Source organism: Pleurodeles waltl, chromosome 1_1, assembly GCF_031143425.1.
Source record: "Pleurodeles waltl isolate 20211129_DDA chromosome 1_1, aPleWal1.hap1.20221129, whole genome shotgun sequence".
In the NCBI taxonomy this organism is placed as follows: Eukaryota; Metazoa; Chordata; class Amphibia; order Caudata; family Salamandridae; genus Pleurodeles; species Pleurodeles waltl.
In genome coordinates this window covers 120,819,386-120,891,474 of record NC_090436.1, presented here as the reverse complement: position 1 = coordinate 120,891,474, position 72,089 = coordinate 120,819,386, and positions in this window count along the sequence as shown.

The following is a 72,089-nucleotide window of genomic DNA, read 5'->3' as shown; positions in this document are numbered from 1 at the left end:
ATCAATCATGGTAAAAATAAATTCATATAGTTAAAACACTTATGTCAACATACAGTGTGTGTGCTACAGGATAATATGTTTGTCTCTTAAAAGTGATACATATGTTGTTAGTTTTAATCTACAGTTTTGATTTTTAATATTTGTCTGCTATATCCATAATATACTGGAAATTCTCAGTGAGAGGCAGTTGCAGTGCGAAGACATGCTGTGATATTGGCCATAAGTGCCATGAAATTAACTTTTAGTGTTACTAGTTTTTGCATGAAGGTACTGTGGTATGGTGGTAAGGTGGTTAGCCATCTTTGTCTAGTACATTTGCATTGTACCCTCTTGGTGCTATGGTGTAGTGGTTAGGTATGTACCAACCTGTCTCTAGTACATTTATTTCATTCCTTGATATCGTAGAGTATCACTTATATTAACTTGAGCGTACTGTGGTATAGTAGTAAGGTGTTTAGCCATTTGTGTCTAGTACATTCACATCATGCTCTTCAGGTGCACTAGTGTGGTGGTTGTATGTGTAACAATCTATGCCAAGTACATTTACATCATTCCTTCCTAGTAGGGAGTATATGCCAGAATTGATATGATAATAGTAATACAAAGTTGTGTTAACCATATTCCATATAACAATACACTTTCACCAAAAAGCACCTTGTGATAATATCGGAGTCTATTACTCTAAGCACCATATCAAAGGCATGTCAGTCTCAATATAGTTTATAAATGTAGAAAAAGTTCCTCATTATTATTGAGTCCAAAAGATGATTGTCGCAAGGGTAGTGTGTGATTGCCACCCCACTCGTGAGAGGATACTAAACCAATTCCATAGTAATGTAATGTTTGTCTACTGTTATTGAAGCACTGACCCACATGTTCAGCAACGGGATATGTCATTTCCTTGTTCTTTACTACAGGAAGGTGTAAAAGTATTCTTTTCCTGAGCATGCATTTTCTATGTATTTTAGCCCACATGAGTATTCAATTGCATATACAACATATTGTGAGTTGCAAGTGATCCTGTGTCTTATTTGGATGGGTTGATTGAGTTGATCTAGCAGACTTTGCTTGTTTATTCCAAGTCTGCATGTTTTAACCCAAATTGTAGATAGTCCTGGCATGTTCTAATTGTATGGTGGCTTCTCACCAATTTGTCCTTTAGTGATGGTGCTCTTCTTTTTTTTTTAGAATTTATTTATTGAGTTTTATGAACATGACAAACAATGCTTAAATGACTACAGAAAGTCACAGCATGTCCCAGTGAGTAAGAGCAAGCTTCTTGAGGCGAAAGGTTACAACAATACATTACAGTTAAGTGCATGGCATAACAAAAATAAGGAGCAGTAAATGTTGAGGAGGTTAATCATGAGAATCGTTGGTTGAGTCAGGTTCCAAGGATAAGAGATAGGTGTGGAGAGTCTGGCAAATGTCTCTCGGTCTGGAAGACGAAAGTTGAAGGGAAGCATAGATTTCACTAGTTGTGTCACAAAACATCATATCCTTCAGCCAGACATCGGTTGTAGGAACCCTAATACTACCTTAGTGGAGGGCTATTTGTGATTTAGGCAGCAGCAATGATTCATCACAGCACAGGCAGCAATAGGGCCATCATTGGATCTGGGTCGATAGCATGTTCGGTCATGGTAGAAGTTAAGGTGAAGATAGCTCCCCAATAAGCATGAATATAATGCAAAAGTATGCAGGACATATGCATGTGTGGCAATATATAATAATTTAACATCAGTGCAGTCAACAAACAAAATCCAAAGAGACCCTTTAAGCCCCCACACCCTACCCACACCAGTGCATCTAGTGGGTAGTGAATTTCAAACAGACACTCAAAAAACAAAAGAGTGAATATTACTGTGTACATCTTGGGGGGAATAACACTTTGGGGGCAAGCACCCTTCGGTGCATTAGCCATGTAGTCATAGTGTTTCAATTCAGAGAGAGCATAATGCATAAAATGTGTTGTGAGAAGCTGTGATATACTGACGGGCAAAGAGGAAGGGCAGGAGCTGCAACAGTCAAATGAAGGGCTTGACACATACATGGGAGGCAGCTTAAATAGGGAAGTCAGTCTGGGTAGAAGAGTTGGATGGTCCAGGTGAGCGATTCATTGGTGTATGGTGAGGGGAGCTGTGTCCAGCACGTGTCACTTGCAAACTTGGGTCACATCTGCAGGGGAATTGAAGATTTGATGCTTTCCATTTTCCTCCACACAGAGGTGTGCCAGATGGAGCATGCTATATTTGACGCCCAGTTTCCTAAGAACGTCTGATAATTTGTGATGGGCCTCCTGAACTGATAGTGTGAAGCCCAGGAACAGGAACCACCAAAAGCCCTGAAATTGAAGGGGAGCACGTCCCCTGGTGAGATGCAACGCTGCGTCCCTGTTCTGACAGTTGAGGAGACGAGCCACAACAAACATGAGTGTGGTGGTGCACCAGGGGGAGGGGGGGGCCCAATTAGCTGTGATCTCTCCTTACCACGAAGGTGTTGGAACAGTTTTATCTGCTGAATAGTTCTGTGAACTGTCTCTCAACTAACTTGTCTGGATGACCAGTATTTGTGGACTCATCTACCCCTATAATCTGTATGTTGCTTTAGCACAATCTTGCCTCAAGATTTTCATTTTTAACCATTGTGGATTTAAGCATACGCTCCACTTTATCTAGGTGCTTTCTGACATCTGCAGCATCATAATTGACCTCAGAAATTCTGCACTCCTCCCCATCTTATCGCATTGCATGGCAATCAAGACACTCAGTCATATTATCCAAGCAGCTGATGAGAGAGTTAAAGTGAGCATCTATAGATTTGAACCTGGCGTGAAGCTCAGCCATAATAGTGGATACCCTGTCAAGTGGTGTCCAAGTAGCATCAGTAAGGAGGGGCTCCTCTATGTCCGATAATGAGTGGTGGCACCTTTGACCCCTAGATGGGTTAAAAGAAACCTTTTTTGGGGGGGGTCACTATGCCCTATTATTCGTGTCAGGCTACCAGCTCAGCCCCAAAGAGGACCTCAAGAGTAAGGAAAAACATCTCAAACTTTATCTGGAGTGCGGTGAGGATGATTTACGTCCTCAACACCAGGCTCCAGCGATGGATCTAGGGCTGCTTGACTTGAGGCCTAGGGTGGGAGCATATGCCCAAGGTGGAAGGACCGTGTCCTGGAGAGGCGCCACTACAGGCAAGCAAGGTCAGGCTGGGAGTAGAGAGTCGCAGACCTCTGAGGGGTGTGCAGGCAACATGCGGCAGTAGTAGATACAGTGTGACCACTGCAAAAGCCAGTGCATGCTGTTGCCCTGACTCAGGCTCACCCAAAGACTCTGTCGCCATGGGTCCTCTGAGGGCTGCGTCAGGCCACAGCAGCTGGCAATGTCAGGGGGCAAGCAGAGCGTTCAAAACCTCTTAGGAGCAGTGGGAATCAATAGTGGGGCGTTTACGCCATAAGTATAGGCCCTTCGGCCCATAGATCACAGCAGATGGACACTGAATCACAGCCTAATCAGGTGCCAGTCTCTGGAGCTTCAGAGCTGCATAGTCATCTTGGCCACCAGCTTGGCAATGCCCACCGATGGTGCTCTTTTAAAGGTTGAGGTTTGTGTCTCAATAGTGTGCTGATATTTGTGTCTTTGGCAACAAATGCCAATGATTATTAAGTATATCACAGATCTTGTTACACTTTTTGCTGTATGTTAAGATTAATCTTAGTTGTGCGGGATTATTGTTGCCTTCAATTTGTTTCTTCTTGTGCATTAGAGTTTCCAAGCGCAATTTCATGTTGATTATCTTGAGACTTGTTTTAAGATCTCTTTGTTTGTAGCCCCTTTGGTGCAGTCCATTGGCAACTTCTTTATATTGGGCTTGTGTGTCTAGATCATTATGACAATTTCTTCTCATCCATATGAGTTCTCCTTACTTTATGCTTCTCATTAATGGCTTGCGTTGGAAGTTCATTCCAGGTATGATGCTATTTATTGCAGTCTCTTTATATTGTTTAAATCTTGTCATCTTGTACATAAACTAATACATTTAGGAAACTGACACAAGTATTACTTACTGAGCATGTAAATTGTAAGCCAAGTTTGTTGCTGTTCAGATTGTCAAAGTATATCATGACATTTTTAGTGTCATTCCATATTAAAAACAAGTAATTGATATATCTTGGCCAAAAATTATTTTATCCATTGCTGCCTGATTATCTGGCCACGTGCATACTCCTTCTCCCACCATCCCACAGTAAGGTTTGCATAATTTGGAGGAAAGGAAATGCCCATGGCTTTGCCACATAATTGATAGCATATCTCATGAATGAATAGAAACACACTGAGAGACACATTTCAATCATAGTGAGGAGCACTATTGTGTCTTGCCATTTTTGGATGCTCCGTTGTTTCAGGAAATAGTTAAAGCTATTTATTCCCACCTCATGTCTAATCAAGGTGTATAAAGACACAACATCAGTTGTTATCGATAAGTAGTGGCAGACCCATGTGATGTCACTTAAGATTCTTAGGAAATCTCCTGTGTTCTTGATATATGAGCTCAGTGTTTAAACAATCGGTGCCAAGAAGTGCTCAACATATATAGATACATTTTCACATAAAGAGTCACATGCCGATTTTATCGACCTACCGGAGGCTTGGCCAAGGTCTTAGGGATCTTTTATAAAAAGTAAATGGTTGGTATTTTTGGATATTTAATCATTGTGAATTTGTATTCATCATCATTGATTAAGGTGTCATCCAGCCATAACTTAATTTTTTTTTTATTTGGCACCGTTTTATTGATTGTTTTTGGATAGTTTCGGATAGTTTGCTGTAGTTGGTCCTGTTTTGTAGTTGTCTCATGGCCTCTGACATATAATCCTTTTCATCTCTGAAGACAATACTACCCCTTTTGTCTACTGGTTTCATGATGATTGAGTCATTATACATATGGTCTTTCAGTGCCGAACGTTTCTTTTGAATCATATTTTCTTGCTTTCCCAGATGCTTTATGATGGTACATTTTTCAATATCTGCAGTCACAGCCTCTGAAAAAATGTCAATTTTATTGTCTAGTGATCATGTAGGGCAATATCTGGATTGGCTTTATAGGCTTTGTTTATGTTTCTATGAGTCAATGTCTAGCTTCTGCAGAATATCAGCTTCTGACATTTGATTGTCTTTCAGATTATGCATCAGATCAAATACGTTTTTATATCAGTATTTGATCTATAAGTAGACCAGATATATTCTGTAGAGAACTGATGTTATCACTGCTTTATTTTGGCTTGGTATTCTTTCCAGTTCTCCTAATGAATTTATACATATCAATTCTAGTTTATGTGTAATAAAAAGGTAATTCCTGATGAAAGGAGAGGTCTTTATTGAGTACTTTTTGTTTATCATTGTGAGGTTATGACTGGATACATTCACTACCAGGTTAGAGTCTGCACCTATTGCTTCTTCTTGAGATTGCGCAGAGGTTATTGTTATTGTCTTTCACTTTGATCTCCTTGTTTTTCTGGTTCACTTAGATTGCCTCTGCCATGGATTCATCCTCACCAGGGCCTCGTCTTTGCGCAGCCTTGTCCTTTGTCTCTTGACATTCTCCGGTCTAGGTATAGCAATTTCATCTCCTCTGAAAAAGTCAATTTAATCATCGGATTGTGTTACAATCAAAGGTGTATACTCATAGGTTATAAAAGAAGTAGGTTTATTATCTTAGTTGTAGGTTACACATAAAGCCCCACCAGGAGCAGCATCCTGCTGCTCAGCCCTTCTTACTTCACCTGTCCACTCATCCAAGCACAAACACTCTCAACATTCCAACCATACAATGAACTCACTCACTGGTTGAGCAGCAGGGAACATTAAGAGTGTGGGAAGAATGCATACGAGAGCAAGAGGCCGCAACAGATTGCTTGTACATGGGCGTTCACTCAGATCAATATCATATTCACTGATAATATCAGTTAAAATACCTGGGTATCTCAGCTGTTAGTGAAGCTCTGAAGTCAAATTGTTTGGCAAATGTAAATATTTGTCCATGATTGTAGTCCATTTCATCTTTCAAAAATTTCTTTCTGTTGCGTTCTTGTACTTCTTTATATTTGTCAAGGCCTGTTTCTATCTCTTTTCTCATTTTTTTTGTATCCTCTTTATTAGGATTAGATGTAATTCTCTCCTCCATCTCTTTGATAATTTTATGTAGGTCTTCCAAATCAATTTTTGGATGTTTTATCAGAATTATTAACATGTTAAATGAACATTGCATGTTATTTTCACTCATTTCCTGGAGCATTTCTTATTTAGTGTCTGGATGAGCAGGCATTGTGAAGATTCTTAGGCCTCTGGGCACTCTGATCACTTCACTGTATTTTTCTAAGATAATTATTTCCAAACTCTTATAAATATCGTTTTTATACATACATTCTACTTGAATTAACAATTTGTTTTAAGGTGACTCTGTTCTTGTTTCATTGATTCTTTTTGCACCATTGGCTGTAGATCTCTTGGATTGAAACAGTGTTGCTGCTTTTTTGGTCCTTTTAATTTTTCTGACCCCCGTTATGTGGATGGTCATATGTGTGACTCTAAGATTTAGCCATAGTTTTTTGAAGGGTATCAATATAATAATTAGGCACAGCATGGATTGTGCCTCCTAGTTGGAAAGAGACCATGGACGTAGCTCGCAATGTCGAAAATATGTCAAGTTGTTGAAAACAGATAATATTAGCCAAATTTACAACAATGTTTTTGGCGCTCTATAATGATTGTGGCTCAAAATTGTGTTTACATTCTCCTCATTGTGTCAGAAGGTTCCCATAGACACAGTTTTTTATTTGAATGATTTCCTCAATTTCACTCTGTAATATACGCGAGCAGTGTCATTAAATTGTTGAGTTGTAGTCTGGGTTGCTGCTAGTTGTATCCGCACTGGTTGTTACCGATAACGGTGTCAGTACCGGTTAATTCTTCTAAACAAAACAACTGTCAGCACAATGAAATGTTAAAACTACTAATTATATCCGTCTCGATGTAATGTGCCAGATTGTCACCGGGAGCAGGTCATTTAGCAACATTCTGCCAGTACCGTCTTGTCCCAATGATAGCAAACACAAACTAACTTGTTGAATGTTTGGTTGGTTGGTAAACTCGGAACCACTTCTGCGCTGCTCGTGTCTTTGCCACTCTTGCCATTAATTTAAAATCATATCATGGTTAGTACATTTGAGTTCCTCTCCCTCCACTCAATGTTTGTCTGAAATTATTCTGTCACTTGACACGTGCTGATCTTACATGGAATGTATATCCCATTGTGCTGCTACTTTCTGATTATGAATTTATTAATTTAGATTCACAGCATAATATTTGTGTATAGTATTTGTAAATTTTGTTTGTACATTACTGTAAAACTTGGGCCAGCCTGTGGTTATACTTGCTTGCTTAAGTTACTATTTAACATTGCTAGATATTATAATTTGTGACATGCTAGATGGCACCTGTGCTACGATGCCTTTATCATACTCTTTCACAGTCATCTTTCCATGACAATTTTTTCAATGTTTATAATATGGTGTTTCACAACGAACATGTTTGCGTGAGCCAGGCTGTGGGGACTAAACGCATTATACAAGGTCATATATGTTGGTTAAATAAACTACTAGTTTATATGCAGTCCTGAGTTGGTGTATTTTCATTCAAACCTTATATGTTTGACCTGAAACAGAGTATTGGTGCAGTGTATCAGGTTTTTGTATGTTATTTCAAGATAGTGTGATTGTAACAATATGGGTTGCATCACTCATTATCATGCAGATTAAGTAAAGCTAGCCATCATGAGACTCTAGTTAATTTTAGCTGAAAGTTTGATCAGGTAGAGGTGCGTTTTGGTCATAGGAATTGTATCTCTCCCTCTAGGGTTCAGAGTTTTCCACCATCTTGGTCGAACAAAAGGGATTTATCTACATCATGTAGTTGAGTTTGTGTGATTAAAAACAATTTAAAGTCAGTCTTGTGATTTATGACATTTTGTAATAGAACATTATATTGGAAGCCAAAACACTTGCAATTTGAGGAAAATATTTTTCTCAAAACAAAGTAATTGTCACCTTTCTGAAGATGTGGAGTGTATTGGGTATTGAAAACTCAACTTCCTTTTAAAAGTTGACACACATAGAACTGAGGTTGCAACACTAATAGAAGGTATCTGCCTTCAACAATAGGTTGTGAGAAATCTGGGCTGATTGCAGAAGCCCCCTAACTTTTTGTCCCAATTTTTCACTTTTTGCTGGTGTTTTCCTGACTCTGATAGTGCCTTGGACCTTGCTAAATAGTCCCAGGGCCTGTGTTCTGTTTAAAATGATTATTCAAATTAGATTAATTATAATTGACAGTATTAACCTACCTATAAGTCCCTAGTATATGGTAGGGCATGTAGGTTTAGGGACCCCAGCATAGGTAGGGCACCCATAAGTGCACTGCTGAGGTCCCCAGTGCCATTTTACAGGCAGGCCTGCCTTGCTGGCTGCTTTTAAAATTAAAGTTACCTTCAAATTCTACTTTTGAATCAAAAGTACTTCCGAAGTCTTAACTTTATTTTTACATATGTCACCCTTAAGGTGTGCTCTAGGTGCCCCCAGGGTTGGGTGCAGTATAACTATAAGCAGGGACCTTATAAAAGATGTTTCATAAGCCCGGGTGAGGAAAAATAGCCAAATTTGCTTTCCCTTCATTGTAGTGAATGGGCTCCATAGGCAAACTAGGGAGACTTTATTTTAGTTAATTAAGTCATAAAAAGAGCTAGATATGTCACGTTTGGTTTCAAACTTAGTTATAATAAATCCAACAACTTACCATTGTTGAATTTATTATAAAAACTAGCTCAGGGAAAGAGTTTTAGAACTCTTCCTAAAAGTTGCCAACTTCAGCTCTGTAGTGCCCTTCTCTGATTGGCCACCCTGTGGCCACCCTCTGAAGTGGCCTGGGCTGAAGACACATGAAGTGCCTGGTGTAGGAGATCTGTTACAAATAAACAGGAGGAATCATTTGCATATAAATATTTCAGTGATATTAAATACTAGTAATGCTATAATTAACTATAGATTAAATTCCATAAATGAATAAATATTCAAACAGCGTGTTATTTGTTTCTGGGAAAATGAAGAATTCTTATACATTCACTAATATTATATACATCAACATCGCAAAGCAACAAAGGGAGTTTTTGTGCTTTTATACAAATGCACTGGTGACCCCTCTTGTCTACAATCCCTTTACTTCCAACGGACAGAAGGAGAGTACAAACCATCCTGACTCTCCAACCACAAAAGGTTTGAGTCCTATATGCAGACTTTCAAACAATCAGAAAATCACTCCTAAGGGACTCCAGCAGTTCATGCGAAGAATTGCATCATGGAGAGTATAAGGTTGAAGTTTCGGTCTCCCAAGGCTCAAACTGTCCATGAGACCATCCTCAGGACAATTTGTCAAAGTGGATTAAATCGCAATAATTGTTGCTCTACAATACAATAAATAACCCACATTAACAAAACTCTAAACAACTCTAAAAGGCAGCAGAACACCAAATCACGCTGTACATGCAAGTGAATCGCCCACTTACAAGGCACCCCAAAAAATAGCCTACATAAACCTCAGTGTAAAACTTGCATTTTTCACATTGTCATAACATGCAACACCAAATTTATATACATATATATATAGATATATATATATATATATTATCACTGTGCTTCGGCGTGTTCACTCTGCACCAGATCGCCGGCGGTGGTGCTGCTCGTTAAACACGCGCCACTGCGTTCTATAATTCCACACTTGCCTTCAATGCTGTAATCAGGAAACAGCACTCCGGAGCGTGTATTCGAAATTTTATTACTTGGACGTGACAGGAACGCGTTTCGGCATAACTGCCTTCATCGGCCTGCCGGCTGCCATCTTAATTCATTATTTATGCACTTTCGACATGATCGTCTTTTTTCTCAATCTTTCCCCCATAATCAAAACTCCCACATTTTATATGCACCACAAGAATAGTTACTCACAATTATATACAAAAAATCATAAATTACAATAAAAAAAACACGATTGCAGCAACTTCACTCTGTTGCCGTGAATTTACCCAAACATATAACATAACAATGATAATCGCTGAACAATACTCCGCCCGATCATTACGGCAAAACATTCTTACTTATTAAAACAAAACCAAATATTATATGTACAATACTGCAAAAAAAAAAAATTGTGGCTATCAATTGCTGCACTAAACTCTACCATATCCTTGTGTCATCACACTCCTATTTGCTAAAAATTGTCCCCAATCCTGTTCACTGTTAAACTTCCAAAACATATTTTGGGACCTGTTGAAAATTATAGATACTTTAGATAATTAGGAACTTAGAGAAGAATAATTAAATATATATCATTTCAATATCATTAGATTTTTACAATACAACTATAACTGTTATAATTTTTGCTTTTGAGAAAAATCCACCCAAATAACTTGACCTGCATTGAAAGGTTTATATGTCATAGTTAATAAATCATGCATGAACTGATCAAATCAAAAATGTAAACCTTAAGGTACATATGTAACTCTTTGCTTTTATTGAGCCCATTGGGTTCTTTGGTGTCGAAAGCCAATATGTACCTTGACTCAAGTATTCTTAACTTTTTCTCTCTATCTCCACCTCTACGATCCGTTGATATCCCATCTATCACACTAAACTTCAAATTGGTGATGTCACCTCCATGCACCTCCCGAATATGTCTTGCTATAGGGTAGGAATCATCTTGATTATGCACTGCTCTCAAATGTTGTAAAAATGCGTTTATGTGCCTGCAACTTCATGCTGCCTAGATACATCTTGAGGCAACTACATTTAAGTATGTAAACAACATATTCATTTTTACAGGTGTATACTCCCTTGATTTTATGGAGGGTTTTACCGTTTATCACAACTGACTTGAGACTTTCGCCATTTTTGCACGCCTTGCATGTGGCACACTTGAAAAAATCGTTGTTGGGTGATAACTACATCTGTTTACTGTCACATCGTCTACCATCACTTTTTATGAGTATGTCATGCATGGATTTCCCTCTCCTGTAAGTTATCTGTGGGTGTTTCCTAATATCTTTTCCTATGATAGGGTCACTCTTCAATATGTGCCAGTGATTCTGCAGTATTCTGCGTATTTTTGAATGAGCCACGTTATATGTTGTTATGTACCTTACCACTTGTTGTTTATCAGACTGACAACTATTCTTTTTAACTAAATCAAACAAAATACTATCTCTGGTGCGCTGTTTCACTTTCTCCTTAGCCTTTATAATGATCTCATTGTGATATCCCCTTTCTCTTAATCGTGTTACCATATCTTTTTCGACCTCTGCAAATTTGTTCTCTCTGCTGCAAATTTGTTTGGCTCATAAAAGCTCACCATAGGGAATGCTTTCCTTAAGAGGTAAAGGGTGAAAACTCCATGCATGCAAAAGACTATTCCCTGCTGTAGGTTTCCTGTATAGGGTAGTCTGTAGCTTTGCTTTTTCAATGGTAACCTTCACATCCCAAAATTCTATTTCTCTAGTATTTATAATACAATATGATCATTCCATCTATCCAAAGGTGGGCTATTAAGGACCTTCTCTTCCCACCAGCCCATATGTAAATTAGCGTAACTTGGGACAAAGCACGTACCTATTGCCGTCCCTCGTATCTGTTCAAAAATGTCATTATTGAAAAAGGAAATATTGTGTTTTAGACACCATCTCATCATGCTGACCAACATCACACTGTGTTTGTAAAATCATATAGGTCTGGCTCGTAAAAAATGTTCTATCGATCTAATGCCACCCTCATGTGGAATACAGGTGTACAAAGCAGTAACAGCCAATGTCATGAGGAGCATGTCAGAGTCCCAGCCTACATCAAACACTCTCTTTAGAAAATCAGTGGTGTCTTTAAGATATGATGGTAAATTACTCACTAAAGGTTTCAAAAAATAGTCTATTGATTGAGATACAAATTCAAACAGACTGCCTTGTGCTGCTATTATCGGTCTCCCTGGTGGTTTGATGGCATCTTTGTGTATCTTAGGAATGAGATAAAACACTGGTAACTTGGGATGAGTGTCTTGCATAAATCTGTATTCTTGATCACTTATCAAATTATGTTCTTTCCATAACAGAAGTTATTTCCCAAATTTGCTTTCAATATTATGTACATATTCCAAGTTAACTCTTTTGTAGCAGCTTTCATCGTTGAGTTGTTTATATGCTTCCTCCATGTACTCTCCAATAGGCCAAATTACTATAGTGCCTCCTTCATCTGAGCTTTGGTGTATCACCCTAAGTGGAAAGGTGGTTACAGTGCTCATTGTACCACTGGAACCGTACTACACCCAACTGATGATCCCCGGTCAGGGTAAAGCTGGTCTTCAGTTGCATGTATTGCCCAGGAAGGACCTGGTTAGGCACTTCAGGCTGTTTGTATTGGAACAGGGTCAAGGCTAATTTTCATATGGCTGGGAACAAACTGAGGTGGCATGGCAGGCAAAAAGAATTATGATTTAGAATGCTACCATGAGTGATTTCCAGTGGTTAGACGTATTGCAAGCACTCATGCCATCACCTTTTAAGTGTTTGATGTACCACCTAACTGTAAAGGGTATGCCCAGACGTAAGTCCCGTGCTCACTGTGCCACTGGCTCCAACCTACACCCAACTGCGTTGCCCCACTCAGGCAAAAACAGTTTAGAGTTGCTTGTACTCCGTTTTAGGTAGAACAGGCCTGGCAGTTTTGGGCTGGAATGTTCTTGTTGGAGCAAGGTGAAGACTAATTTGCATATGGCTATGTTCAAACTGAGGTAGAATGGAGGGCACAAAAATGATGGGTTGAAATGCTACCCGAGCAGTAACCAGTGGTTAAACTTACTGCAAGCATTCCTTCTATCACTTTTTGTATGTTTGATTGTTTAGTAGGGATCAGATGAGCATTTCCAAACTCTATCCATTCTCATAAGTACCATATAAAAGCTAAAGAAGAAAAAACCTTTTTCTTAAACCTTTAATATATCCATGTTATAGTATTTACTGACAGTTGTTCAGCAAATCTTTGAACAAATTTAAAACTGCATCCAATAGTATTTGAGAGACATAAGGCAGCCATGGATCTCAACAAGAACCTGATTGTACCATAAAAGGTAGGGCCCAGATTTACGACAAAGTGGTCCAGTGTGGTGCTGCGCCAAAAATAGCAGTGCCGCACTGCGCGACTTTTGAAATGCAAGGATTCTCCATATTTACAGGAATTCAATGCACCCCTGTGTTTCCCCCTGCGGCGGTGCTGAATTAAGCTGTCTGCGCCAAAGGAGGCATCCGTGCACCATAGGGCAAGGGTGACTGCGTTGAGAGGATAGATTGTTTAGTCCCTTCCTGCACAGAAACAATCTACAATGGGGATTTGGCACTACTATGTATGCTCCAAAATACAGCACACACAGAAGTATTAAAGCGTCATTTTGGACCTTCCTGGACATAAACAATCATTCATAGTCTTTTGCTCCTTCTATGTGTGCTTCATACTGCAGCACACACAGAAAAAGCAAAAAACGAGGAATAAAAGTATTCCTCCTCATTGCACCATGCTAACGCCACCCCTGGTTTGGCATTAGTATTTGGCGCTGCCTCAGATTTACACCTTCTTGTAAATCTGGGGCAGTATCAAAAGCAATGGGTGTTGTGGTGGAACGCTCACAGCAACACCCATTGCACATCTCTCTAGCGCAGAAAACTGAGTCAGAGGGACACCATATTTACAAGGAGGTGTTAATCCAGAAAAAGTGGCTTAATGCCTCCTTGTAAATATGGTGCAGTGAAAGGCGCTACCACAGCATCACTGAAAGTGAAGGTCCGGTGGCGTTAGGGCCTTGTAAATCTGGCCCTAAATCGTTAATCTTGCTTGCACGAGAAGAACTCATACTTTTCATCCTTCCTAATCTCTTCCACGTTATTTAAAAATGTTATTTAGCTGGTTACATTACTTCTGTGAAGGAGTCACCCTAGATAATATTGATGTCAATAAACGTTTTCCCCACTTAGAAAACACTTCTCTATGGACACTCAACTTTACAAATCGTATTTGAGTAAAAAAGGTTATTTAACAGAGAGGATTGGGCAGCTATAGTGTTTTAGCTTTGCTCTGTACACCTCTCGGTCCAATTGACCAGCTGGACTCCTCCAACTACATCATTCACAACTCAGTTCTGTCATGGCCTGTCTCAGCTCTGGTGTTGCTTCTTCCTTAGTAAAGTAGGAGATTACTCCATGGAACATGCACATCTATTGCTATGTGTAACCGAGAGTGACAATTATCTCTGTGAAGCTCAACTACATCTAGGAATATAATATACTCTGTTTTCATTGTTTCAATTAAGTCTCATAGCTGGGAGGCTTTCCAAATACGTCTTGGTGGTCTAACGCTAGAGGCTTAAGATTCAGCAAGGACCAGAATAATACATCGCCTAATCTTAAAATGATTTGACCAGACACAAGGGGCAAAGGTGAGCTTCATAATGTTAAGGTTGGAAGGATTTATATATGCTCAGAATCTGAACATTTATCACATGAGCTAATCCGAAGTGGGGTCTTCCATCCTAGCCCTTGATAGCACAATATCTGACAAAGGGTCGGTCCTTCATGAGTGCCATCTCCTGTTCACTATTTTCTTGACTTTATTTATGTTATCACATACATATCCTTCTCTCTTACATTCACCCTGCTGAGAGCACACAATTGATAGACAGCCTCTCTCTATAAGAGTGCATACAAATATTAGGTTTATGAAGAAAGTCTTTTGACTTCTTTAGGCAAAAGGCAAATTTTGAATCATGTTGACTACTTTTTAGGGTAGAATATTCTCCTCTGTTTTGTTAGGTTATCTACTGCTGACCTTAACAAAGCACTAAAGTGGTCTCCTGTAGGATAATTTAGAACTTCATTTTTTAAACCTAACAGCCACATTGCATCAACAAGGTTAGAGATAGTATAGATATTTTCACATTTTATTCTAAGTAAAACTGACATTCTCCATCATTTCCCCAGTTTCCCGTGCAGGACTCCCTTGTTAATAAGGTAAGCCCTCCTTCTGTATCCCTTATGAAACATGGGTGAGGAGTTAGCCGAATGAAGAAGCATGCTGCCCCACGTTGGAGAGGGTGCAGTGTCTTCCATAATTGTTTATCTCTTATGATACTTTGGGAACATCACACTGATATGACCAGGGGTGACTAAAATTTAAAGGCATGATGGGCTTCTGGGGGAAAACAAACAGATGAGAAGAAACATGGAGCAGTTTGAAATAAACTATTGCTGCTCATGGTTTTCACATGACTGTCCAATCCAGGTCGGAAGCTCTAGTTTTGATGGGGGAGTGGGTGCTGTGGTAATTTGTAGGACTTATTTTATTCTTCTGTAGGATCTTCGAGAGCAGCAGCCAACACACCTCAAATGTGGTGTATCTGTGTCGTGGGCCAGTCCTTCTGTCCTGTCTGTGCTCGTAGTTTTGTTGTTAGGCAGTGAGATTCTGACTTTGCTGTTGTGCTGGGCAGATTCATGGATCCTGGGTCCACCTGGTGGCAGGAACCAGTTACTCCCCTCCCTCACCTGCTAGCTCATCAAGACTGCTACCAGGAGGTTTAAATTAGTGAGTAATGCAGTTACTTCTCGGAGAGACCAGTCACCTCTCCATGCTCAGGCTTAGTGTGTAGGCTGCAGTTGACACTGCCCTGAATGGACATGGTGTCTGGGGTGTCAGTGTTCATATTTAAAATGTTGTATAACCTTTCACTGTAAATAAAGCCACCACATACTCATTTCACCTTCAGCAAGTACTCCAAATGTGCCAGCACTTGAACAGCGGCCTATCATATGAGAGCCCTACAAGAAGATGAGAAAGGGTGTTAGAAAGAGAATGCTGGAGTAAAAAGAAAGACGATTCAGAAAAGGGATGGGATAATACATTGATTGAGTGAAGCAAGAGGGGTGAAATAATGTCTGAAAGGGGAAGAGAGAGTAAAAGAAGAAATAAGAGTGTGAGGCAAAGAGTGCAGAAGCATAGCTGCCAATAGTACAGTTGGTGCTGTGGCATCAGGCCTCCTCTCCCCGGTTGATAGAGGCCTACTGCTCCAAACATCTGGCTGACTTTACTTGTACCCTAAGGTAACTTTAATTCACGCCCTGCCATGCACAGTTTTTTCATCAAAACTGTTACTGCAAATATTACATTGCAGGGGTGTGGAATTTAGCAAAATAACTACTTGTCCATGGGACAGGTTGCTCGTTAAATTAAATCTACTTGTCCTGTAAAAAATCTACCTGTCTCTGGTGCCATGTAGTGTGGTGACAAATGATGGCAGCAATCTTATTATGTAAGAGATCTGATAATAGTCTCTCTGATTATGCCAGGGCTACACCTATAGTAGGGGTTGAATACTTCCAATTTCAATCCCTATTATAGCAATTTTCTTATTTTGTCACCTTTCCACAGGTCTATATACTAGGGCTGGAGGAAGCAGTAAGCAATAGCTCCAGGGCTGGAATGCCTTTGAGTCCGCAAACCTACTAACTTGCATGTTTTATGGATTTTCACCAGCTCTTTTCTAATCTATTTTTCTCTCTATCGGCTGGCTTTTCTGTGAGTGATCACATTCTGCTCTTGCACGAGAAGCTTATTGGCACACAAAGTAGTTTTGTTCAGTGCTAGGAACTACTTTGACAATTAGTGGCATAATGATCTGGAGGGGACCCCCCTGCAAAGAACACGGAGGGCCCCCCTCCAGACTCACTCAGGGCAGGTGCTGTGCTGAGGGGTCCCCTGGAGGGGTACTGCAGGTACCTTGTTACACTACTGGTGGCAATGTGTGCTTTTTGAGACCCAAAACATTTTTTTTCTTTTGACCAGTTTTTGTTACAATTGTGAGTGTCTGGCAGCTCTCACAACAATGGAGTGTTAAAAAAGCCATGTCAAAACAAGACACGCATTGAGGAAACCAAAAGAGTTAAAAAAATGTCAGATCACTTGGATTTGTAAGTGCTTGTTTATTTTCATGCTTCCCATAGTCTTATTGAAAATGGTTACACTGATTTTCCATTAGGAATATGTTTTTGAAATACTAGCATGCATCAGCACATTTTGCTAAATCACGCTTCAAAGAAATAGGACCAAAAATGTCATTGTAGCAAAACGTTTATTTTCCTACTTTTTTTTTTACATTTTATTTTGAAAGCAAAGAATCATCATTTTGCTTACAAGCTTCTGCAAACATTTGCATCTAATCAGAGAGCCTTCTGGGAGCATTATACTTAGCCTCATATTGTTAAACTTTTCAAACATGTGTGTACACTTTTTTCTTTTACTGGAACCACTGTCAGAAGTGCAGTATGACCTTAAAACGTTTATTTACAGTGTTCACCCTAATAATGAAGGCCCTTCATTAATGAATCTTAAATACAAGTTCGAACATTGTTAATGTATGGTCATACATGTTACCTCTACTGTAAACAGTTCCTTTCTTTGTAATCAAGCAGCCAAAGAATTTGTGCTGCAGAGGGCTGGACCTATTTGTCCTAAAGACAAAATAAACATGAAAACTTGGTGCCCTTGACCCCCGACAATATATCATTGGAATTCCACATCCCTCTGCATTGATTTTGTCAACAATGTAATCAAAGATGTCATGAGTGCCGCAATTTTGTGGCGTAATTAGCAGTGCATGAGTTATAGTTATGTGAGGTAACCATAACTGGTGAATTTATATGGTTTTGTACGTTTAAAATGTGAGCCCAACTATACCCTCCCTGTAATCTTTGTTTTTTTAAGTGAATTTATATTTTTTTTAAATTCTATTTCCTAACTATAATGTCCGTGTAACCTTTGTTTTTTTCAGTGAATTTCTATGTTTTTTTTTAACGCACAATAACGCACATTCAGCTGTGTGCAGCTGCAGTTGCCCACAGGGCCTGGCCTGTGGCCAGGCTCTGAGACCAACCCTCTATTAGCACCCCCTAACCTTGCACCATGCACGGCCTTCACCTGCTCGCAGTGGAAGTTGCCCACAAGACCTGGCCTGTAGCCAGACCCTGCAGCCAACCCCCCTAACCACCCAACCCCATGCTGTGCACAGCCCTTTGGCCATTGATGGTGGGAGTAGGCTGCAGCCTCTCTGGGTGTGAGAATGGGTGTCTGAGGGTGTATCTGGGGGTGAGAGTGGCTGGGAGAGTGTGTGTTTGAATGTGAGAGTACGTACATGAGGGTCTGCGTGGGTCTATGAGTGGGTGCGTAAGTGTCTGCGTGGGAGTGTGAATGGGAGAAAGAGATTAAAAGAGAGAGAGAAAGAGAGTGAGAGGGAGAGATAGAGAGTTTTTTAGACTTTGATGGATGATATACTTAGAATGAGATATTTCTGCACAAATTGAAAAGACAAATGTATTTGTCAATTAAAAAGAGTGAGATCACCTTTCAGTATAAGCCTAAAACATTTGAATAAAAATAAAAAAAAAGAGAGAAACGACCAAAGACACACTGGGATTCAAACCCTCAATGTGAAGGTCTATGACCTTCACGCTTGAGCTACGCAATTGTTTTCTTTTTTTAGCCCTTTAAGGGCTATCAGAAATCACGGGGGAAGCCTCAAGGCCTCCCCAGCAGTCCCTCACTATGTTTATATTTATTTTGCAATACATCCTTTACGGGCTATCAGTGACTGCAGGGAAAGACTCAAGGCCTCTCCGACGGTCCCTCATTATTTTTTTATTTTCTTTTATACTAAGCCCTTTACGGGCTACCTAGGACCACAGGGGAGCCTCGAGGCCTCCCCCGCAGTCCCATTGCCCCAGCAAGCAGGCAGCTGCTTTTAGCAGCAGCTGCCTCATTGCTTGAGCAATGCTTTTGTCTCTGTTGGGAATGGAGATGAAAAGTCTGGTTTTTGACAGCGGAACCTGTTTGACAGGTCCCTCTGTCTGAAAGCAGACTTTGTTTGCTGTGACTTGTCTGCAGCTGTCAAAGTTGCAGCCAAGCCACATCATACAGCTATGTCCTGGAGGTGGGCACCACAGGACATACAAAGAGCTGGGCCCTGTGGGGTGGCAGTCCCCAGGGCCATCAATGGCTCCATGAGGGGGGCTGTGTGGCACCCCTCCAATGAGAATAGACCCAGGGACGTGGTGGTCGTCGGAGCCTGGTGGTCCACAACGGACCACCCATCAGTTTTTTATTAACTACTGAACAGCTTGACATAAAAAAAAATTTTTAAGGGCTCTTTCTGGACCAAGACCTACCTATCTGCCAAAGTTGTTTTAATTTCATCCAGTGGTTTTGGCGCTCTCTCTGTAGAATTTTTCCTACGGGAATTAACATTGGTAAGGCTCTAAATTCCACCCCCCCTTTATCTCGCACCTGCTTCACAGATCACCCCCAGACAGCAGCTCATGTTACTGTTGACTTTTTTGGGAACTTTTCGTGAAGATTCATCAAGTGGCACCAAAGATATAGGCGAGCAAAAAACAGGTTTTTGTTCATAGAAAGTGGGTCCTAACTATAACTACCTAATGGTGAATGCCACTAGGTAATATACATGTATATATTTTCATATCAGATATCTCTCAGGCTCCTTCAAGTCATGTTTAAGCCACAGCTCGAGCTTGCCAGGTTCTGGTGTTTTGTCGCACAGTTCTACTCTTGTAATTGCAGTCCTCCAATTAAAGGTCACATATACAAATATATGTCCCAGCATGCAACATATAGACCTCAATGACGTCTACCTGTAGGAGATGAAGATCAGAGACTTCTTCCAAGTGCAGTGGCATCAGGGCCCAGACACCCGAAGGTCCGCTATAGCATAGTTATTGCTGAATTTCCTAGTTCAAACAGAGGTCAAGGGGCTCATTACCAGGGCCGGCTCCTCCGCAATGGCTAAGAGGGAGCAGATGAAAAATAAAACAATAGCTCATCTGCTGGCTCAGCTGGAAGTTCAGGGAGGAGTGGGGCTTGACCACTAGAGGTGGGAGGAGAGAGTTCACTGAAGTACGCATGTGTGTTTGGCCGGCCATATTAAGCAGGCCAAACACACATGCGCACTTACATTTTTTTCCAACCCGGCTAGGTACACAGCTGGGCTGGAGAAACTGCACAAATCACAGGGTTGTGTCTGAGTGGCAGTCCAAGCGGCTCAGGCCAATCCTGATGCTGCTTTCATTAGCATGAAAGCAGCACCAGGATTACTGGGGAGTCTGTGCTGGTGTCCCAGCGAATGCTAGGACACCAGAAGAGTAGTGAGCTGGCAGGAGGTGGTGGTGGCAGCGACGACAAGAACGTAAGTGTTTTTTTTTGTTTGTTTTTTTCCTCCGTCCCTGTTGTCGCCCCGCCCCCCCCTTGATCTTTGCGTCTGCCGCCGCTCCTCATTTCCTTCTTTACTCTAGGGCCCATAAACCACTGGCTACACAACTGTCTCCTAGGGAACTCGAAAATACTCAACTTCTACAGTGAATGCAAATATGTCAATAGCAGTAAAGCAATACTCGGATCCAGATTTGGGCTTCCTTGAGTTGTACATAGGACATTTGCCAAAGTAATTTAATTCAACAGTGTTTCTGAGTTAGTAGTGGAGGAATTGGTTGAAAAACACAGCTGCTGAAGCAGTAAATAAAATGTATTTGAGTAACAAATGCTTGATATTGGTGGTTTTCCGGCTGTATCAGCCAACCTTGTTTGATGGTTCATATTTTAGGAAATGTCCATGTTTCACGAAATCCTTTGAGATGTGTTGCCTCGCGAGACGTGTTTGGCCGCATCTGCATGACAAAGTTAGAATTCACACCAGGGGAAAAGTGAATATTTGATATGTTTTAATGCTGAGAATTAAAGTGTACCATTGTTGTCTATCCCGGTTCTGTCACATGAGTGACACAAACATGTGAAAGCATATATCCCTTGAAAAAACGAAGGCAGATTTGGAAAGCTGTTGACATGAAAGATGCAGTTAGAAATCATATCCGTTTGCAGAAATGCGTTGTAGATACCTATCTCTATTATTTGACATACCTCTTTTATTAGACATGTGTCGGGCGAATATGGAAACTTGTAAACACTAAACATGCATGAACGATAAATATTTATTGGCAGAAGTGTGAAACTGTTGCCTTTCATCTATGGGATGAAAATGCCTGGTACAGAAACCTCTACAAATGAAACATGCTCAAACTATGCAAACCTGCAAAAAAGAATAGAGGCTTTTGTTTTCCAGTAAGCGTATTCTTAGCTTAAGGAGCTTTGAAGTCAAAGAAAGGGTCAGAAATATAATTATATTTGGCAAGTTTGTGCCGCTTTTGCGTCAAAAAATGACATAAAGGCGACGCTAACATTTCATAAATCAGGTTTTAAGTTCCCTGTTGTGTGCAGTTAACCAGCCTGATTTGCTGGCATGCATTGAGATGCAAGGCCGGAAGTCACAATCAGGATTTTGAATGTACTGAATGGCATGAATGTTGTATGAAAAAAGCCATTGTGCAAACCTGAAGGCGTGCGATTGATATGTCTAACACCGTTCTCATGTGTGTTTTTGACACCGAAAATACAGTATCACTATGGTATAACTATTCTATAGCTACAAATGACAAAGTAGTAGCAGGGATGCTTGAAAACAGTTTGCAAAGTTTATCATATCATTTAAAGAGCAGAGATATGGGAATGCTGCCCTTATGAAGTCTACTGCATAATATGTAGGCATATTATTCTCATTCCGATTGTTCGAACCATATGTGACATCATAGTCTTGCTGCCATTCAGAAAAGTTTAATCTAAACACATATTGGCCTTCTATTCAACATCAAAAATACAAAAAATCACATGAGTAAAAATACCTATCTGAGAAATAGTGTGTGTAAGGGGGGTGGTCTCTTCTCCTCGACTTCTCCCCATGTACTTGTTGTGTATCCTTAACCAGTAAAAAGTTATAGTTACCTTTGGGCGCTAGTTATAGTTCCTTGAGATAGTTCAAACAGCTGAATTTCTATGGTTTTGTACGTTTAAAATGTGAGCCTAACTATAATGTCCCTGAAATCTTTGTTTTTTTAAGTGAATGAATATATATATATATATAGATATATCTATATATATATATATATATATATATATATATATATATATATATATATATATATATCGGATATCTCTCAGGCTATTACAAGTCATGTGTGAGCAGCAGCTCGAGCCCGCCAGGTTCTGTGTTTTGTTGCACAGTCCTACTCTTGTAATTGCAGTCCTCAAATTAAAGGACCACATGCACAAGTATATGTATATGCAAGCAATTGAGGGAATCAGTGGCATAGACACTGTAGAAGAGCACTGATGGTGGGTTAATGCACATGCTGCCATTTTCTATGTCTAGCATGTTGGTCACAAATTCGAATCCAGCAGATTGAATTGTGTAGCTGTGAAATTGTGCCATCAGGGTAATGTTTAGCAAATTCTGCATTTTCACCCATCTGTACTTGGCAGAGTGGACTTGTACTGCCTTACTTATGAAACCACAAGACCTGGTGTGGCAGGTCCATACTCACCACAATAACATGGGGGCAGTTGTGAGTCAAATAATTTATGTGTCGGTTGTTTTTTACTAATATTTCCATCTATGGCACTGCCAGTCATGTTGTGAACACATGGCATGGTAGTTGTAGCCAGATTTCTCTGCAATAGGTGCAAGAACACAGCTTATTACATGTCAGACATCATGAGCGTCCCTGGTATAGATATATCATGCCCTGCTTTGGTGAAACATTATTTGTGTGTGTTGGGCTAATACCAGAAGTGTAAATGTGAAATGTTCTGTGTGGATCTGTATTTCAGCATCATATTTTTTTCAGTATTTAGTATGTATGTTGTCATCTCCTGTTTTGGCTGTTAGCTGTTTTGGCAGTGATGCTTTACAGGTAGGAAACATTTGGGGTGCCTATTTTTGTGGGTGGGCTTATGTGCTTGCTAACAGACCAATTTTATGCTTGAGGGAATTTCTTGGCATGCTTTTAATGTTTCTTGACACTTGTGCTGCAAAAATGCCCCATTGTGATCACTTTTCATTTAAAGTATTGAAGTAAACGTACTTATATCATTTTTTTAATGGTATTAGTAGGACCCCCGTCCCACACACACATTCCCCTTTTTTCATTTCAGGCTTGCTCACAAATTACATTCTGGTCAAAGATTACCACCCCAACAACTTATTATATCCACCAGACGCCACTGGATATGACACATTCTGCTTGGCAAACTAGGTGCTTGAAAGGGTCTAAATGTTTTCCAAGGTTTTTTTCTTATATGAGGTTTCTTGCAGTGTTTACATTTAGGAAATGCTTGAAACATGTGCTTTGGAAATCGCAAATAAGGATTCCTTATTTGCGATTTCCTAATTAGAGAATCACAATTTGTGATTCTCTAAATGGGGTCGCAATTTTACGGAATCACTATTTTTGCGATTCCTTAAAATTGAACTGGGAAGGCCTTTCATACATTGTGAAAGGCATTTTTGCATTCGCAAACGGCCGAATTTTGCGATTCGCACCGTTTGCGAATGGAAAAACGTTTGATACATCTACCAATGTGTTTTCAAGTTAAACTTGCCATTTCCTGGCCTCATTGGCAAGTTCACAACTGTGCAATGTTCATTTGCACACTCATGTTCACTGCCTAGATAATTTCTAATACAATTCCACTCTAAGATCTAGATGTGGTGTTTCAGTTGTCAATGTTTGTCTCATTATTGCATATTTAATGGCTCCAGTCGATAAACTTAGTACAAATTAAGGTGAATTGCTGTGGTTCAGTTTCACAATTATGATTTTCAATGCTAATGCTCATTTCTTGTGTAAAAACGTTCTTACGCAATTACCCTCGGTTCTCTCTTTCCTACCACATTTTTTCCAAAAAATCAGCAATGGATTAGGGAAATAAACTGAACGCCTGGGGCACGATTTGAAAGCTAAGAGCGTTATGATCAGACAAGGCTATCATTCGATATGAAAAGACTGATATTTCAGAGTTTTTTCCACGCAAAAAAGATGCCTGTTAGAGCCCATTATTTTATTAGCTCTAATGCAGTCTGCTCCAATTTGTGAATTTCTATTAAAATGTTAAACACAATTTACAAATCGGCTTCTGAAGGTGTCTATCAAAGGTTACGGCCTCTCTCCACGATGCAATTTACTTTCATACCTCACTGTGCGATGACTCTACCCACGGGATGGAAAACACATTAGGGGAAAAGAGGTTTATGGTCTAGGGGCGATAACGTGCCCATTATTCATATATGTGAACACAGGAAAAGAACCCACATATTTCAAATCAAAGATTGCGCCTGTTTGTCTGACATCAGTTATCTTATTACACGCAGGCAGATGGATGGGATGAAAGATGTTTTCTATCTGTATTTGTCATTCGAAAGTGATCCAATCTGGCGTGCAGCATTTCCTTTCAAAGAAAATATGTTTTTTTTAACTGCAACGTTTGACTTCAGGCCAATCAGGCTGACATCCTTTGTTACATCTTGCGAAGCGTTTTCGCCGCCGGCCGCACTATTCTGCGCTGACGACAGCTGAACATTTCAAAAAGTTGCCTCTGAAGATTCATCCTCTGCTTCAGGACTTTGCAAAGGCAGAACATCCCTGTTTACTGTGACATTAACTAGATACAAACAAGCGGTAATCAATCCTGCGAAGAATATTTTACAAAAACGTGCAGTAGGGGGCGATCTTCCACTGCTTGTAATTTCTTCTTATTAACTTTGCTGACTTTTATTGTCAAATATTAAACATGGAGGCCAACCCGGCAGCCCGGTACATAATATCAACAGTGTCGATTCTGGACTCATTCACAAACCAAATCTATCCAAGTGAACATGTGGACCAGTTCTACACAATACATTTTTTGAGTAAACAGTTCATAGTACAGTAAATAATTAATAGTTAAGGCGAGATAGATCTATACCACGACATGGGACCGATGGAGGGAGCACCCTGCGTAAACTCTGGAGTTCACATTGTAATAGTACTTTATACCCGCATGCTATTTCCAACTAAAGTAGATTTAATGATGCCACTCCTTGACAACTGTATAACATATATGCCTACTCTTTTGTTTCAATGCACTCAAAAGTCTACAAAACCTCAATGGAAATCTTTTATTCATAAACTCATAGTATTACTGCAGAGATTACTGGTATTCATGTTCTTTGCCTTTCTAGGCACTTGCAGCTTGTTTTGTAGGGTCAATAATAGGGTTATGAATGCGTGGATCTTCATGAGCATAGGAACGCCTTTCCTATAGGCCTGAGGTGTATTGGTTTCGCTGAAGTTGCCTCTTTGTCTCTGTGCCATGAGTTTGCGCCATGACGTCATGACAGAATTGCCCTGTGGATGTTCTTCAGGAGAAGTGCATTCTCATGTGGTTGTTATTGGCAGCGTCTGCTGAATAGATTGGGTGTCAGCTTAACCTCCACCGATGTAATGACCGTCCCATTCGACAATCCATACTAGAGGCAAGCAGTATGCAGTTAGCCTTTAAATCTGAGATTTTTCTCACTACATGACAACTTCTATTTCCAGTATTGTGGCAGACCACATTTCTAGCAGGGACTGTAAGAGAAAGTCAGATGGACTAGGCACATCAGTCCAAAAAAGCATGCAAAACGATGCTGTGTAAAATTCACTTTGATCATTTGAGGTGCATTACTACTCCTCACTTTTAGATTCGAGCGCAAAGCGCTCCGTCCCTGCTGTAATCTCTCTATGGGCTTGTGCCCACACCCACCGCACACCCATGAGTTTGGTTGGTTTGTGGGCTTGCCTTTTAAAAGTCGCTTGCTCTGATTAGTTGAAGGCATGCACCTTTTCCGGTGTTTAGCCCTCCTCCAGCACCGGCCAAGTACTGAAAACATATGAGGCTCCATGTTTTCTGTATGGTTTCTGGACTACTTTTTTCCATTTATTTCCCACACAGCACGATCTCGCTGGGCAGTAGTCGAGCGCTTTACATCACATTCACCCTGTTACATGGATAATACGTTTGACTGGGAGCAAACTTCTGTTTTACTTATTATTTTTAATTTATGTGGCAAGAAATATCCAGTTCAGAATTTACAATGCAGACGAGAGACCCGTTGCATTGCAAATGCTTGTTACTGTCTGGAACCCAGTGCTCTTTTGAGATGCCCCACTAGAGTTCACTTGGTGCACTCTCCCCAGGGCTCACATGGTCCACATCACCCCATGGGTCTGTTCTCCTTTGTTGCAGCTTACATTTTGTCCACATGAAGAACCTCACAGAGCACCATGTTCCAAACTGCTGTATGATCTGTTAATGAATAAATGCATACCACCATGTACTCTCCGCAATATATCATCATATTTAACTGTTGGTCTTTGTGCATTGATGCTGAATTACTTTTTAGGGGCGAGCACAAAGAGCTCCATCCCCTGCTGTAATCTCTCTTTGGGCTTCTAACCACGCCCATGTCACGTCAATCACTTTCATTGGTTCGTGGGCTTGCCTTTCAAAATCTGCTTGCTTTAATTTGTGAAAGGCATGCACACGTCATGCCTTTTCCGGTGTTTAGCCCACCTACACAGCACCAGTGCACTACGGAAAACATACGAGGCTCGGTGTTTTCAGCATGGTTTCCAGACTACTTTATGTTTTTATTTTCCACGCAGTGTGATTGCGCTGGGGTTTACATAGCGCAATCGTGCTCTGTTTTTCTGTTTTCAATTTCAGCACGATCGCACTGCATTTTAAGTTGTTTTCTTTTAATTTGTGTGGCAAGAAAAGTCCATTTAGGAGTTTACAATGCTAAGAGCTCTAACTCGAGCAAATGCAAGACCTGTTGCATGGCAAATGCTTGTTTAAAATGGTATCTTGCACATGTATCTATTCTTTATGGCTCCCTGAACACATAAACCTACAACCTTTAACAAATTCTCTTATGACATTGTATAGGGTATTACCAAATGCAGGGTTTGTATTCTAGCACAACACTTTATTAACATATCATTTTAATTTTGTGGTCAACTGTTAGTGTTTTGTTAATTTAAATTACATCACTCTTCCTAAATGGTTACAATAAGAAATTGAGTTATTAAGTACGAAGGTAGCTACCCACCTTAAGTGATATTACAGTCCTTGTTAAGGTGAACCACAAAAGTCACTAAATTAATCTGACCTCAATTCCTGGTAGGTATGGCACAGAGCAGACAGGCTTAACTTAGAGGCAATGTCTGTAGCATTTATGTAGTACCAAAACAAGAAAAAAGTCAAAAGACAACACAATAAAGTTGAAACACAATGCAATAAAAAACTAAACTAAACCACTTTAGAAAGATAAGGTACATTTTACTAGGTAAAATGGCACAAAATCACAAAAAAGTCTGCGAGCGGAACCAGAGACATGATTTTTTAATGTTTGAAATAAAAATAGCACCAAAAAGCATTAAGTGCGAACTGTGATCATCTGGTCATGGTAGATCAGGACGAGGCATGATTTGAGGCTGCCTGCAATACAGCAAGGGTTGGATACAGGGACCAAGTTTGGCCAGGTCAGGACATTTGTTTTGGGACTTAGGGCCTGATTTATAGATTGGTGGAGTCGCAACGGTTCTAGCGTTCCTTCCCTACCAATATAATGGTCCACCTGCTAAATTTAATTGTGTGTGGACCTTATGTTTGGCCAGGGCGGAGACTACTCTGTCGCCGCCGTGGTCAAACGTCTCTGATGGCCCTACGGAGTAAGGGCTATTATAGAAATGGCTACATGTTATCCTCCCAATTTGGATGGGTGGGCATGTAGTCAATTTTTACAGTTTCTTCCTAAAACCTGGTGGAAGGGAACAGTAAAACCATTATAATGCTCCCCCCACCATGGGAGACGTCTCCCATGGAGAGGGGAACATTGCATGTTTTCTTTTCTAAAAGAAAACCCCGTTTCTGGACTTTCTTTTTTAAAAGAATAAAAGATTATTGTTTGCAACATGGCTGACTCCTTCCAACACAACCCTGTTGCAAACTCTAAAATGCATTGGCAGGGGCTTATGTGAATGCCTTCATAAATGACCATCTGCATCATTTATAAAAATTAGGTGTGCAACAGAGTAATTTACTCCATCCCCATGGTGGACCTACAGGATGTCCACCTAAATATAAATCAGCCCATCAGTCACAAAATTGAAATACAAAATCTTCAGCTGGCCCAGGCCGCAAATTGTGGCTGAGGAAGGCTTCATGAGGATGGATTAGCTGTTGGACAAGGTCTCAGTGAAGCAGTTGGCTTTAGACAGTAAAGCTCAAAGCAGGATACATTTGAATTTTGTGCCCATGGAAGGTCTCTCCCTTGCAATACACTTTTGGTCCCTCTATCCAGTCAAGACTTCTTCATTTGTGCTTAATCACATTTTTGGAACTTGGATTACGCAAATGGGACAGACCAGTAGGCTCAGAGAAGGAAAAAGCTGAATATTTAGCCCAGCCGCATTGTTCCATTGCCAGATTATCAAGTTTGTCCCTGTCCTCTGTAGGTCTTTAAAATCAAAAAGATGTTTAAGTCCCATGTTGTCAGGGGTGATTGGAGAAGTCCACCAAGACCCAGCAAATGTTTGAAGAACCTCAGGAACAGCACTTGGCATCAGGCCTCAATACAGCAGATGCCAACAGCCTGGAAAAGAGGCAGGTCCAGTTGGATCTTGTGGGCTGGAGGTCTACATGAAAGGCCTCTTGTAGCTTGTTGTGTTTCTGTAGCTTCAACAGGAGGTCAGCAGTATGGCCCTTGAGTCCACTTCATTGTCCAGGGTACAAAAGAGAGCAGGTTCAGTCCTTAAGGACTCTTCTAATGTTTCTGACAGCAGGTTCAGTAATTCTCTGATTTTCCTCATGTCTACTAGTGTTCTGAGCTGGGCACAGGGGTTGCTTCTACATTTATGCCTCACATTATCGTGTGATTGGTGGTGTGTTAGACCTGGCATCCTTGGTGTTGTTCCCCTGCCTTTTTTGCCTTTTAACCTCCTGTTTGCTTACTTCATTTTTGCTGGCTTTAGGACTCTGGACACTTTACCACTTTTGACCAATACTACAGTACATGTGTTCTTTCCCTAAAACATTACCATTACCATTATCATTGGCTTATCCACAATTGGAATATTTTATTTATTTACAAGTCCATAGTAAAATGCACAGCATGCACCTCTGATTGTGTGTTAGACTTTTCATCCTTGGCGTGGTCTCCCTTCCCTTTTTGCCTCTGTTCCCCAGGTTGTTGATGTGTACTGGACTCTGATTTTGCTGTTTTTGTTACTCTGGGCACTTTACCACTGCTAACCAGTGCTAACGTGCAAGAGCTCCTTTACAAAATGTGTATGTAATTGGCTTATCCATGATTGGCATATTTGATTCACCAGTAAGACCCTAGTAAAGTGCACTAGAGGTGCCAGGGCCTGTAAATCAAATGCTCCTAATGGGCCTGCAGCCCTGGTTGAGACACCCACATAAGTAGTTCTGTAATCATGTCTCAGACCTGCCAGGCTGGCTTTGCCTGGCCTCATAAATATCACTGAAGCCCCTGCAGTGTCTGTGTGTGCAGTTTTAACTGTAAATTTGACTTGGCAAGTGTACCCACTTTCCAGGCCTAAACCTTCTGTTTTCTTATATGTCAGACACCCCAAGGTAGGCCCTATGCAGCCCCAAGGGCAGGGTGCAGTGTATGGTTAAGGTAGGACGTATAGTAATGTGTTTTATATGTCCTGACAGTGAAATACTGCTAATTTCGTTTTTCACTGTTGCAAGGCCTGTCCCTCTCATAGGTTAATATGGGGGCTACCTTTAAGTCTGATTAAAGTGTAGATTCCCTTTGGGAGCGGATGGACATGTGGAGTTTGGGGTCTCTGAACTCACAATTTAAAAATACATCTTTTATTAAAGTTGATTCTAAGATTGTGTGTTTGAAAATGACACTTTTAGAAAGTGAGCATTTTCTTGCTTATACCATTTCTGTGACTCTGCCTGTTTGTGGATTCCCTGTCTGGGTCAGTTTGACAGTTGGGCTGGTTGCACCTCACACTAGACAGTGACATAAAGGGAGCTGGGGTGTAGTCTGCATTTCCTGATGAGCCATCTGTGCTAGGATGGAGGGAAGGAGTGGTCACTTACACCTGAAAGGGCTGTGCCTGTCCTCACACAATGCAGTCGCCAACGCCCTGGTGAGTGTCTGGGACCTGGCCTGGGCAAGGCAGGAGTTCACATTCAAATGAGACTTTGCTTTGAAGTAGGCCTACTTCAAATGAGAAATTGGGTATGAGAAGAGCACCCAAAACCACAGACTTTAGAACACGTCTGGAAAGAAGAGGAACCTCTGCCTGGAGAAGAGCTGAAGAGCTGCCCTGCCTGTGACTGTGCTTTGTGGAGCTATCCTGCAGCTGCTGCTTCTGCCAGAGTAAGAGGACAAAGACTGGACTTTGTGTGGCTTCCATTTTGAGAAGAACTCTCCAAGGGCTTGATTTAGAGCTTGCCTCCTATTGTTTGAAGTCTCAGAGACAGCAAAGACTTCTCTCTGCCAGCACCTGGAGTCTCTGGAGAGATTCCTATTCTGCCCTGTGGTGCCCATCTAGTTCCTGGGACCCTGAAAGGAGAAGCTGGCAGTCTAAGAGAAGGAAATCCACGCACAGAGCTCCGTGCGGAGAAAAGATCGATGCAACTCTGATCTGCGGCTGGGAAATCAATGTGCCCTCCGGCTTCGCAGCTGACAACTGACCTGTAATGCGACCGAAGAATCGATGCACGGAGCTGGAGAAACAACGCACAGCATCGCTGATGGAGGCTGGTGAGATCGCAACCCGCGCTGCGTGGTTTTCGGATCATTGTGCGGCTGGAATTCCGCTGCAAACACCGCTGGGAATGTCAAAACAACGCAATGCCTACCCGGACCCGAGAGTGCTGACCGGATCGTTATTTAACTGTCCTGCGGAGAGAAGTAACGACACGCCCGACCCGACGAAAGGAGAAACAACGCAAGGTCCCGCTCGTGAAGCCCTTTTTGATGCACACTCGCCCATGCGAGGTTATTTTTGACGCACCCAAGGTACATTTTCACGCTAACAGTGTTAGAGTGTGTTTTAAACTACATAAAGACTCTTTTTTCTTTTTAATTGATAACTTGACTTGTGTATTGTGGATTTTTGTCGTTTTGATCTTGTTTTGTTTAGATAAATATTTTCTATTTTTCTAAACCTGTGTTGTGTCATTTTGTATTGTTTTCATTAAGTTACTGTGTGTGTTAGTACAGATACTTTACACATAGCACTCTGAAGTTAAGCCTACTGCTCGTGCCAAGCTACCAAGGGGGTAAGCAGGGGTTAGCTGAGGGTGATTCTCCTTTACCCTAACTAGAGTGAGGGTCATTGCTTGGACAGGGGGTAACCTAACTGCCAACCAAAGACCCCATTTCTAACATTGTGCTACCCGTTTAAGTAGCCATTTAAACATGACTCAGACCTGCCATTGCAAAGCCTGTGTGTGCAGTTTTAAACTGCATTGTCGACTAGTCAAGTTAACCCTCATGCCAGGACCAAATCTTATATAAGTCACCGCTAATGTAGACCCTTTACAGCCCCAAGAGGAGGGTGCAGTGCATTTTAAAAGTTGGACATGTACGTTTAAGCTTTACATGTCCAAGTAGTGAAAAATTCATAAATTTGTTTTTCACTACTGCAAGGACTATCTCTCCCCTAGGTTAATATTGGGGTAGCCTTATTACATTTTGTGAGTGTAATTTCCAATTGGGAAGAGACTTGACCCCCAAGTTTGGAGTCTCTGAAGTCACAATTTAAAATCACAACTTATGGTGAAGTCGGATTTTAAATTGTAATTCTGAAATTGCCATTTTCTTAATTTAAATCATCCAGCACCTTCTGCCTATCTCTGAATACATGGCTGAGTGGGTGACACCAGGCTCTTATGGATTCTTTCCAGACAGTCACACACAAAGGGAGCTTAGGTGTAACTGGGTGGCCATCTGCTTGTTGATATTCCATCCTGGGCAGGATGGGAGTAAGGAGTCAACCCTTGCACCTGAATGGGTTAGCTCCTGAGCCCTCACAAAGGGTTGCATAACCCCCTCTAGTGGGTCTGGAACCAGGACAGGAAGGGCAGGGACTTTGGGCACTTCAAAGGTCCCTATTTGAAGTCTCCCCCACTTCAAAGGCGCTGATGGGTTTAAGAACTGGACCTCTGACTCTACCAAATCAATACACTTATGGACCTAAGCGCATTATGCCAGGAAAAAGGACTGCTGTGCTGCCGAAAGGACTGTCACTTTGCTGGACCCTGTTAAACATTGCTGGACTCCTGATTTGCTGCGCCTGCTCTACTGCCTGCTGCCTTCCTTGTCTTGGAGTGAGAAGGACTGCACATATATCTCTATCCCAGAACCCAGGTGACCCCAAGGGTTTGCCTCCTGTTCTGAAGACTCGGGGACATCAAATACTTCACCCCATTCAGCTACAGCTTCTGTACTTTGTCAATTATGAGTCCTACCCTGCCAAGCGGTGCCAATCCAGTCCTGGGCCCTTGGAACTGGGTTCTGCAGCTGTTTGCTACAAAAATCCATACATTGTCATCACTGCACCAATCAGAACTGCTGCATCTCTCTTCGACACCGATGTATCATAGCTGCAGCTGAGGACAAAAACATCGCAGCACCAACTGCACGGCTCGGAACCATTGCATCGCCCTCTGTTTTGATGCATCACCTTTGCATCACCAGCTGCACAGCTCGACAACGAGTAGTCAACTTCATCACAAAGGTCCACACCACTGCTCAAGGACATTGCATTGACACCTGCATGGCTCGACGATGACGGATCTCTGATGCACTTATAAGAACCGATGCATTAACTTCACATCATTGCATCTGCTCCTCGCATTAGATTCTAGACGGGGTTGGTCCCCGTAGCCAACCTGCACTCAGTTGTGGTCAGCCTGAAAGTTTGGATTTACCCCAGTCTAGCATGACCAGTTGGAGATTTCAGTTTCTGTACGCTATAATAAATTGTTCCGCTTCTAATAATTGGATTTTGGTTGTTTTGTTCTTGTTTTGTTCATTGAATCAAGCTCTATTTTTCTAACCTGGTGTGGATCCTTTTTGGGCGGCATTTTCACTGTTTTACTGTTTCAAAGTGTTGCACAAATACTTCCCACATTGCCTCCTAAGTTAAGCCTGCCTGTCCTGTGCAAGATACCAAAGGGTGAGCACAGATTAATTTATGCTATGTATCTGCCTTACCCTGTCTAGGACTGTGGTTCCTGCTTGGAGAGGGTACACACCTCTGCCAATCAGAAACCCAATTTCTAACAATGGCTTCAGGATTCTGCACACTTTACCACTGGTAACCAGTGCTAAAGTGCTGTGTTCTTTTCCTAAAACACGATGACATTGGCTTGTCCCCAGTTGATATATTTAATTTACTTATGAGTCCCTAGTAAAGTGCACTATCTGTGCCCAGGTTCTGTAAATTAAAAACTACTAGTGTGCCTGCAGCACTGATTGTGCCACCCACTTCATTAACCGTTTAAACATATCACAGGCCTGCCAGCAATATTCCAAAAGTATCTGACACTTTTTGGCTCCTCACGCTTTATGTTCTTCTCTTATTTAGTTACTGGTTACCTTGTGTTCTTCTTTCCTGCTCCAAAGTTCAAGAATCATTTTTAGTGCCAGGATGCTCCATTAAAGTGGCAGTGCTCTCTATAAATTCCAAATTCATTCATTTATTCACTGCAGAGTCTGTGTGCCGTTTTACACTGCCATTTTGACCTGGCAAAGTAAACCCTTTACCATGCCTAGGTCATTCTTTTTAATACATGTAAATCACCCCTAAGTTAGGCCCTCAGCAGCACTAAGGGCAGGTTGCAGTGTATTTAAAAAGTTGGACATGTACCTTTAGGTTTTACGTGTTCTTGTAGTGAAAAACTTTTACATTTGCTTTTCACTACTACAAGGTTTATCTCTCCCGTAGGATAACATTAGAGTTGCCTTATTGTATTTGAATTTGTATTTATATATCGCTTACTACCCCTGACGAGGCGTCGAAGTGCTTTTTGGCGAGTAGCATACTAGTCCGGAACCCAAGAGTAATCAGTGGTGGATTAGTATAGGGAAATATAAATACAGTTTTAGTATTATTATGAGTTAATTTGAGCAGAGGATATGTCGGTTTGTTAGTTTGATTGACTAGAGTAATGGAGGGATAGAGGAGGGAAGAATCCAGAAGTGTTAATTGGGAGTTTATAGTAATAGGATGAGGTTTGGGGTGAGTAAAGGAGAGATGGAGGAGGGAGGAGTCTGTGGAAAGAGGTTAGGGAGATCATTGTAGCAGGAGGGATTGAGTCAAAGGTGAGATAAATGAGGGAGCAATTAGTAGGGTTGTTTGGTAGATCATGGTAGTAAACTGAGGTTTGCGGTGAGCTAGATGTGGTAGAGGAGGGAAGAGCTTAGGCAGGGTTGTTTTGGAGATGAAAGTAGTAGAATGGGTTGGGAATGAGTCATAGTGGGGATGAAGGAGAGATTGATAGAGACATAGGGTGATGAGGAGACAGTGTAAAGCTTACAAGAGAGTACAATTTATATTATTATTTTATTTATTTATTATTTTATTTTTATAAATATATATTTTTTTAATTTTAATTTTATTTTAATTTATTTATAATTTTTTATTTAATTTAGTTATTTGGAATTGGAATTTTATTCATAGATTTTATTTAATTTATTTTTATTTATTTTTCTCTAGTACAGTAGGACTAGAGTAATAAATAAATAGATATGTGAATACATAGTAAGGGAATATATGTGAGAGGAAAATAATAGTGGGTATAATAATATGAGAAGGAAAGTAGTATTGTATATACACAGACTTCCAAGATTTGTAGTATTTGAAGTTAATTAAAAAGTGCACTTTTCTAACATTCATTTATCTCTCCTCAATTTTTGAATAACAAAATGCTTGCTGTTAAATAGATAAGATAACATTTGATCATTGTGATATGAAATTGAAAACAGAGATTCATAAGTATCTAATATAACAACTTATCTAAGAGCTATGCAATGACCTATGAACATGTTAAGCATATATTAATATACACATATGTATGTATATATATATATATATATATATATATATATTTATAACCGGCAATAAATATACATTTGTTAAACAGGCTTAAAGGGTATGTGTATACTTTATTATTATGAAATAGTAATGATACATTTTTCTTAAAGAACTTTACATATCTAAAATATACACATAATCAGATTATAAATATTTATCAACACAGGCATATTCAGTCCATTGCTGTTTGAATATGGTGGTTATGAAGGAAAGAGCCAACTCTTGAGTAGTCTTCTGAAGGCAAGATAGTTATCTGTGGATCTTATATTTGGTGGCAATTAATTCCATAGTTTGGCTGCTTGAACGGAGGAGGATATACCACCTATTGTCTTTTTCTTGTATGGTGGTGTTTTAAGGTGGGGTGCCAATCTTGAGCGGAGGTTTCTTTGTTGAATGTATTTGGTTATTTTGATTCTGATGAAAAGCGGTCCTGTTCAATGTATAGCTTTGTGGGTGATACAAAGCAGCTTGAAGGTGGATCTTCTGGCAATGGGTAACCAGTGTAGTGCTCTCAAGGCAGGGGATATGTGATCTTGGGACTTTACATGTAATAGTAGCCTGGCAGTTGAGTTCTGAAGTTCTGTAGTTTTTTCATAATAGATAGAGATAATCCATGCTAGAGGCCATTGGCATAATCCAGTTTGGATAGTACAAGAGAGATAGTAGCATGCACCTTGTGTGGAAATCCGAGGTGGGGAAAGATGCACCACAGAGTCTTCAAAGTGATGAAGCTTGATCGTGCTAATTTGTCCACTTGGGCATTCATTATTAACTTGGAGTCCATGGTAATTCCAAAGTTTTTAACTTCCTTGGATACTTGAGGAGGTGGTCCAAGATTGTCAGGCCCCACATGTGAGTATTTCCGTTTTGGAAGCATTCAGTTTGAGATGGCTCCAAGCCATCCACTGATCAACGGCTCTGAGACAACTGAAGATTTGTGAGTTGTCAATATCTTTGGGGCATTTCAATTTAAGTAGTATGTGTGTCATTTGCACAGTTGTAGCATGTCAGTTAAAAATCATTGATCAATTCTGGTAATGACATCATGTAGATGTTGAAAAGCATAGGTGAGATGATTGATCCTTGGGGGACCCCTGCTTTTGTGAGGTAGGGTTTGGACGAGAAGGGGGGAGAATAGATAATATTAGTTTTGTTTTGAAGGTAGGATGTAATCCAGTCGAGAATAGTCCCTTCTATGCCGGCTTGAAGGAGTCTTTGAATTAGGGTATCATGGTCAATAGTATCAAAGGCAGCTGAGAGGTCCAATAGAAGTAGTGCAGCAACTCCAATGCAGTCGACTGTGTTTTTAAGATCATCCCAGATTTCTATGAGTGCCGATTCAGTGCCTCCTCCTGGGTGAAATCCAGTTTGGTACTGTAAAAGTACATAATTGTTTTCATTGTATTCTGACATCTGGGTGAATGTTGCTCTTTCTATCAGTTTGCCCAGGAAAGGTCCATTTGTGATTGTTCTGAGTTGTTGGGGTCCTGTAGGTCTAGGTTTGCTTTCTTTAATAACGAACGTATGTATGCCTTTCTCCGGTCTTCAGGAAAAGTTCCTGTAGTTAAAGAGTTATTTTTGATTCTTCTTACAGGTGTGGCAACAGAAGTAGATAAAAGAATGTTCTTGAAGATGTGTGGTGGACAAGGGTCAGAAGGGCAACCGGAAGGCCTGCTTGCTTTGACCACATCCATACATTCACCTTGTGATATTTGTTTGAAGGAGTGCAGAGGCTGGGTTGGTTTATTCTTTGAGGGGATTTCAGTAAGGGGATTGGGGCTGATGGTTTTCTTCCATTTTAAATGGTAGTCCAATGGTCTGCCTTGGTTGTGTAATGAGTTGCCAATTTGTTGGTGGAATCTTGAGTAGTGGGATGACTTCTTTCCAGGCATTCATGTTTTCGAAATTAATTGAGAATGTTTTTAAATTCTTTAGTTGTAGATTTAGCATTTTGAATTCTGTCTGAGTAGTACCTTTGTTGTAGCTTTTCTGATTGATTATTTGTATATTCTGTTAAGTTTGTCTAGCTGACGTTTGTCTTGAATTTTGTTTGTTTTGAGCTAGGTCCGTTGCAACCTTCTGATATGTTGCTTTATCTTTTTAAGTTCTGTGTTTCCAAAAGGAGTTGGTTTTCTTTTTTCCTGTTTAGTTTTTCTGAGTGGCATTAGGATATCAAAAGCTTCCTGTAGCGACTCATAAAGTTCTGGAACAGAATTAATTGTATCTAGATCTGTAGTGGCTGTTAGTTGTGTTTCTAAGTCTTCAAAATTGAGTTTGCTCCATGGTCGATAGATGCATGTATGTAAGTTGCTATGGGGTGTGTTGATTTGTGGTGTTTTATGTTGGAAAGTTATGATGTGTCGAGCGATGTGTGTGGGATTGAGTACAATCTCAATGTGACTAGGCCACTTGATAGCCTTTGGATGGGGCATATTGGGTTTGTCAAACCAAATGTTTAGGGCCCCAAGAATGCATATGTTTGGATACAATGTTATAAGGGTTGAGACTGCATCTAGAAAAGTATCTGGGAATGTTGAGTTGTTAGGTGGAGGTCTGTAAATGAGGAGAAAGTTACAGGAAGAAGTTGGTGTAGGGTTGCATCTGGTGAGGAGGGCCTCACAACCTTGTATGGAAATGTTGTCTGTTTTACTGAGATTTATTGCTTGTTTGAATATGATAGCTATTCCACCTCCTCGCTTACCTATACAGTTTTGTGCGATGGTTTGATAGCCCAGAGGAACAGCTTTATGCAAGACTGGGGCCATATCATCTGCCAACCATGATTCTGTTACGAAAAGTAAATCATGTTGTGTGTCCGTGAGCAGGTCTTAGATGTGGTGCTTGTTTTTTTAGTGTGATCGAGCATTTATGAGCAGGCAGTTTAGAAAATGTGTGTTTGTGGTGGTGTTGTTTTGTTTTGGAGAAGGGTGAGCAGTATATTTTGAGCTTATAGCAGGTGTGTTGTCAGCTGTTATGAGTGTGCGAGGGTCACAATAGTCCTGTTTTTCAATATAGTATTCCTCTTCCAGCAGGCTTGGGAGGCATTTTGTTGGGCCTGTGTGTGTTGGTGGTGGACTTGGTGGCTGAGAGAGACGTGATGAATGTCATTTTGTTTTGTAGCCTTATTGTGTAATAGACAAGGGGATGCAAAGTTGTTAAGAGTGGCAAGTTGTTTTTTTTGTTTGCGTCTGTTTAGTGTGGAAGGGGTATGGGTTAGGGGTAGTGGAGGAGCATGTGGATCATAATGTAAAGCTCTAAATTGTGCAGTGGATGAGAGGCGGTGGATGAATGTTGATGTGTTTGGGTGCTAGTGGTAGATGTTTGTGAAGAGTGAGAAAGTAGGAGTAAAATTGGGCAGGATTTGTATTCTTTGTGTAGTCATGACGGTGGGAGGGGGTGTGACGAAACTATTATGAACGTTTGTGTTATTTTGATTTGCAGATGTGTGTTGTGTTTTTGTGGAATAGTGAGAGGAGATATTGATGTGTATTTCTGTGAAGTATCTGTATGTGAGTTAGTGCTGGTGAGTGGTATTAGAATATTATCAGGGGTGTTGATGTGTTTTGGAGAAGAGTTATGAGGTGTGTAAAATGGGATGGATGTGGGTCAGGGGTGTTTGTGTTAGTTTTGATCACTGGAAGAGGTAATATGTGTAGAGGAGTGGAGTGTAAGGATTGTATTGTTGTGTGTAATTGGTGAAGAGACGGGAAAGGTGTTTGTGGATGGTGTGTTGGAAGGTTGGGGTTAGGTATTGTCACAATAAAAGGGGGTCTGGCAGGAGAAAATAGAGGATAGTGCTGTTGGTTTGTATGAACAGAGAGTGTCTATCTGGATGGCTGAAAGTAATGTATAATGTGGTTTTATGTTGTATGGGCAATGGCAGGTTGTGTTAGTGGAAATGGACAGAGTAGTGTTTGCTGTGAGAATGAAAGTGTCTTACTGTTGTAGGTATTGGAGATATGTGTATAGATGTGGTATGTGGGGTTTTGTGTTGATTGATGAGACATTGCGATCGGTATGAGGTCAGTTTGTGATGCAGGAGCTGAATGTCTTTGCTGATAATGTGTTTGCATGTTGATGGATGTGTAGGGAGTAAGGTCCTTTCTGGAAAATGGAAAATTGGGCAGCATATCTGGCCCTAGGCCCGACCAGGACTGAACAGGCACAAACAGGAAAATGCCCTTGTCCTCTCTGCCCTTAGCCTTGATGCCCGGGCTCAGACACTCTGAGCCCTAGGTTTAAATAGCCCTATTGGCCAATAGAAACCTAACCCTAACCAATCAGATTTGTGACCCTAAACCCCTCAACCAATGGAAGACGCAGCCCTATTCACCAATCATACCCCTAGTGCTGACAACCAAACACAACACTAACCCTAAAACCACGAACCAATAGGACTCCCAACCCTACTACCAATCACAACAACAACCCTAAAATCATGAACCAATAGGAATCTCAACCCTAGTACCAATCACAACACCAACCCTAAAATCATGAACCAATATAAATCCTAACCCTAGTAGCAATCACAACACTAACCCTAAAACCACAAACCAATAGGAATTCCAACCCTAGTACCAATCACAACACTAACCCTAAAACCATGAACCAAGAGGAATCCCAACCCTAGTTCCAATCTCAACACCAACCCTAAAATCATGAACCAATCGGAATCCCAGCCCTAATACCAATCACAACACCAACCTTAAAATCATGAACCAATAGAAATCCCAACCCTAGTACCAATCACAACAACAACCCTAAAATCATGAACCAATATGAATCCCAACCCTAGTAGCAATCACATCACCAACTCTAAAATCATGAACAAATAGGAATCCCAACCCTAGCACCAATCACAACCCCAACCCTTATCCTTAAGCCAATAGAAATACTAATCTCAGTAACCAGTCACAACAACATATGTAACAACCAATAGAAACCTATATAAGGGCCAAGTTAATTGAAACCCAAGCCCCTGTTGAAGTGAGGAGTGGGCTGCTGCTCTGTTCAGAATCTCCTTGGATACAGACAGGCTGAATCCACACTTCCAAACTAGTCTATTTTCCACGTAAAGGAGAGATTGAAAAACACTGAAATACTGCTTGTCGTGCACTCAGATAGTTGGCTTTTTCAAGGCAAGTGATGTAGACACTTTCTAAACACAATTTAAATCACATTTTAAAACACACTCTGGTTAGCCACTGAGGTGTATGTAGCCTTTTTTCTTCAAAAAGAGGGGGGTTGGCTTTTTGCAGTCTTTTGCCACAAACTAGAAGGGAAAGTTCAAACAGTCAGTGCTTAAAAACAGCAGTTTAAAAAGGCCAAGCTGCATGAAACACAGGGAGCCTACAGTAAACAGGCACGGGTAGCAGTACAAACACTTTTGAACAAATAACAAGATTTCCCAGAAAGTCTGGGGCTCCTTACCTAGGTCTCCTAAGATTTTTTGATCACTGCTCTGTATTAAAGCTCAGGGAAAAAGCTGGGCTCACAAAATGGAGTTGGCTGTCTTCGGGTTCCCTCTACAAACTTATAGGCCCAGTGAAGGTGTTAGAGGAGGGCTCAGGTTGCCTGGGTATTAGAGAGCCAATCAGCAAGCCCAAGCCCCTGTGGAAGGAAGGAGGAACCTGCTGAGCTATTCAGAATCTCCTTGGATACAGACAGGCTGAATCCACACTTAATCAAAGTATAACTTTGATTGGGAAGAGATATATTTTTCAACTTTGGTATCTGTGGGATCACATTTTGAAATCACCACTTATGATGAAGTCAGATTCTGAATTGTGATTCTGAAAATTGGTACTTTTAGATAGAAAGTTGGCATTTTTTTACTTTAGACATTTGGGTGGTCATTACAACCCTGGCGGACGGGGTTAAAGCGGCGGTAAGACTGCCAACAGGCCGGCGGTAAAAAAATTGCAATTACGACTGTGGCAGAAACCACCAACAAAGTCAGCCACTTTAACACTCAGACCGCCACGGCGGTACAAGCAAACAGCGTGGCGGTCACCGCCAACAGACAGGCGGGAGACAATGTACCGCCCACACTATTATGACAGGCCAATCCACCACCTTTTCTGGGCGGATTCACCGCGGATAAAAACACGGCGGAAACAGGAATTTCGAAGGGAAAACACTCACCTCTACACACTCCACAAGGAACGAGGACACCATGGAACCGGAACTCCAAATTCTCCCTGCGATAGTCTTCCTGCTCCTCTACCAGGAGCACGAACACCGGCATCGAAGACCACGGTGAGTACAGCACCTACGACACAGGGGAAGGGGGGAAGGCAAAAAACAGGGACACACACACGCAACACCCCCACCCTCACCCACCACAACACACACTACTGCATATCAATACATCACAGTTACACCCCCCAAACCCTCCTGAAGAATGCAAAGACCAAAGAAAATGAGTGTAACCATCGGAGTATATTAAAAACAAGTAGGCAGAAATACATATATACACAATGTACAAAATAAATACCAGGCATAGTATTCCAGGTACTGCACAAAGAAAGTCTGTGGAACACTGGGACCACACGGTATGGGCGAGGCCCACACAAGATCCCCGACTATGACGGAGAGAACACTGCAGGGGCATCAGACAGCAAGAAAACAGGCACCTCAATGGGAGAGAAAGGGGGGGCACCTCAGCCGCTTGAGTGCACGACGCCAAATCCACGAAGGGGCCACATGCCCATTGTTCAATCCTGGGGAGTGCAAAGCCACAGTCTTTCAAGTCTCTACAGTGGGTGGCTTGCCCACTGTTCAATCCTGGGGAGTGCAAAGCCACAGTCTCTCAAGTCTCTACAGTGGGTGGCTTGCCCACTGCATATCCTGGGGAGTGCAAAGCCACAGTCTCACAAGTCTCTACAGTGGGTGGCTTGCCCACTGCTATATCCTGGGGAGTGCAAAGCCACAGTCTCTCAAGTCTCTACAGTGGGTGGCTTGCCCACTGTTCAATCCTGGGGAGTGCAAAGCCACAGTCTCTCAAGTCTCTACATTGGGTGGCTTGCCCACTGCCATATCCTGGGGAGTGCAAAGCCACAGTCTCACAAGTCTCTACAGTGGGTGGCTTGCCCACTGCCATATCCTGGGGAGTGCAAAGCCACAGTCTCTCAAGTCTCTACAGTGGGTGGCTTGCCCACTGTTCAATCCTGGGGAGTGCAAAGCCACAGTCTCTCAAGTGGATGACAGTCTCCACTGGTTCTGGAGGGGGACTGGTGCCCATAGTGCTTCATCCTGTCAAGGACAGAGGTAGTGGATAGATCTCTCCACTGGTTCTGGAGGGGGACTGGTGCCCATAGTGCTTCATCCTGTTAAGGACAGAGGTAGTGGATGGATCTCTCCACTGGTTCTGGAGGGGGACTGGTGCCCAGAGTGCATCACTCACCCAGTGACGGACCCAGTTGCGTCAGTGCCAGTGCCGCTCATGGGCTAGCGATGCTTGAGATGGTGGTGCCCTGTGCAGCGGTGCTTGAGATGGCGGTGCCCTGTGCAGCGGTGCTTGAGATGGCAGTGCCCTGTTCAGCAATGCTTGAGATGGCGGTGCCCTGTTCAGCGGTGCTTCAGATGGCGGTGCCCTGTTCAGCGGTGCTTCAGATGGCGGTCTACATTGCAGGGTCTCAGCTGCTGGCAGTCCTTCATGGCCCAGCGGGGCTTGTGCTGGCGGTCCTTCATGGCCCAGTGGGGCTTGTGCTGGTGGTCCTTCATGGCCCAGCGGGCCTTTTGCTGGTGGTCCTTCATGGCCCAGTGGGGCTTGTGCTGGCGGTCCTTCATGGCCCAGCAGGGCTTGTGTTGGCGGTCCTTCATGGCCCAGCAGGCCTTTTGCTGGTGGTCCTTCATGGCCCAGTGGGGCTTGTGCTGGCGGTCCTTCATGGCCCAGCGGGGCTGGTGCTGGCGGTGGCCTCCTGGGCAGCTGGGCTGGGGCTGGCGGTGGCGTCCTGGGCAGCTGGGCTGGGGCTGGCGGTGGCCTCCTGGGCAGCTGGGCTGGGGCTGGCGGTGGCCTCCTGGGCAGCTGGGCAGGGGCTGGCGGTGGCCTCCTGGGCAGCGGGGATAATGGCGGTCTTCTCCACCGTGCTGCTCTTCCCAGACTTGCAGGGTTTCTTGTGGCCCTTCCCCGCCTTGGAAGGTGTCACAGCTGACTCCACACTCCCAACGGGACCCCTGGGAGCGGCTTTGGTGGCTGGAGTCTTCCCCCTCTCCCGCCGGGCACTGGCCAACTTTTGATGCTTCACAGGTGGGGGACTGTCTGTATTGTGGCTCCGTGCCACACTGGCTGTCCTGGTGGCTGGTGCACACCACATACCGGTGACTACAGGCACCACTGGTCCCGTAGATGTTGTGGCTGAGGTGCTACTTCGGGACCTATGAGATGGACGGGGTGGGGGAGGTGTGGGAAAAAGGTCAAGGGTGGACAGGAAAGTTTTTTGGACACACTGGAACGGGTAGCTAGAGGGGGTTTGGGAGTGGAGGAAGAGGTGGTGGTAGTAGGAGGTGTACGTTTGGTGACTTTGGGTGAAGGTGCATGCGCTGGAGGCTGTCGTGATGTGGATGGCTGTTGGGTGGGTGTGTGCCTGCGTTTGTGTATCTTGGGACGGGGCGTCACAGACACACTGGGAGAGGACACAGGGGACGTGTGAATTGTAGTGGGGGTGGTGACTGCACGTGAGCGGGGTGTGCTAGTGGGTGTGGTGGTGAGGGACGTAGTGGCTGTAGAGGTAGTGCATGCAGGTGTGAGTGTAGACGAAACTGGGAGGGAGGAGGGAGACGACGAGGAGGGGGACACAGTGGAGGCAGTGGATGTTGGTGTGGTTGCATGTGTGTGTTGCTTGCGTGAGTGCCTGTGGGATGTGTGGTGCTTATGTTTGCCTGAGCTTCCCTTGTGTGTTGAGGTGTGTGCAGGCTGGTCTGATGGTGTGCTTGGGATAGGCAGAGGTACATGGGATTGGGTAGGGTGGAGGAAGTTGGAGGGGGAGGCTAGAGACGGGGACAATGGCTGCCATCAGTGCTGAGGCCAGAGTCTGAAAAGCTCAGAGAAGGGCCGCCTGACCAGAATGAATGCCCTCCAGGAATGCATTTGTTTGTTGCAACTGCCTTTCTACACCCTGGATGGAATTCAAAATGGTAGACTGCCCAACAGTGAGGGATCTCAGGAGGTCAATAGCCTCCTCACTGAGGGCAGCAGGGGTGACTGGGGCAGGGCCTGAGGTGCCTGGGGCGAAGGTGATGCCCACCCTCCTGGGTGAGCGGGCACAGGGCAAAGCCTGAGGGGCTGCTGGGAGGGCGGTGCTGGTGGGGGGTGGCAGCTGTACCTGTAGATGCGGGGGACACAGATGTTGCCGCCACCACAAGGGAGCGCCCATCAGAGACGAGTCCGTGTCGCTGGTCTCAGCTCCGGTCCCCGCCGTGGAGCTCCCATCGCCCTCCGTCCCACTGGTGAATTTAGACTCCGTAGTGTCGCCCTCCATGGCCATGTGGGATGCAGCTCCGTCGTGCTCCGGTGCCACTGCTCCTCCGCCTGATGATGCTAATGCACACAAGAACAGGGAGACCACAAAAAGGGGGGGGGAACAGAAGAAAGACATGTTGAGTGCATGGATTACCGCTACCGTTGGCGGACACGACAGACACAGCAGCCCCCTGCACTACGCCGCGCTCTTGGGCTCCACTTTTGAATTCCTGGGAAATGGCCTACAGGGCTATGGGCGACATCTGCACACATGGATGACACAGGGCCATGAATAGCTGTACTCGGCACTCTACAGAGGTGGGGTGGGGTGCTACATGGCCTGCCTTACGGAGGGGCCTTGCCTACGGAACTCGCCCTGGCCTAGGGAAACCCACAGCCCTCCTCCCCCACCCAGACACCTCCACTGCCCGCAAAGTCAGCAGAATGAGAGTGTACTCACCCCCTTGTGTCTGCTGTGATGCCCTCAAGCGCCTATCCAACTCCGGGTAGGCCACCGCCAGGATCCTGAACATCAGGGGGGTCATGGTGCGACGGGCACCCCTCCCACGTTGGGAGGCCATCCCCAGCTGAGCCTCTGCCGTCTTCTTGCTCCAGCGGCGAATGTCCTCCCATCTTTTCTGGCAGTGGGTATTCCGTCTGTGGTAGACCCCCAGGGTCCGGACATCCTTGGCGATGGCACGCCAAATATCTTTCTTCTGGTGGGCGCTGACCTACATGAAATGTACAGGGGAAAAAGAGAAGTCATTACCAACTGCATCGTCAAAGTGATTGGCCCCCATCCCTACCCTTGCCATGTGGCACATGCATTCACCGTCTTTCATGCACGCAGCACTCTGCCCCCTTCCTTCTTACATCCAGCCCTCTCCACACAGGCATAGCCCATACAACATGCTCCCTTTGTACTTACCTGTTTGTCTGGAGGACCGTAGAGTAGCTGGTAATGGGGGAGGACCCCGTCCACGAGTTTCTCCAACTCCTCCGATGTGAAGGCAGGGGCCCTTTCCCGAGACGCATGAGCCATTGTCTCTTCCAGACCGAGGTCACAGCAGCACTTGCAGTGTAGGTCCACTCATGACGAAGATCAGGTATCGGGTGATTGAACAGATAGAAAATGGCGGTCACGTCCGCGGCAGTGAGTAGCATCACCACCGGCGTACATCGTCATTGGCTCCTGGAACCCATAGTGTCCAATGTTTACCACTGCAGCATTGCGCTGCGGTCTTCGACCGCCTACCGCGACGGTGTACAACGGCAGCGCAGTTACCTCACATCCCATCCCATTGTCGCACTTTAGAGTTCAGGCAGCCGCCATTTCAGGGGCCCACATGGCTTCATTTTCAACTGCGTCACACAGACCTAGGCCTACACTCAACACACATACAGGCCAACTTTTGTGTCTGGATGGTGTTCTGTGTAAACTGTGGTTACGTACCTCTGAGTTGGTTGACTCTGTGCTCGCTGTGGTCCTTCATAGGCACCGTCCGCTGGGACAAGTGAGGAGATGGTGGCATCCTCCAGTGTACCGACCGTTGGTGGACCTGTCGACAATGGAGGAGCGACATTTGATTATCACCTACAGGCTTGACCGTGCCACAATCCAGGAACTGGGTACCCAGTTGGAGCCAGACCTGATGTCAGCAATCCGCCATCCCACAGGAATCCCCCCTCAAGTGCAGGTGCTGTCAGTGCTCCATTTCCTTGCAAGTGGCTCATTTCAAACAACTGTGGCCATGGCATCAGGGATGTCCCATCCTATGTTTTCCAACGTATTGTCCAGAGTGTTGTCTGCCCTTCTGAAACACATGCGGAGCTACATCGTTTTCCCTCGGCTGGAGGATTTGCCTACAGTGAAAGGTGATTTATATGCCCTGGGACATATCCCCAACATCATAGGTGCCATTGATGGGACCCATGTGGCTTTGGTCCCCCCCCCACAGGAGTGAACAGGTGTACAGAAACCAGAAGAGTTATCATTCTATGAATGTACAGATGGTATGTTTGGCAGACCAGTACATCTCCTATGTGAATGCCATGTTCCCTGGCTCAGTGCATGACACCTACATTCTGCGGAATAGCAGCATCCCATATGTGATGGGCCAACTCCAGAGGCACTGTGTGTGGCTATTAGGTGAGCACCTGGAAGCAAGTCATTGGGAATGGTTGTCTGGTTCTGGGGTTATCCCTACAGGTTAGTGTGTGTCTAACAGTTGTCCCTCGCCATTTGCAGGTGACTCTGGTTACCCCAACCTGTCATGGCTGCTGACCCCAGTGAGGAATCCCAGGACAAGGGCGGAGTAACGCTACAATGAGGCCCATGGGCGAACTAGGAGGGTGATCGAGCGGACCTTCGGCCTCCTGATGGCCAGGTTCAGGTGCCTCCATATGACAGGTGGATCCCTATTCTACTCACCAAAGAACGTGTGCCAGATCATCGTGGCCTGCTGTATGCTTCACAACTTGGCTTTGCGACGACAGGTGCCTTTTCTGCAGGAGGATGGTCCAGATGGCGGTGTTGTGGCAGCTGTGGAGCCTGTGGACAGTGATGAGGAGGAAGCAGAGGAAGGAGACATGCACAATAGGGACTCAGTGATCCTGCAATATTTCCAGTGAGACACATGTAGGAGTACAAACCTGCCTACTACATGTACTTTAACACTACTACCTCTCTCCTGTCTGTCGTTTTCACCCAGTGTATGGTCACTGAGTTGTCACTTTCCCTTACGATTTCACAGATGTGGGTCCCACTGTGTGACATCTGCTTAGATTCCTCATGGACTAGAGCTGTGTGACATAGGTATGTTGACATTACTATTTTAAAAACATTTTAGCACTGTAATTGCTAATACACTATTTTGAAATCACAGACAGACTCCAGATTGTTTTGTGCTTTAGGTGTGTTTATTTAAATGCTCAATATTGGAGGGGGTAGTGAAATGGTGAGGGGTGATGGCGGAGTAGTGTCCATGGCAGAGTCCAGTCTATTAGTCTCACAGGTGCATTGCCCATATGGGCATAGGAAGTGGAGCTGGGGCAGTTTAATTATGGACAGGGTGTCAAAGTGAGACAGTAGGATGACAATCAGGGTGGTCTCATTTCTTGGTGGGGGTCTTGGCATCATGCTCTGTCTTTGTCCTGGATCTCAGGGACCGTTTGCGTGGTGGTTCTCCATCTGCAGGGGGTGGGGTGCTGGTGTGGTGATCCTGTGGCGGGGCGTCCTGTCCACTAGCGCCGTCAGAGGTGGTGGGCAGTTCATCGTCCATGCTAGTGTCAGGGGGCCCTTGTAGTGCCACAGTGTCCCTCCTGGTGTTGAGTAGTTCCTTCAGCACCTCTACGATGGTGCCCAGGGTGGAGCTGATGGTTCTGAGTTCCTTCCTGAAGCCCATATACTGTTCCTCCTGCATGCGCTGGGTCTCCTGAAACTTGGCCAGTACCGTTGCCATCGTCTCCTGGGAGAGGTGGTAGGCTCCCATGATGGAGGAGAGGGCCTCGTGGAGAGTGGGTTCCCTTGGCCTGTCGCACAGCAGCCCTCCCAGTTCCCCTGTGTTCTTGGGCCTCCATCCCCTGAACGGTGTGCCCACTACCACTGCCCCCAGGTCCCTGTTGTTGGGGTGGTGGGTTATCCTGGGTTCCCTGTAGTGGTGGACACACTGCTGATTGACGTGTCCTGGGGACGGAGGTATGGGCCCTGTGGGTGGGTGCTGTGCTGGTGTTTCCAGAGGGGGGAAGGTCTTTGGTGGACTGTGCCTGTGTGAGGGGAACCGACTGTCCAGAGGTCCCCGATGGTCCGGGCTGGTCATCTAGATCCAGTTGGACAGAGGTGCTGTCATCACTGTGGGCCTCTTCTGTTGGTGGTGTGGACATGTGTGGACCCTCCTGTCCAGTGACTTTGGGTAGGGGTCCTGCAGGGGTATAAAAGCATGTTTATTAAATCTGTGTGTGTAATGGTGTGCAATGGGTGGGTGACCGTGCATCCCAGTTCTAGCATTCCTGTGTGGGAGCTTGTGTGATGATGGTTTAGGGGGTGTATGGGTATGTGCAGTGGGCATGCTTTGGTGATGGGTGTCCATGCTTTGTTGTTACATGCAGGGCTTGGTGTTGGGATGGGTGGTTTGTGATGTTGGGACATATTTGAGGAGTTGGGGTGCTGGGGGAGAAGGTGGGGGTATGTGATAGCATGCAGGTAGGGTGGGGGCTGTAATAGTAAAGCTTTGACTTACCAGATTCTATTCCTCCAGCTACTCCTGCAAGGCCCTCAGGATGCAGAATTGCCAAGACCTGCTCCTCCCATGTTGTTAGTTGTGGGGGAGGAGGTGGGGGTCCGCCGCCAGTCCGCTGAACCGCCAGGTGGTGTCTTGAGACCACGGAACACACCTTCCCCCGTCGGTCGTTCCACCTCTTCCTGATGTCCTCCCGATTTCTTGGGTGCTGTCCCACTGCGTTGACCCTGTCCACTATTCTTCGCCATAGCTCCATCTTCCTTGCAATTGAGGTGTGCTGCACCTGTTATCCGAATAGCTGTGGCTCTACCCGGACGATTTCCTCCACCATGACCCTGAGCTCCTCCTCTGAGAACCTGGGGTGTCTTTGCGGTGCCATGGGGTGGTGTAGGTGATGTGTGGGGTGGAGTGTGTGGTGATAAGTGTGGTGATATGTAGTGGTGTGTTGTGTGAGGTACGTGGAAGTTGTGTGGGTGATGGTGTTGTGTGCCTGTGGATGCTGTTGTTCTTGCTGGTGGTGTCTCTCTCTGGCCTTCTTTCGGAATTTTTTGTCGTGGGGGTTTGTGGGTGATGTGGGTGTGTGTTTTATATTGTATTGGGTGTGTGGGAGTGGTGTGTGTATGTGTATCAGGTGTGTGTATTTTGAATTGTCCAATGTTGTTGTGTTTTGTAAGAGTGCGTGTATTTTGAGCGCGGCGGTGTGTACCACCAGTGGAATACTGCGGTTGAAAGACCGCTGCGTGGATTCGTGTGTCATGATAGTGTGGGCGTATTTCTGTTGGCGTGACGGTGGAGGTTTTGTTTTCGCCAGTTTATCACTGACCTGTGGTGTGGCGGACTTGTGTGGGTGTCTGAATTTTGTCGGATTCCGAAATGTGGGTCATAATAGCTGAGGCGGATTTCCGCGGTTGCGGCGGTGTGTTGGCGGTCTTCAGCACGGCGGTAAGCGGCTTTTACCACCAATGTTGTAATGACCGCCTTAGTGTCTGCTGCCTGTCTCTGCTAACATGTGTGAGTAGGGTAATATCTGGGCATTGTGTATTACTCCTAAACAGCCGCACTCAATGGGAGCTTAGGTGTGACCTGATTGACCTTGTTGGGCCATCCTGGGCAGGATGGAAGGGAAGAGCTGGGCACAGTCTCACTTATACCTGAATAGGCTGTGTCCTGTCTACTCACAGAGTTGCATAACCCCTCTGTAGTGTGTCTGGAGCCAGGACAGGAAGGATAGAGACACTTCAAATGTATGTCTTAGAAGTCTTGGAAGTCTCCCCCACTTCAAAGGCACATCTGGGAATAGGTACTGGACCTCTGACACCACCACTTCAGTACACTTCTGGACTTGTGGATACTTTGCCAGGAAGAAGGACTGCTGTGCTGCTGAAGGAGTGCCACTCTGCTGGACTGCACTCTGCTGAACTCCCGCTTTGCTGTGTTGACCTGTTGCCTTGTTCTCTAGGAGTGAGAATGACTGGACCTGCATTTTTCTAACCCAGAACCCAGAGTGATTCCAAAGCCTAGCCCCTGGAATCCTAATCTGAAGTCTCAGAGACATAAAAGATTTCCAACCACCCTGGTTCTTCATCTGGACTCTGCCATCTCTGAGTCTGCCGTGCCAAGTAGTGCCACCTTAGTCATGGACTGATGGATTGTGGGCCTAAGATATTTGCTCCAGTGGAACCAACACAGTCCCTGCTGTGGGAGAAAAACCAGCATATCACTGCTGCTGTAGGAACAAAACTGATGCTTCTCTGCTACTGTGTGGGTCTGAACCAACCTGCATCGCCTCTCACCCCTGCATCTTGGGACTGACATATCTCCTTCGAAACCGCCACTGGGTGACGCCTTTCCCCGGCACAAACTCCCCTCATCTTCCATCAATGATAGTCTTGATGACAAGGCCAAATGTCCACGTTGCAACTTCACTGATCATTGGAACCAACAAATTGTCTAAATTGTGCCACGCATCCTCAAGAGGATCCTTGATGTCAACACATTAGGATCCTGCACTCCAGCCTGACTGCATCTTGAAATCAATGCCTCACCTCTGCTGCAGGGCGCATCTTTGTTTTGGATCCACTCAATGCTCCACAACCAGGGTTTAAGATACTTTGTTCAGTGGGCCTAACTAGGTTACTGTAGCCGGCCCTTGCTCCATTACAGTTGGCCTGAACATTTGACGCTTCTTGCTTCTAAGCCCTATTTTACAAATTAAAAATGTGTAACTCAAGTTCTACTTATTAGATTTTTTTATTTTAGTTTGGTCTTGTTTTACCTATGAAAATGTGATCTATTTTTCTAAACCGGTGTGGAATCTCTTTTAGTGGTATTTTCAGTGTTTTACTGTTTGAAGAGATACACAAATACTTTACACACTGCCTCTATATTAAGCCTGACTGCTCTGTTCAAACTTACTAGAGGGTGAGCACAGGTTAATTTAGGGTTGCCTGACACTTACCCTGATGAGGATTATGGTTGCTGCTTGACCAGGGCTCATACCGCAGTCAACCAACAACCCAATTTCTAACATTGGTGATCAGCACTGAGGATAGGACTTGTGTTTGTGCAGTGGCATACAGTGATTTGATGTACACTGCTATTCCACATCTAAGACCAGTTCAACTCTTAAATACTCCCTAATTGGATTTTTGTTTTGTCCCTAAATTTAATTCTATACTACCTGTCTACCTGTGGTTGTGGCCTCACCTGCTAAAATGGAGTTGTAGCTGGCCAGCCTGGAGTGGAACACCATGGCACAGCGAAAGGAGTTTTGTAAGCAGAGAGGACTTCCAGCAAAGAAGACCACCAACATGGCGGAGCTACAAAAGGCTCTGAGAGCCTGTAGAGAAGTCGCCCAGCCTTTCGCTACAGCAAAGGAGGATGAATTGGACAGTGAAGGAGAGGGTTTTGATATCATTGCTGAGGGGGAATGGCCTGGAGAGGACCTTCCTGTGATTCCTCCCGCAGTTGAATGGGGTGATGTGACCCCTGAATTGGTAATGGCTCCCTAATCAGGGAGCAGTGTCTCTTTGAAAGTCTGTGATCCCAGAGAAACTGGAGGACAAGAGGAGGAAAGGAGGCTCAAGCTATAGCTGGCCAGATTGGAGCTGGAGAAATAAGCAAAGAAACTTGCCATGGAGGAGAGGATTATTTTGGAATATTTAGCTCATGAGAGGAGCTTTACAGAGCTGGAGATAAAGGCCAGAGAGGCAGATTCCAACAGCAATGGTGTCAGCATTTCGTCAGTGCCCTCTCTAGGCTCCTAGAGGTCTGATGCCTGATGTGGTGGTGGGAGACAACATTGACAAATGGTTTGAGGCTTATGAGATTGCCTTACAAACACACAAGTGTGCTTAGAGGGATAGGAGGCTAATCTGTGGCGGCATATCTCTAGCGAGTGGGGGACATCCTACTGACCCTTGATGCAGGAGACATGATGAGGTATCCCCCCATGAAGGAAGCCCTTTTCAGGAAGTATGGACTGTCCCCAAAAAACAGAAGCTCAGGGTAAGTCAGAAACTGGCCTAACAGCTGTGTGGATTGTGTGGATTCCTTTTACAAGCCACTGAATGGTTGGGTGAAGGGCAATGAGGTAAAGGATTGTCAGCAGCTGTACAAATTGATTGCAGATGAGCAAATGTTCAGTTTTTATTTTGCAGAGATCTGTGCCAACTCTTGAGTGATAGTAAGCTCTCTGAGCCCAGAGCTTGCTATGAAGGTGGACTGCTGGTCAGCACAAGAGTTTTTTAGAAGGTATCTGGGAGGTCACCACAAGGGTGGGGAGTGTCTTCATCAGAAGAAAGAGAGGGGACAAACATAAAAACAAAGAGTTTTCTAAAAGGCCTGAAATTAGTTCCATGTGTCAGAACTCTGACCCCCCTACTGACAGAAAGAAAAGATGGTTCTTTGACAGTAGGGCTTCAGGAAAGGTACCCCCCAAGTGCTATGAGTGTCACAAAAAGGACACTACAATGGTGATGGCAAGTGTCCCAAGCAGACACAGCCCCCCACCCGTTAGCAATCCCTGGGGTTGGCTAGTTTAGGGCTTGTGGAGATGATATTCCCAGATAGTGTTGGAGACAGAGAACAGGTTAGTCTTGTGTTCCTGGGTGACAGAGAGATGGTGGAGAAGACCTTCAGGACTAGCAGTGCTAGGAAATGAAAGCAGTGGGTCACCATTAATGGGCAAAGTGTGGATGCTCAGAGAGATACTGGCACCAGCATGACAACCATCAGATGTCTTCTCTTGTCCTCATAGCAGGTTGTTGTCCCTAATGTAGTCCACAAAGTTGTTGCAGCTGACAATCATGAGAGTTACTATCCAGTGTCTCTGGTTGCCTTTGAATGCGGGGGAGTCTCAGGTTTCTTAAGGGTAGCTGTGAAGTGTCCATTGGGCAATAATCTGGAGGACACCTTCTGGAAGAGGTGGAGCTCAGGTCCCACTTGGAGATGTTAGGGTTTCCTGAGTGAGTATGCCTGACCACATGGTCCATGGCAGCCAGAGAGGATAGTCAAGAGGACCTGGAGCCTAGGAGAATGGATCAGGTGCCAAGAAGAAGAAGGGCAAGGGGCATGGGAAACCTATTTCTGAAACTCCCACAGTCCAGAAGGAGGCTTACCCTGAAGGGCATGCCTCAGGAACCTAGGAGGGAGGATGTTGCTGACCTGGCAAACCTACCTGAGCTGTAAACTGGCAGGAGGAAGGGAGTCCCACCAAGGAAGAGTTCTGCTAAGTGCAGAAGGAATGCCCTACTCTTGTGGACCTACAGCAGCAGGCAGAAGTCTAGGCGTCTGGTGGCACCTCAAGTGATCCCTTTATTTACTGGGGGAATGGTCTCCTGTATAGTAAACCTACAGTTTCTAAGCTTGGTGCAACCTGTGTGTTAGTGATCCCCCAGTGCTACAGGACTTTCCTACTAGAACAGGCTCATGATGTGCCTCGGGAATGGTCATTTAAGGCAGACCAATACCTTTGACATGCTAGCCACCCACCTTTACTGGCCCCACATGAGGAAGGCCTCAGGTGCATAATACAGGTCCTGTTCTACCTGCCAGGCCAGTGGAAAGTCATGAGGAAAGCACAAGGCTTCCATGTAGCCTTTTCCTGTCATTGGAGCTCCCACTGAGAGGGTGGGCATCCACATTTTTGGGCCTCTGAACCCCAAGACAGCCATGGGCAATAGGTCCATCCTGGCGTTGGTAAACCATGCCACATGGAACCCAGAGGTAGTCCCTCTGAAGACAGTGAATACATCCACTGTGGCCAGGGCACTCATGGGGATATTTTTCCATGAGGAGTTCTCCAAGGAGGTGGTTTCTGAGTGGGGTACTAACTTCATGTCAGGGTACATGAAGACCATGTTCAAGGAGTTTGGTGTAACCTACAAATTCTCCACCCCTTAACACCCTCACAACAGTAGGCTTTTTTAAAAGTTCAACAGGACCCTTAAAGACATGATAATGGGTCTGTCATAACCCATGAAGTGAAGTGGGACATCCTCCTGCCATACATTTTGTTTGCCTGCAGGAAGGTACCGTACAAAGGGGTTGACTTCAACCCTTTAAACTTCGGTAAGGGCACCCAGGAAGAAAGTCTCCCCAAGACTTGATTGGTTGTATGCTGGCACTTTGTAACCAGAAAAAATACTTTCAGAAGCTAGTGCTGGAAAATCTGGAAGCCAGCCAGGAGGATGTGAAACAGTGGTACAACTGGAATACCAGTCTACTTGAGTTCCAGCCTGGTCCCAAAGTGTGCGTTCTGGAGCCTGTAGAGCCCAGTGCTCTCCAAGACCTTTGGTATGGGCCTTATGAGGTGAAGAAGCAGAAGAGGGATGTCACCTACCTGGTGGACTGCAAGGTTCCAAAGAACCCTTAAAGATTCCTGTATGTCAATTGCCTCAAGCCCAGCTTTGAGAGATCTGAGTTGACCATGCTCCTAGTCGGAGATGATGGGGTGGAAGAGGAGAGTGAACCTCTACCCGACCTCCTTTCTTCCAAGGAGCAGAATGGGTCAGTGGAGCGTGTCAGCCACTCCCCTGCACTGACTCTAGAGCAACAGAGAAACTGCTGCTAGTTGTTAGGGCAGGTTGTGTCACTATTCTCCCTTACTCCAGGGCTCATTAAATGGTGACCTCATGATATTGATACTGGGGACAACCTGTCTGTCAAGAGTAAAATCTACAGGTTGTCTGATAAGGTGAGGTCCAGCTTTAAGGATTAAATTACCAAGATGCTGAAGTTATGGGTCATTGAGGCCTCAAACAGCCATTGGTCCAACCCAGTGGTGTTAGTTCCCAAAGCTGTCCATCCAGGTGTTACTTCAGAGCTTAGATTCTGTGTAGGCTACTGTGGACTCGATGTGGTCACCAAGACTGACACACACCTAGGCCTGGGTGGAGTTTGCGGAGGTCTGCTATGCGGAACACTGCCAGGTGCAGAAAAAAAAACTCCACCACACTATACCGAGTTCTGTGAGCAGTGGAGTGTGGTAAGTTGTGCTGCTCCTGCTGATTTTGAACGCTGGGCAAATGTCCAACGCTGTGAAATCAGCACAAGCAGCACAATGCGCAGTGCAAGACAGTGCTGCTTCTTTTTGCTGATCGAGTAGATGTTCTACTCGAATGGCAGCTTCCTCAGCGCCAGTGGGTGGACTATGATTTGATGTATTTCGCTCACCAACGTACAGTTGCACCTCTGCGTGAAGTGAGCAAAACGGCAAACTCCGCCAGCAGAGCAGAATTCATACCCCATCCCTACAGATCCCCATCCCCTGTGCTGATGAGCCACTGATTGGCTAGGAGTTGCCAAGTGTCTTAGCACATTTTATTTAACATCTGGGTACTGTCAAATTGTCTTGACTGAGGGAGCTAAAGAAAGGTCTGCTTTCTCTGCACCAGAAGGGTACTTTTAGTTCAGGGTCATGCCCTTTGGGTTGAAGACTACCTTCCAGAGGTTGGTCAACCAGGTCCTGACTGGGTTGGAGAACTTCAGCGCTGTCTATTTGGACCACATGCAGCCTTCAATTCTAGCTGGGAGGGCCAGCTGTGCCCCCTCAGAGAGGTTCTTAAGGCTCTGAAAAGGGCAGGCCTGTCTATCAAGACCAGTACGTGCCAAATATGGCAGGGTTCAGTGGTATACGTGTGCCACCATGTGGGAGTAGGCAAGGTGCAGCCACTCTAGGCCAAAACTGAAACCAAAATGGCTTGGGAACACCCGGACAGAGGTGAGAGCCTTACTGGCTACTACAGGAAATTAGTCAAGGGGCATGGCACCATAGTTGCACCATTGACAGAGCTGAATTCCGGGAAGCAGCCACATCAGGTGATCTGGACAGAGGCATGCCAGAAAGCGTTTGACACTGGAGGAGACTATGTGCACAGCACCTGTGCTTAAGGCCCCTGACGTCTCCCAAGAGTTCATTGTGCAGACAAACACCTCAGAGCATGGCACAGGGGCTGTGCTCTCACAGCTAAATGAAGAGCACCTGGAACAACATGTAGGCTTTATCAGTAGGAGGTTACTTCGCAGGGGACAGAGGTAGAGTGCAATAGAAAGGGAAGCCTTTGAAATAGTTTGGGTGCTGATGAAGCTGAGACCTGTTTGGCATTCACTTCTGGGTTCAGACAGGCAATAGGTTCCTCAGGTGGTTAATGCAGATCAGGGGTGAGAATCCCAAACTATTGAGGTAGTTCATTTCCCTACAGGAAATGGGCTTTATGGTGGAACACCATCCTAGAATAGACCATGCCACCGCTGATGGTTTCTCTAGGTACTTCCACCTTAGTGAAGAGAACTCCAAAGGGATGTGTCGCCCTCCCCACTTTCAGCTGGGGGGTGCATATTCATTAGAGCTAGCATCCTTGGGCAGTTTCACCCTGCTTCTTTGCCTTACGAACTCCTGTTTTTACTGACTTTGAGTTTTCATGCCTTAGCTGGGCAGTATGGGAGGGAGGAGCTGGACAGAGCCTCACCTACACCTGAATAGGCTGTGTCCTGTCCACACACAAAGGGTTGCATAGCCCCCTGTAGTGAGTCTGGAGCCAGGACAGGAAAGGTAGGGATTCTGTGCACTTCAAAGGCATGTCTTTAAATTCTCCCCCACTCCAAAAGCACAATTGAGTATAAGTACTAGACCTTTTACACCACCACCTCAGTACACATCTGGATCTGTGGGTACCCTGCCAGGAAGAAGGGCTGCTGTGCTGCTGAAGGACTGCCACTCTGCTACATGGCACTCTGCTGGACTCCTGTTTTGCTGTGACCTGTTGCCTTCTTGTCTGGGAGTGGGATGACTGGACCTGCATCTCTTCAACCCAGAACCCAGATTGACTACAAGGGCCAGTCGGCTAGCCCATTGATCTGAAGTCTCAGGGACATAGACTTCCAACCACCCTGCTTCTGCATATGGACTCTGCTATCTGTGAGTCTGCCATGCCACCCCAGTCCCAGAGCCATGGAAGTGGCCTCAGGTATTCGTTCCAGCAGAACTGAATCATACCCTGCTGCAGGAGCAAAACCGATGCATCACTGCTGCTGCAGGGAGCAAAGCTAATGCATCACCACTTGCATAGCCGGTGCACCCCACATCTTGGCACAGGCCCATCACCTTTGAAACCGCCACTGTGCAATGCTTTCCCCAGTGCAAGATCCTTGCTTCTCAGCAGCATCATCTATGACACAGAACGTCTGTATCATAGCTTCACCACTCATCAGAACCAACTCATTACTTCGATTGCTCCATGCATTCTCAACAGAATCCTTGACATCGATGCATCAGGATCTCGCACTGCATCCTCGCCGCATCTTAGACTGATATATCGCCTCAGCAGTGTGACACATCTTTGTTTTGGATTAACACAATGCTCTACAACCAGAATTTAAGGTTCAGCTGGCCTAAATGGGTCCCGGTAGCCGGCCTGCATTCCATCATTGTCGGCCCAATCTACGACCAGTTCAGTGCAACCAGATCTCGCCAGTTGGTTCTTGCTTCTAAGCACTGTTTTACAGTTTATTTAAAAAAAAATTATAACTCAAGTTCTACTTATACGATTTTTGTCGTGTTGGTCTTATTTTATTTAATAAATTGTCATCTATGTTTATAACATATTATGGTATCTCTTTTTGTGGTGTTTTCACCGTTTTACTCTTTGAAGTGGTGCACATATACTTTACATACTGCCTCCAAGGTATGCCTGTCTGCTCTGTGCCAAGCTACCAGTTTGTGAGCAAAGGATAATTTAGGCACTTACCCTGACTACGTTTGTGGTTGCTGCTTGTCCAGGCTAATAACCTAGTCAACCAACAATCCAATTTCTAGCAGTGTGTCTCCTGGTTTCCCCAAAAACAATTTGGTAAAGGTTCCCATGGGTAACCCTACTGAGATTTTTAGCAACTCCTGTTTGCCCTATGGCAAACAGTCCCTCAGTGCTTAAATCCAATATGATGAAACTCTTCTTCCCTGTGCAATCCTGTGTGCCCATCCTAGAAGTGTGGACAGAGAAATCGGAAACCCTTCCTCAGTGGTCATTCCAGACCAATTCTAGGGTCAGCTTGCTCCCTGACTGACGCGGAGAACAAAAGAAGTGGAATGTGCTGAAGTAAGCCAAATCTGCTTGTGACCAAGGATGCCCATTTAAAGATAATTAATTTCCAAGGTACTACCCAAATGTTTATCCTGCCAGGGGAACAAAAGCACCCACCCACTGAAGCCTTTGTCTCTGATCTGTGACCAGTTTTCACACTCATTCAGGGCTTTAGCACTCAGAGGGCTGCAGCTGGGGGTAATGCATTGTAGCCTCCAGAAGCTTTAGGCAGGTAACTCTCTAAAAGTAACTTTTCCCCAACAATTTAATTGCTGAGGCTTTCCCACCCCCAGTGATGAGCTCTTTTTTGCTTTGTGGGGTGCATTATGCTTACACCTTCATAAAATTTTTCCACAGAAGGGATCAATGCCAAATTTGCATCCTTTTTACTAACATCATGAGGATTCTTAAGGTACATATGTTTTAGCGATTCCCCTGGAGGACACAGAGAAAATAGGCAACATATAGGTACATTTTGGTGTTTGGGGCAATCATGGCAAAAAGCGCTGCACAAGAAAGCATATTTTTTTCTTAAATTGACATCATCAAATGGTTTGCTATGCTAAGAACACCATCTTCCCAACGTTCAGGAGCAAGCACAATGTGTAAGTAAATGTTGTAGGATTCATGTGAGGCACACCACCCTGGACTCCACCGGGTGTATAGATTTCAGAAATATCTGGGTGTGGTACTTTTCCCTGGGTAGTCACCCAGATTGAGCCTAAATACCACTGCTACCCCTATATTGAATTTCTCAATTTGCATTTTTGGTCGTTTTGTGCTGCGGGTGCTAGGCCCAGCCACACAGCTGGGATACCATTTTTACCATGACAAGTGGGGGAACGCTGGGTAGTAGGACATTTGTGATTCTTCAGAGAATGGGGAACTTTCTTCATTGAAATGTCAGGAAAGTGTTGGGCAAAGTTTGTGGTTTGCAGAGAATTTGGGATAAGAAAACAATTTGGGATCCACACAAGGTATAATACCCTGGAGCCTCCAGCATGTCTAGTTTTCAAAATGTCTGGACTTAGTTGGTTTCCCTAGAGGGAGAAACACATCCAAAGTAGATGTAGGAAAGTACCATCTTGCCTGGCATGTTACCCCCATTTTTCACTGTATATATGTTGTTTTAGTTGTATGTGTCACTGGGACCCTGCCAGCCAGGGCCCCAGTGCTCATAAGTGTGCCTGAATGTGTTACCTGTGTTATGACTAACTGTCTCACTAAGGCTCTGCTAATCAGAACCTCAGTGGTTATGCTCTCTCATTTCTTTCAAATTGTCACTAACAGGCTAGTGACCAATTTTACCAATTTACATTGGCTTACTGGAACACCCTTATAATTCCCTAGTATATGGTACTGAGGTACCCAGGGTATTGGGGTTCCATGAGATCCCTATGGGCTGCAGCATTTCTTTTGCCACCCATAGGGAGCTCTGACAATTCTTACACAGGTCTGCCACTGCAGCCTGAGTGAAATAACGTCCACGTTATTTCACAGCCATTTTACACTGCACTTAAGTAACTTATAAGTCACCTATATGTCTAACCTTTACCTGGTAAAGGTTAGGTGCAAAGTTACTTAGTGTGAGGGCACCCTGGCACTAGCCAAGGTGCCCCCACATTGTTCAGGGCCAATTCCCCGGACTTTGTGAGTGCGGGGACACCATTACATGCGTGCACTACATATAGGTCACTACCTATATGTAGCTTCACAATGGTAACTCCGAATATGGCCATGTAACATGTCTATGATCATGGAATTGCCCCCTCTATGCCATCCTGGCATAGTTGGCACAATCCCATGATCCCAGTGGTCTGTAGCACAGACCCTGGTACTGCCAAACTGCCTTTCCCGGTGTTTCACTGCAGCTGCTGCTGCTGCCAACCCCTCAGACAGGCTTCTGCCCTCCTGGGGTCCAGCCAGGCCTGGCCCAGGATGGCAGAACAAAGGACTTCCTCTGAGAGAGGGTGTTACACCCTCTCCCTTTGGAAAATGGTGTGAAGGCAGGGGAGGAGTAGCCTCCCCCAGCCTCTGGAAATGCTTTCATGGGCACACATGGTGCCCATTTCTGCATAAGCCAGTCTACACCGGTTCAGGGACCCCTTAGCCCTGCTCTGGCACGAAACTGGACAAAGGAAAGGGGAGTGACCACTCCCCTGACCTGTACCTCCCCTGGGAGGTGCCCAGAGCTCCTCCAGTGTGCTCCAGACCTCTGCCATCTTGGAAACAGAGGTGCTGCTGGCACACTGGACTGCTCTGAGTGGCCAGTGCCATCAGGTGACGTCAGAGACTCCTTCTGATAGGCTCCTTCAGGTGTTGCTAGCCTATCCTCTCTCCTAGGTAGCCAAACCCTCTTTTCTGGCTATTTAGGGTCTCTGTCTCTTGGGATTCCTTAGATAACGAATGCAAGAGCTCATCCGAGTTCCTCTGCATCTCTCTTTTCACCTTCTGCCAAGGAATTGACTGCTGACCATGCTGGAAGCCTGCAAAACTGCAACAAAGTAGCAAAGACGACTACTGCAACTCTGTAACGCTGATCCTGCCGCCCTCTCGAATGTTTTCCTGGTGGTGCATGCTGTGGGGGTAGTCTGCTTCCTCTCTGCACTAGAAGCTCCGAAGAAATCTCCTGTGGGTCTACGGAATCGTCCCCCTGCAACCGCAGGCACCAAAGAACTGCATCACCGGTCCCCTGGGTCTCCTCTCAGCACGACGAGCGAGGTCCCTTGAATCCAGCAACTCTGTCCAAGTGACTCCCACAGTCCAGTGACTCTTCAGTCCAAGTTTGGTGGAGGTAAGTCCTTGCCTCCCCACGCCAGACTGCATTGCTGGGAACCGCGACTTTTGTAGCTACTCCGGCCTCCGTGCACTTCCGGCGGAAATCCTTTGTGCACAGTCCAGCCTGGGTCCACGGCACTTTAACCTGCATTGCACGACCTCCTAAGTTGTTCTCCGGCGACGTGGGACTCCTTTGTGCGACTTCGGGTGAGCACCGTTTCACACATCCTCGTAGTGCCTGTTTCTGGCACTTCTGCAGGTGCTGCTTGCTGCTGAGAGGGCTCCTTGTCTTGCTCGACGCCCCCTCTGTCCCCTGACGCAATTGGCGACATCCTGGTCCCTCCTGGGCCACAGCTGCATCCAAAAACACTAACTGCACGATTTGAAGCTAGCAAGGATTGTTGGCGGTCTTTCGGCGGGAAAACACTTCTGCACGACTCTCCACGGCGTGAGGGATCCGTCCTCCAAAGGGGAAGTCTCTAGCCCTTGTCGTTCCTGCAGAAACCTAAGCTTCTACTGTCCAGTAGCAGCTTCTTTGCACCCACAGCTGGCATTTCCTGGGCATCTGCCCATCTCCGACTTGCTTGTGTCTTTTGGACTTGGTCCCCTTGTTCCACAGGTACCCTCGACTGGAAATCCATTGTTGTTGCATTGCTGGTTTGTGTCTTTCCTGCAGAATTCCCCTATCACGACTTCTATGTCCTTTGGGGAACTTTAGTGCACTTTGCACTCACTTTTCAGGGTCTTGGGGTGGGCTATTTTTCTAACCCTTACTATTTTCTAATAGTCCCAGTGACCCTCTACAAGGTCACATAGGTTTGGGGTCCATTCGTGGTTCGCATTCTACTTTTGGAGTATATGGTTTGTGTTGCCCCTATCCCTATGTGTCCCCATTGCATCCTATTGTAACTATACATTGTTTGCACTGTTTTATAATACTATTACTGCATATTTTGGTATTGTGTACATATATCTTGTATATATTTGCTATCCTCATACTGAGGGTACTCACTGAGATACTTTTGGCATATTGTCATAAAAATAAAGTACCTTTATTTTTAGTATATCTGTGTATTGTGTTTTCTTATGATATTGTGCATATGACACTAGTGGTACTGTAGGAGCTTCACTCGTCTCCTAGTTCAGCCTAAGCTGCTCTGCTAAGCTACCATTATCTATCAGCCTATGCTGCTAGACACCCTATACACTAATAAGGGATAACTGGGCCTGGTGCAAGGTGTAAGTACCCCTTGGTACTCACTACAAGCCAGTCCAGCCTCCTACAGTAGAGCAATCATTCACCTTGGCAAGTAGGAGGAAATTTGACCTTACTCCTTTGCTGCTAGTCTATATGTCAAAATTACAGCCAACAGAATCACAATTTCCTCTTGCTTGCCCCAGGTAGACAGAAAGGCAAATGCAATTTTAGGGCTGGATAATAGGCCCAACACCAGAATGGTCCACACACTCCTCACTTACTTTTTCTACAACAGAAGCAAATATATCCCTGGTGTCTTGTGGACTTTAAGCTCTTGAGCAGGCAGATTGGAGGTAAGCTCACCTATTTTCCCGGTGGAGAGCAAAAAGACTGTTGGGACCATTCTGGTGTGCGGGAGCAGCACAGTGCATGGGCCCCTGACCACTTCTATTTTCGCAACCATATTTTCCCTGGTTTTGCAGAAAGACTGTTGTGCCCAGAGTAGAAGGATCCCAGGATCATGTCCATTGGTTGGATGCTCCCCCATCAAAAAATAAAGTGCAACTCCCCTTCCCTGAAATCTTATCACTTTCTGCCCAAGTCTGCAGATTGGGAATGAACACCCCATATAAGTACCTCACAAGGAGCAGAAAGACTGATTTGTTCCAAGGCAAGGTGAAACACAGTCTCAATCCATGGGGGCCTCTTCCCCAAGAAAGTGGCCTCTATAAATCCCTGGCATATAATGATCTTTCTCACCCTCAGGAGGAAGACTGGGGGTCAACACCCCAATCGAACCCCCCAGTGGGCAGATAGGAATCCTCACTTTGCCCTGTGCAGGGGGTACTACAGGCCCATGCCACAGCAGAAGGTCACTACCAAAAAATATGGTGTTGAGTTGGCTTTCTGCCCCTCTCAGAATAGGCACATTGGGGGTGAATGCCCCCATCCTCTCCTCAGGTGGGCATAAGGACTAAATGGGCCTGAAGATTGGGGACCACAGGGCCATGCCATTGAGGCTGTTGCCCCCAAGAAATACTGCCCTGGTGTCTACTGTGCTTTCTGCTCCCAAGGTGGGCTGATAGGGATGATCATAACCTATCTGCCCCCCAGGAGGACAGAGAGACTGCTTTGTTGCAGGGCAGGGGCAAAGCACAGGCCCATGCCTTGTGAGCTGCCCCCACCAGATGCTGATGTTTCTAAATCATTGGTGAGTAGATTGGTTCCCCCATGAAGGCAGACTGGGATGAACACCCCACATCAGTCCAACAAGGTCAGTAGAAAGAATAACAGGGCCCTGAGCAGGGGGAATACAGGTCGATGCCATGGGGGGCGCAACCCCAGAGGTACTAGTCATTTCAAATCCCTGGTGTCTAGTGGGCTGTTTGCTGCCCAAGGAGGTAGATTGAGATTGTGCACTCCATCCACTCCTCAGGAAGGGCAGAAAGACAAACAGGGCCTGGAATGTGGAAGAGCACAGGCTGAATCCAGGGGGCTCTTTACCCCCCCAAAAGTACTGATCTTTACAAATCCTTGGTGTCTAGTTGGTTTTCTGCCCCTTCCACCAGATTAGGAGTTACCACTCCAATCTGCTTTATAGGGGGAAGAAAGACTAACAGGGCCAGTGACAGGGGTGGAGCAGAGACCCATGCCCTGGGGGCCTCCTGCCCCACAATTATCATCTCTAGTTTTTAGTGGAGTAAATCCCTTCTTGGAGTTCATGTGCTCAGATGTTTCACCAACAGGGATCTACTAGGGAAAGGCAGTGCAAAAAATGGACATTGTCACCTTTCCAATGCTGTCTCTAACATGAAGATGGGGGGGCACAGTTATGCCCGCGCACCAATTAAAAGCAAAAGTAAACTGCGCCATTTTCATCTACATTGTATTATGACATCAGCATCTGATGGAGTTACAGCCAAAGAAAAACAATCAAACTCAGTATGTGAGGAAAACTTACCCCTTGTATCCCGACTTTGATGTTGGAAAGGGGAATGCGTCTGATTTAAGAAACAGAAAAACGTTCTTTTTGGGGTCTAGGCTGACTCGCTGACATCCTCGGTACTTAAGAGGTTAATGTTTATTAAAAGTAAGGCTTCACCAATTAATTGAATATTATATATATATTATATATTAAAAAGAGTTTTTGAATTATGTTTCTAAGTGTTTCCTCACAAAAGATAGTGTTATTAAAGAAACTAGTGCATCCCAGTGTGTCTCTTAGGAACAGCCAGCCGTGCTCTGTGAAATAGCTTTTAGGGGCTAGTCACTATAAGGGCATGTTTAACATCAGCCTTCTTCATGTTCTAATTTTACATACCATGCACTCTACCTTATGAGCTCCTAGGCATATTTAGGGATGAGTTATTACACTATTAACATTTGAAAGAAAGGCATTGACCTGTCAAATGGAGATTATTTTGGAAGGTTAAACTGCAGTTTTTAAACTGCTCTAGTCAACCTACAATGCTAGTTCTGAATCCATGTTCATACTGCTAATGCATGTGACTGCAGAATAAGTGCTCAAGTGCTCAAGTGGCATGTACCTTTAAGGCCCTGGGTACCTCTTGTACCATATACTATGGGCTGATAGTTAAGTTGAACTAGCCAATAATGGTTAGCGCAATTCAACCACATTAAAAAGGGGAGCACAGGCACTTTACTACTGGTTGGCGGAGGCGGAGTCCATAGAGTTCTACCGCCTGAAAAAGAGATAGGGTAAAGATTTGAAGGTAAACCACACAAAAGATCGTCATTTCCTACAGTTGCTTTATTCCTGAGAGTTCAACAATCAGAACCCATAATGCTGCACTGACATTAAAATACTGTTGCCATGCTAACTCTATCTTTAAAGAGCATTGTGGGCCATTGCTACTAACATAACTGCTACCAGTGCTTAACTTGAGCTGGTCTTTGCTGGTGGGGTCCTCTGATACTCATTTTTGAGGACCAGCGCCTATTTTTTCCTCATCAGATATTGACCCAGGTCAAGAGAGGGAAAAACACAGAAATAGGAAAGGAGGAAGATAAGGATGTTAAAACTGACAAACGGAGAAAGCATGGATGAATAACAATGAATAAGGAAGTGAAAAAGTCAGATACAGGGGCACGGAATGTCTGGTGTTAGATTCCTGAAATATGAGATCGAAAGATCCAAGATTACACAGCTTTAGTATTCAGCGCCCCAACATTCAGGAGGTCCAGTCATGGGCTTCTGAGCAAACCTTTGGGCTCCAGCACTAATTGATTTATGAATAAGGCACTGGCTGCCCCTAACATTTTGATCTCAAGCGATATAAGTTTTCAAGTTAAATCAAAGGTGCACACTGTGATATTAACAAATTGCATAGTAATTTTCTGAAGCCCCTACCACCTACCAGCATTGATGTTTGTTTTGGCAGATCCAGCATAAGCCTCCCAAATTTTCACAAGGTGTGCGGTGGTGGCAACAGTAACAGAGGTAGGGAGTAAAAGTTAACTTATTAGAAGGACTGGGCAAAATATGACTAACTTTCTTTGCTGAAATTAGACAAAATGCTCACACAACTATGGAAAATTACACAAAATGCCAGTCAAGCATTTTGCTTTATTTTTTGCATGACATCCCTGCTCCAATCCATTTTTTCGCCTACTTTTTAAGGTGTGGAGAAGCCATCCTCTTATGTTTGATAGGGAGAGCGCAGGCTTTTTGTGAACCCCCTTCAACTTACTGGCGTGTTTGGGTAAGCCTCCTGCAACATTTGGCTTGACGCTTTGTGAATTACGTCTGGGATCTGCCAAAACGATTATTTTCAGGCTCACCTGGCTGTTGTGAGTGTCCTCAGGAATCTAAGAATAGCTTTCTTTGGAATGCAGAAGGGGCTATTTCTAATCCTCATACGTTAGCCACATTGAATTATTTATCTCATACATGCGTTGTTTACAAAAGCAATTCTTTTAAAAACATTTTCATAACAAGACACATTAGCTGACATCAGGGTACACTTTATGCAACATAATGAAAACATATGCATGCTGAAGGGCATATTCTGGTTTCTGTAGAACAGTAGCCCAAAATAAAAACATTAGTAATATGGAATAGATGGACCTGTCTTACTACTCAAGTTTTAATGGTATTGCAATTGATTCTGAAACCTGACCTATGTTTATTTTGGTACTGATAAAATTATATACAATGTGGTCGTTTTGAACACACTATCTTTATTTAGGAATGCTTGTTATGTTGGAATTTAGATTATATAAGGGATAACGTACCTCCTGCTGTACATTACAAAGATATTGCATGTCACAGAGGAGTTCCATAACCATATAAAGGAATGAGGCTGAAGACCGAGGTCCCTTATATGCTTATGGAAATCTGTAATGATAATGTAAGACAGGAGGGTTACTTTATCCCATAATATACATGGTCAGACAATCACATTTCCCACATACAACGTAAGTCTTCGGTGCGTAGCTCTTTCTTATGAAAGAGAGACCATGTTTGCAAACATGAAAAATAAAAATAGATCCTCTAGTGCAAAATGAAATACAAGCTATTTGTTGCAAAGAAGAAACAGCTCAATGCATCAGTTTTTTGTTTTTTGAAAAAGCTGCAGTATGTTTTCTGCTTTTCACAATGAGCTATAAAAATAGAGCAGTAGAAAGAAAAGCAGAATTTCATTGTTGTTACTTTAAACAGCTACATCTGACTTGACCTCCCTTTCAGATTGGTTGCTTGCTCTGGCAGCAGGCATTGTGATTTCAGAACTCGACTGCAATAACTTATTACAGTCGACTTCTGATGTCTTTTGTTTATAATCAGCGACTGGGTGCATCACAAGTCCCTGATTATATAGAAATTAGAGATGTGCTTTTATCCCTACAGGCGCGGCTCCTCCACCAGCAGAAACCGCTGCAAATACTTTTACACGGAAAGGATAATAAACCCTGTTTATTTTCCTTTCCGTGTAAAAGGGGTGGAGCATTGGAGGTGACGAGCCGAGGGAAGTGCTCCCCTCGGAGCGCATATGTGTTTGGTCGGCCGTCTCCCGTGTTGCTGGGCTGGAGAGAGCCTGCACAGGCACCCAGTGTGCCTGGGAGCGCCCTAGCTGGGCGCTCCCAGCCAATCCTGATGCTGTTTTGAGCAGCGTCAGCATTGGCGCAGGACAGGCTGGGAGCCTGTGCCTGCAGCAGCAACAGGAGTGGAGTGGCGTGCAACGCGGGAGCAGAGATAAGTTTTTTGTTTTAAATTATTTTTATTTAATAATTTTTTTCCGGTGTCCCCCTGCCACCCCTGCCCCCCGCCCCACCTGCCCCCCCCTGCTCCCCTGCCCCACCTGCCCCCCCTGCCCCACCTGAACCCCCGCCCCACCCAGCCCAGCCGCAGCCACACAAGCTGCTCCTGTATCCCTGTATTGCAGAATCCCGTGTATTAAAACTGAATTTGACTTTGTAATATTCCACCGTGATCTCCCTGTTTAACAGGTTTCATCAGAGTAAAGAGCATATGATCACTCCCAGTATATTATTGCACTCTGGAGTGGACTATATGCTGCCTGATGAAGTGCAGAGACCACCCTATTTGATAAAGTGAGTCCCCGCGTTCCTCTTTCTTAGTCAATATCAATAGGTGAGGCCTAGACAAATGGAAAGTGAACATGCATAATGAATTATTGCGCATAGATATAAATTACGGCGATATTACAGATAAAAATGCATATTTGTTTATGATACATATACATTATATACATTTCAGAATGGAAAACAGCATTCACAGCAGATGCACGTGTTTATATAATTATAATCATGTATTCTGTAAATGGGCATTGTAGTTCATGGAAAATATTATATTGTGGCTACAGATACAATATCATGTGTTAGGAAAATAACCAAACATTTAAATGTATTAAAACTCTATTGAAGATGGAAAAGGAACTTATATCATGCAGCATCTAGAGGCTCAATCACTGCATTACTTATCAGATATATTATATTCGACCATCCAAATCTATGTGCATGCTTTACATATCTTATGTTGTTCTACTTCACATCTTATAATCTGTAGAAAAATACATAGCACAAGGAGGGTGTGAAGCATGAACAACACTCATTAGATTTCGGTCACAAAATATTGATTTTTCTGTCTGCAGAATTAGTAGCCACAGAAGAGTGAAACGATTAATCAATCGAAAAATCAAATATTTTACTTCTGTGAGATAGTCAGATGTTCAAATCAATTCTTTGTCTTTAATACTAAATGTATCATTCAGATAAGTATCCTTTAGGAAAAGTAAACACATTCAATCATGATTGCATGACGAGGGTAATGTCTTCTATTAGAGGCAATAGTTAGATCCCCTGTATAAATAACAGTCAATATAACATGACAAACACCACTGCTATTTTAAACATTAGACTTCTTATAATGCTTTGCAGGTACTCACAAGGATGAATCAGTATAAAGATAACTGGTACAAACACATGGTCATTTATCTAATATGCAGTATTTGCAAGTACAATCCTTAACTGACATGACTCGGGTTTTCTGATAACTCTTCACTACCAACCACCACCCAAGAAGTCCTCAGTTCCAACCTGGATTCCATGGCTTGTATATAATTCTAAATTATAATACTTCGGATAACAAACCAATGGTCATGCACTCTTCAAATGCAAGAACTGGAAGCCATTTTGAAACTATCAAATCTTTGCCTCACAGTTCCCTAACAAAAAGAATACGCTTCCAGGGCTGCATCATGTCATTCAATGTGTTTCATAAAAATAGCTATCAGACAGAAAAACAATAATTATAAATGGAGTTGTAGTTTCTGTGGTAAAGTGTTTAACCTTTCATGGCATTTATATGATGTATTTCCTGCATACATTGGTGCATTTATCTTTAATATGCTTGATTAGTATGTCTCACCTTAACGTGAACAAAATATGCCATTTAGATAAAGAGTATAAAACTCATACTCTATGAAATCATAAATTAAAAATGTCTGCATCCTTAGTCCCTAATTATGCATATAGGTGTTATTTATCGCACATTATAAATAAAGATACCATGGGGTATGTTATTTATAAAGTGTGATAAATGCTACCAATTATGACTTGTTGGGAAATAACATGCATATTTTCATGTTCAACCCCCCAAAATCTGCATGATATGGTAAATGGTGTATAGTTTTTCTCCATTAATATGTCGGAAGGTTTGGCCTCCTAAAATGTAATGATGGTGGATTTATTTAATGCATCTGATAATTATTTGATGCATTGAATATCTAGCAACTAATTATTCCAACCTGCATGTAAGCAGAGGTTTATGCACAGGTCGGAGTTAACAGCCCAACTCATAATCAGGAACAAAGGGGGTCATTTTGACTTCAGTGGACAAAAAAGCCCATCCGCCGAAGTCCCAATGGGTAGGTTGCCGCCAGTGCGGTTGCTTCCCCGCTGGCCCCATTATTAGTTTCCCGCTGGCCCAGCAGGAAACGGCCTACAGCATTGTATTCGGGTCGTAATCAAGCTGGCGCCAATGCTGTAGTGAGTAGGGTGCACCAGCACCCGTCGCAATGTATCACAGTCTGCAAAGGGCCACCTGCACCCCGTCTCTGCCAGCCATTTCATGGAGGTGCTACTGCCATGTAACCGCTGGTGGAGAAGGGAGTCATAATTTGCAGGGCAACAAAAAGTGGCAGTGCTGGCGGACTAATCGCAGCGCTACAGCAGCGCTCGTAAAGTGGCGATTGGACCACTTCATTGGCGGTGCTAAGAAACTGGAAGTCAACCTAAAATTGAAAATGGATATAAGAGGATATGGATGGATATAAATGAGCTTCCTTTGGGAGAAGTTACTTTTATTGGAAGATAGGCAGAAGACATTAGAATCACAGAGAAACTGTAGAACGTTCATGAATGTGGATATGTCGCCTACTTTCAATAGATGAAAAGTCCGGATAAAACATGTGCAATGACAACTTTGTCCTTACATTAATTTCCCTGTCTGCATGGAAAGATATTGATACGGACCACATTTCTATCCAAAGTCAATTAACAGTTCAACTACAAAACACTTCAATGTCAAGGGTCTGGCTGCTTCTTCAAAGAACTCCCTGCCCTGTTCTGTTTTGGTTTGCATTACAAAGCAGATCCACTATGCACATAAAAACATATTTGTTTTGCTTGTGTTCAGCCATAATGCAGAAATGCCCCCACATGCCTCATTGTTCCCAAGGAAAAGTCAGAAGCACTATAAATCAGCTTCTGTGTACTGATGGGAGACCTGCACAATGCATTCTACAAGAACCCTTAAAACCCTGATCTTCCACATGTACTCTTTACCATGGCCCCTCCTTCACCATTGTAAGTAAGACTCCTGAAGCTGAAGTTATGCGATCACTTTGCTTAGTGTTGCATAGGTCCATATATTTTCACAAGATATGGAAGGAAACTCAAATAAGGGCTAACTACTTGCCTATATATTGTAAATCCCCCTCTAAGCTTTACTCAAATAAAATAGGAATGTAAACATATTTAGAGTCTTTTGGGGTGGTTGGAGGATTATCAAATAATAACTTAGAAGGGTTAATCAGGTTTTGCAAAGTGTCATTTGCAATTGCAATTCTCTTGATGAAGCCAGTTAATTCAAAAGTCAGATAATGAGGATAGAAGTTCTGGGCAGCTGCAAATACTGCTGGAAGCTGCTTGATTTCCCTGAGGATTTTTTAAACCTGACTATTTAAACAGTAACTGTCAGAAAGTCGTAACCTAGTACTCTGGATCCAGTGGGAGCAATGTACTCTTCTACCTCTCACCGCATCCACCATCCATTGCAGGCAATAGCAATATGTAAGCTAATAGTGAGAAGGAAAAGGGATAACAGAGAAAAATAAGATACTGAATATTGCCACTATGGCTCGATGTCTGCAGGTCAAAGTGAATATTATTTGTGTGTTTGTTGGTAATTAAATCAAAGGATCTAGTACAAACAGTAGAGAAATTGTAGTAAGTGAATCTCTATTTCAGCTCTGTATATTCTGGTGAACTTATTTCTCAAATTGTAACATAAGAAGATTCGGCACTTGTTAAAGTTATTCAACCCCAACTCTATTGATAGGGTAACTTCTACTTTCCAAATGTGTGCTCTCTTCAAATGCTAGGATTAACTCACATGCGCACACACCCACATACACACACACCGATTCACGCACACACCACTGAAAGTGCTTTTGTAATCAGATGTTGAAATGAGATAAGCATGCTACAAAGCTAAAAAAACAGAAATATTCCATGGGTGGTCCTGTCAATTAATTAAATCTTGCATCCCTATTGTGCACTGCTACTGGGCCGAAGCCCAATCTGTCTGCCCAAGGACTGGTCTTTTGGGTGACACTAGGATCAGCTTCTTGGTCCATCTATCTTCAGAGGCAGTACTAGATGTCAAAAAGGAAAACTAGTCATCCAGTAATGCTCCATAAAATAACACACTAAGAAGGGGAAAAAATGAGAGACCAGAACAAATAAAGGAGGCTCAACAATTGACAGGAACCTAACATAATGCAGAAACTGGGGAAAAGAAGCGAGTCCTC